We start from the raw sequence: 72,089 nt of genomic DNA, 5'->3' as shown, positions 1-72,089 counted from the left end.
AAATCCCATTGTCTCTGAAATGCCCAGCTAACATTTCTTCACCAAACATTTGCTTTTCCATCTCCATGTGAATTGTTTTCCTCTCTTCTGATGTCCCAAACCACCACTCCCAACATCCTCTTTTGTCTTTAGCTAAAGATGGTGTATAAGATGAAAGTTTCTGCTGTTTTGGCATGTTAATTCTCCTGATTCTCTGTCACCGATACATTTTTAATTTTTTATTTAATTTCTTTTTCCTGTTAATCTGTGTCATGTCAACTTAATTTTAGGTCAGCCAAAAGAACCTAGAAGGGTAAAAGAAAATGCCTTTCTGACAATCTCCACACACAAATTTATATATGTAACCACACAGGTATATGTGTACTTTTTTATGCTTTCTATATAAACAAATATATAGTACTTTTTATGTATTTTCTATGCAGCCAAAGATGAAGATGTTCTATACAGTCAGAAAATACAAGACCAGGAGCTGACTGGCTCAGATCATGAAATCCTCGTTGCAAAATTTAGACTTAAATTGAAGAAAAGTAGGGAAAACCACTGCACCATTCAGATATGACCTAAATCAAATCCTTTACAATTATACAGTGGAAGTGACAAATAGATTCAAGGGATTAGATCTGATAGACAGAGTGCCTAAAGAACTATGGACAGACATTTGAAACAATATGTACCAGGCAGTGGTCAAAACCATCTCCAAGAGAAAAAGAAATGCAAAAAGGCAAAACGGTTGTCTGAGGAGGCCTTGCAAAAGTGAAAGTCACTTAGTCGTGTTTGTGTCTGACTCTTTGCCACCCCATGGACTATAAGGTCCATGGAATTCTCTAGGCCAGAATACTGGAGTGGATAGCCTTTCCCTTCTCCAGGGGATCTTTCCAACCCAAGGATCAAACCCAGCTCTCCCACATTGCGGGCAGATTCCTTACCAGCTGAGCCACAAGGGAAGCCCAAGAATACTGGAGTTGGTAGCCTATCCTTTCTCCAGAGGATCTTCCCACCCCCAGGAATTGAAAAGGTGTTTCCTGTATTGCAGGCAGATTCTTGAAGAGGTCTTACAAAGCTGAAAAAAAGAAGAGAAGCAAAAAACAAAGAAGAAAAGGAAAGATATACCCTTCTGAATACAGAGCTCAGAGAATGGTAAAGAGGGATAAAGCCTTTTTAAGTGAACAATGCAAGGAAATATAGGAAAACAAAGGAATGGGAAAGACCAGAGCTCTCAAGAAAATTAAGATATCAAGGGAATATTTCATGCATATATAGGTGCAATAATGGATTGAAATGATATGGGATCTAACAGAAGCAGAAGAAATTAAGAAGAGGTGGCAAGAATGTACAGAGAACTATTAAAAAAAAAAAAAAAAAATTCTTAATGACCCAGATAACCATAATGGTGTGATCACTCACCTAGAGCCAGACATCCTGGAATGTGAAGTCTAGTGGGCCTGAGGAAGCATCACTGCAAAGATAGTGGAGGTTATGGAATTCCAGTTGAGCTATTTCAAATCCTAGAAGATGATGTTGTGAAAGGGCTGCACTCAACATGCTAGCAAATTTGGAAAACTCAGCAGTGGCCACAGGACTGGAAGAGGTCAGTTTTCATTCCAGTCCCAAAGAAAGGCAATGCCAAAGAATGTTCAAACTACCACACAATTTAACTCATTTCACATGCTAGCAAAGTGATACTCAAAATCCTTCAAACTAGACTTCAGCAGTATGTAAGCCGAGAACTTCCAGATGTACAGGCTGAATTAGAAAAGGCAGAGGAACCAGAGACCAAACTGCCAATATTTGTGGGATCATAGAAAAAGCAAGGGAATTCTGCTAAAGCCTTTGACTGTGTAGATCACAACAAACTGTGGAAAATTCTTCAGGAGATGGGAATACCAGACCACTCTACCTGCTTCCTGAGAAACCTGTAAGCAGGTCAAGAAGCAAAAGTTAGAAACAGACATAGAACAACGGACTGGTTCAAAATTGGGGAAGGAGTTTGTCAAGGCAGTATATTGTCACTCTGCTTATTTAACTTATATGCAGAGTACATCATGCAAAATGCCAGGCTGGATGAAGCACAAGCTAGAATCAAGATTGACAGGGGAAATATTAATAATCTCAGATATGCAGATGTCAGTTCAATCACTCAGTCGTGTCCCACTCTTGCAACACCATGAACCGCAGCACGCCAGGCCTCCCTGTCCATCACCAACTCCTAGAGTCCACCCAATGCATGGCCATGGAGTCCGTGATATTATCCAACCATCTCATCCTCTGTCGTCCCCTTCTCCTCCTGCCCTCAATCTTTCCCAGCCTAAGGGTCTTTTCAAATCAGTCAGTTCTTCGCACCGGGTAGCCAAAGTACTGAAGTTTCAGCTTCAACATCAGTCTTTCCAATGAACACCCGGACTGGTCTCCTTTAGGATGGACTGGCTGGATCTTCTTGCAGTCCAAGGGACTCTCAAGAGTCTTCTCCAACACCACAGTGCAAAAACATCAATTCTTCGGCACTCGGCTTTCATTATAGTCCAACTCACACATTCATACATGGCCACTGGCAAAGCCATAGCCTTGACTAGATGGACCTTTGTTGACAAAGTAATGTCTCTGCTTTTTAATATGCTGTCTAGGTTGGTCATAACATTCCTTCCAAGGAGTAAGTATCTTTTAATTTCATGGCTGCAGTCACCATCTGCAGTGATTTTGAAGCCCAGAAAAATAAAGTCACTGTTTCCCCATCTATTTGCCGTGAAGTGATGGGACTGGATGCCATGATCTTTGTTTTCTGAATGATGAGTTTTAAGCCAACTTTTTCACTCTCTTGTTTCACTTTCATCAAGAGGCTCTTTAGGTCTTCTTCACTTTCTGCCATAAGGGTGGTGTCATCTGCATATCTGAGGTTATTGATATTTCTCCTGGAAATCTTGATTCCAGCTTGTGCTTCCTCCAGCCCAGTGTTTCTCATGCTGTATTCTGCATATAAGTTAAATAAGCAGGGTGACAATATACAGCCTTGACATACTCCTTTTCCTATTTGGAACCAGTCTCTTGTTCAATGTCTAGTTTTAACTGTTGCTTCCTGAGCTGCATGTAGGTTTCTCTAGAGGCAAGTCAGGTGGTCTGGTATGCCCATCTCTTTCAGAATTTTCCATAGTTTATTGTGATCCACACAGTCAAAGGCTTTGGTATAGTCAATAAAGCAGAAATAGATGTTTTTCTGGAACTCTCTTGCTTTTTCGAATATCCAGCGGATGTTGGCAATTTGATCTCTGGTTCCTCTGCCTTTTCTAAAACCAGCTTGAACGTCTGAAAGTTCACGGTTCACGTATTGCTGAAGCCTGGCTTGGAGAATTTTGAGCATCACTTTACTAGCATATGAGATGAGTGCAATTGTGTGGTAGTTTGAACATTCTTTGGCATTGCCTTTCTTTGGGATTGGAATGAAAACTGACCTTTTCCAGTCTTGTGGCCATGCAGATGATACCACTCTAGTGGCAGAAAGTGAAGAGGAATTAAAAAGCCTCTTGATGAAGTTGAAAGAGAAGAAAGAGTTTAAATCTGGCTTAAAACTGAACATTCTAACAGCTAAGATATGGCATCCAGTCCCATCATTTCATGGCAAATAGATGGGGAAACAATGGAAGAGTGACAGACTTTATATTCTTTGGCTCCAAAATCACTGGTGTGGTCGGTGACTGCAGCCATGAAATTGAAAGACACTTGCTCCTCAGAAGAAAAGCTATGACAAAACTAGACAGTGTATTAAAAAACAGTGGCATTACTATGACTACAAAGGTCCATACAGTCAAAGCTATGGTTTTTCCAGTAGTCATGTATGGATGTGAGAGTTGGACAATAAAAAATGCTGAGCACCAAAGAACTGATGCTTTCAAACTGTGATACTGGAGAAGATTCTTGAGAGTCCCTTGAACTGCAAGGAGATCAAACAAGTCAATCCTGAAGGAAATCAGTCCTGAATATTCATTGGAAGGACTGATGTTGAAGCTGAAATTCCAATACTGTGGCCACCTGATATGAAAAGCTGTCTCGTTTGAAAAGACCCTGATGCTGGGCAAGATTGAAGGCAGGAGGAGAAGGGGACAACAGAGGATGAGATAGTTGGATGACATCACCAACTGAACAGACATGAGTTGGAGCAAACTCTGGGAGATGATGATGGACAGGGAAGCCTGGCATGCTACAGTCCTTGGGGTTGCAAAGAGTCAAAACTGAGTGACTGAACAACAATTATATGTTGTAAGTTTTCTATACAACATTCAGAAAGTGCTTAATGTTTTGTTCGTCTTTTTCTTCTTAATAAGCAAACTAGATTTCATCAACAAAGAATCATCCAGTTTATAATAATGTGAAACAAAAAAGGGATAGCTCTCCTTCATATGTTTAAATCTCCTTTAAAAATTCTGTTACAAACCATAATGCCATTAGTGTAGCGTAGCGGTTGCATTGCGTTGAGCATCTGATTCTTGTGGTACACATGGTATGATAATGAGTAGGAAACCATCCATCTTCTTCTTGACAGGAGACCTATTTTAGAACCAAGGAGGCCATCATCTAAAGGAAGTTACTTTACCCATGTCGTTCCTTTACCCATCACTTAAATTTTACTTGGATGATTTGAAGGACAGGGCTTTTTTTTTTCCCTTTTCTAATCATATACATATATATAAGGATATATTATATTATTATTTTTTATAAGATTGTTCAGTTTTTAAATAAGAAATTTGGAAGTGTAACTAGATTATAAATTTAATTAATTTATTAGGAGGTATGATTTTCTGTAATTTTATTTTTATTTAGAGTTTATCACTCATCATTTTTGGCTATTTTATTTGGTGTTCATATATGCAGAACACTAGAAAGGAGGATATATATGAAGAATTTCCTAACAATTGTTAAAATTCTCCAGCTGCTTTGTTTTCTGAATATTTGCTACCCATCAAGTATCTAAAAAATTTCATCAATCTCTTTTACGATAAATGATCAGTCAGCAAACCATTCTCTTTTGAGATCTATATTTACATTAATATCCACAAAGCAAACTGAAGTGAGCATCAGAAAGGCCCTTGGTGTTCTGCTATTGATGTCTTAGCTCTAACATGAAGGTAGCGATTTAGTATCAAACTATAAATAGAAAAATATAGTGGATAGTATTGTGTTTTTAATATTCTCTTCAAGGTAAAGTATGACATAACCAAGTTACACTGGTGGAACTTTCACTGTAGAGAAATTGTTGCTATTTCATTTTACAATCAAGTAATTAGCTTCTCTACTGGATGGTTTACTATATGCTATTAATTTGTTGAAACACAAGTTTACTTAAAAGTTAGTGAAGACACTGCCACTATAAAATTAAAGAAGGAAGCAAATATGATGCAAATTCATATTATGTGATTTTACCAACTAAACATATTTACATTTACCTTTCTACCAAAGTTAAAACAATGAATTAACATGGGATTTACATGTAGATCATCCCAAGATGTATATGTTGTAGCTTTTTGAGTATTTTATATTATGAAATCAATTTTAAATAGCAATTACAAATGAGAAAAATTAGTTTTATAACCTTTAATGTTTTAAACATGAAGGCAAATTTACACTATTTATCTAAATGTGTGTATTAATACTAGGGATTAAAAACTCTACATTCTTTTAATTACTAAAATTCACTGAATGATTTAATAGATTAGTCCTACTCTAGTTTACTGCTTTGGGGTTAAAACTCTCTTCCTGCAGGATGCTAAGAATGCTTTTGTGATAAATAAGTACAGTGAACACCTGAACCTTACTGAGTCATGAATCATGGAATCCAGTGGCCACAATTCCTGTTATGGAGTTCTCTTATGTTTAGCATGAAAAGCAGGCAACAAACCAATTATTATATTCATTATGTAACTGCAAGTGTGAAAGTTAGTGAAGGAGGTTGTTGAAGGGAGGATAAACAATGGGAGTCTGATATAGTTTGTGGTGGTGTCAGAATAGGCTTCTGTGTTGTGGGCTTTCTTAGTCTAAGAACTGAAAGATGAGCTTGAATTTATAAATGGGGGAAAATGGAGTATCACATGTAAAAGGAATAGTTAGTGCTGATGAGATTAAGGGGACATGTGAAAAAATAAAATTTCTGGTATGACTTCATAGAAGATGGTGAGTAATCATTCTAATCACTCAACCACTTACTTGCATGTGACCCTGAGCCAGTCACTGAAGCTTTTGGAATGAAGTTTTCTTTTTTGAGAAACTTGAGAGTCTCGCTATAATTTATAATCAAATAATTTCTATAATGAACCACATATTGCCCTTGCTATAGTAAAATATAGCCCAATGTTTACGAATCTATATAGTTTAGTAGGAAGTCAAGAAACATCTGGAGTAACAGGCAAATTTTGCCTTGGAATACGGAATGAAGCAGGGCAAAGACTGATAGAGTTTTGCCAAGAAAATGCACTGGTCATAACAAAACCCTCTTCCAACAACACAAGAGAAGACTCTATACATGGACATCACCAGATGGTCAACACCAAAATCAGATTGATTGTATTCTTTGCAGCCAAAGATGGAGAAGCTGTATACAGTCAGCAAAAACAAGACCAGGAGCTGACTGTGTATCAGACCATGAACTCCTTATTGCTAAATTCAGACTTAAATTGAAGACAGTAGGGAAAACCGCTAGACCATTCAGGTATGACCTAAATCAAATCCCTTATGATTATACAGTAGAAGTGAGAAATAGATATAAGGGCCTAGATCTGATAGACAGAGTGCCTGATGAACTATGGAATGAGGTTCGTGACATTGTACAGGAGACAGGGATCAAGACCATCCCCATGGAAAAGAGATGCAAAAAAGCAAAATGGCTGTCTAGGGAGGCCTTACAAATAGCTGTGAAAAAAAAGAGAAGCGAAAAGCAAAGGAGAAAAGGAAAGATATAAACATCTGAATGCAGAATTCCAAAGAAGAGCAAGAAGAGATAAGAAAGCCTTCTTCAGCGATTCATACAAAGAAATAGAGGAAAACAACGGAATGGGAAAGACTAGGGATCTCGTCAAGAAAATCAGAGATACCAAAGGAACATTTCATGCAAAGATGGGCTTAATAAAGGACAGAAATTGTATGGACCTAACAGAAGCAGAAGATATTAAGAAGAGGTGGCAAGAATACACAGAAGAACTGAACAAAAAAGATCTTCATGACCAAGATAATCAGGATGGTGTGATCACTGACCTAAAGCCAGACATCCTGGAATGTGAAGTCAAGTGGGCCTTAGAAAGCATCACTACTAACAAAGCTAGTGGAGGTGATGGAATTCCAGGTGAGCTATTCCATCCTGAAGGATGATGCTGTGAAATTGCTGCACTCAATATGCCAGCAAATTTGGAAAACTCAGCAGTGGCCACAGGACTGGAAAAGGTCAGTTTTCATTCCAATCCCAAAGAAAGGCAATGCCAAAGAATGCTCAAACTACTGCACAATTGCACTCATCTCACACGCTAGTAAAGTAATGCTCAAAGTTCTCCAAGCCAGACTTCAGCAATATGTGAACCGTGAACTTCCTGATGTTCAAGCTGGTTTTAGAAAAGGCAGAGGAACCAGAGATCAAATTGCCAACATCTGCTGGATCATGGAAAAAGCAAGAGAGTTCCAAAAAAGCATCTATTTCTGCTTTATTGACTATGCCAAAGCCTTTGACTGTGTGGATCACAAGAAACTGTGGAAAATTCTGAAAGAGATGGGAATACCAAACCACCTGATCTGCCTCTTGAGAAATCTTTATGCACAGGAAGCAACAGTTCGAACTGGACATGGAACAATAGACTGATTCCAAATAGGAAAAGGAGTTCGTCAAGGCTGTATATTGTCACCCTGCTTATATCACTTATATGCAGAGTACATCACGAGAAACGCTGGACTGGATGAAGCACAACCCAGAATCAAGATTGCAGGGAGAAATATCAATAACCTCAGATATGCGGATGACACCACCCTTATGGCAGAAAGTGAAGAGGAACTAAAAAGCGTCTTGATGAAAGTGAAAATGGAGAGTGAAAAAGTTTGCTTAAAGCTCAACATTCAGAAAATGAAGATCATGGCATCTTGTCCCATCACTTCATGGGAAATAGATGGGGAAACAGTGGAAACAGTGTCAGACTTTATTTTTTTGGGCTCCAAAATCACTGCAGATGGTGACTGCAGCCATGAAATTAAAAGGTGCTTACTCCTTGGAAGGAAAGTTATGACCAACCTAGATAGCATATTGAAAAGCAGAGACATTACTTTGCCAACAAAGGTTCGTCTAGTCAAGGTTATAGTTTTTCCTATGGCCATGTACGGATGTGAGAGTTGGACTGTGAAAAAGGCTGAGCGCCGAAGAATTGATGCTTTTGAACTGTGGTGTTGGAGAAGACTCTTGAGAGTCCCTTGGACTGCAAGGAGATCCAACCAGTCCATTCTGAAGGAGATCAGCCCTGGGATTTCTTTGGAAGGAATGATGCTGAGGCTGAAACTCCAGTACTTTGGCCACCTCATGTGAAGAGTTGACTCGTTGGAAAAGACTGATGCTGGGAGGGATTGGGGGCAGGAAGAGAAGGGGAAGACAGAGGATGAGATGGCTGGATGACATCACTGACTTGATGGACGTGAGTCTGAATGAACTCTGGGAGTTGGCGATGGACAGGGAAGCCTGGCGTGCTGAGATTCCTAGGGCACAAAGAGTTGGACACGACTGAGCGACTGATCTTATCTGATCTGATAGTTTGCTGCTGCTGCTGCTAAGTCGCTTCAGTCGTGTCTGACTCTGTGCAAACCCACAGAGGGCAGCCCACCAGGCTCCCCCGTTCCTGGGATTCTCCAGGCAAGAACACTGGAGTGGGTTGCCATTTCCTTCTCCCATGATCTGATAGTTTAGTCTACTGTAATTCTAAAAGGTGCCACTGATTTTATACTCAGGAAAAGCTATTGAGTTTTAGAAATTAAACCAGGCTTCCCTGGTGGCTCAGATGGTAAAGAATCTTTCTGCAATGTGGGAGACATGGGTTCAATCCCTGGGTTGGGAAGATCCCCTGGAGGAGGACATGGCAACCCACTCCAGTATTCTTGCCTGGAGAATTCCCATAGAGAAGCCTGGTGGGCTACAGTCCATGGGGTCACAAAGAGTCAGACACAACTGAGCAACTAAACACACAACATAAATTAAACCAGATCAACAGCACACAAAAATATTTTTTAAAAACGTGCCTCCTCTCTTGAACTGTGTTTTTGTAAACTCACACTTTTAAGCTTCTGGGAAACTGAAATTAATCATCATTAGATCTTGCCCCTCAGAGTAACTTGTGTGATGATGTCTGTATTTAAAGCCATGGGTAACTGACTATTGCTGCTTTTCACTCTGCTTTGGCTGTCTAAATCAAGTCAAGACAAATTTTGCCTGGGCTCTTTTGGCAATAGTTGGAGCACTTTAGTGAACAATCCTTTGATAGTTAGATTACACTTGTCTTGCTACTTTGGTGTAAATGTAATTTGAGAGGCTTGTTGCCTGTTTCTGGTAAGTGTTGTGACTTGTAGATAAAAATATGTGACACTGGCTTGTTGGCCTACTTGGAAAAGACATAGAACTGTCATCAGCAAGAAGGAAGAAAATGCTTCATCATCTACATTAAACTCTAAGGACTTACAAGATCTGTTGGGTAAACAAAGTTGAAGTGGTTTTTGTTCACTAACTTCTTAGAACTCCAAAATAAGAGGTGCTATGGGCCCCAATTTTTCATTGTTATTGAAGATTATTGTTTAAGAGAAAAAATTTCCCCCTCAAGAAAAAAATGGCTTATCACTTATGTCACATATCAGAAAAAAGGCAAAACAAATATGCCATTTGGAAAAGAAATGATGGGAACTGTTCACTATGAGATAAAACTTTATCCTCTGAAAATACATGCCACTTGAAATAACTTACTTTTATTTTTAGAAGTAGATGACTTTACTCTTATAAAAAAGGAGAGAAATAATAGTAATAGAACAAACAAAAACCACTTCCAAAGATCTTTTATTGGTCCTAAGGAATACATACAGCAACTAAGTTGTGACCCTAGAAAAGGAAAGTTAATTTTATTTTACTTTCAGCTTCATGGTTATTTAAAATATGGGCTTGGAAAATATAGTTGCACTTCATATTCACTGCAGAATGTTATTAAAGTTATTTTATATATATTATTAGTATACATAAAGGAGAAGGCAATGGCACCCCACTCCAGTACTGTTGCCCAGAAAATCCCATGGATGGAGGAGCCTAGTGGGCTGCAGTCCATGGGGTCGCTAAGAGTCAGACACGACTGAGTGACTTCACTTTCACTTTCCACTTTCATGCATTGGAGAAGGAAATGGCAACCCACTCCAGTGTTCTTGCCTGGAGAATCCCATGGACAGAGAAGCCTAGTAGGCTTCAGTCCATGGGGTCGCACAGAGTCGGACACAACTGAAGCGACTTGGCAGTATACATAAAGATAGCAAAAAACAATGTGCACCTATTATGAAACATTTTCATTTTTTCATTTAATACTTAACAAAAACAATGACAAAATCCCAGGATGGCATAGGTATTCGAACTGATGTAATTTAAGACCTTTGTTAAAAATTATGACTTCTTAGGTGGTTTCTTTTTAATGAGATGTAATCTTAATGTATTGTAACTCAAATCTAATAGGACTGTTACTTTTGGTGGCAATTTCCTGTTCTTGATATTGTTTTGCTTATTGCCAATTTTTCCCATTTCACTTCCATTTGTGTTTCAGATTTTGGTAATAGATTATGTGCCAAACATAGTGTTTGTCGATTACGTGAATTTTCATTTCCTTCTGAGATTTCATGAGTAATTTAGTGAGATGTTGGGTAGGTTGTATTGACAGATACATGCAAAATGCAAATTTGAACCAAATTTTAAACATAATCTTTAAGCTATATTTAGATTTTAAAATGCTATGACTCTAAGAATGGATGACTTTAAAGATAAAAGGAATATTAATAGACATGATAGGCAGTGGGAAGCAGTAGAGTTACATTTAATGATAAAAAAATTGAGCATTTTCAATGGATTAGAAAAGATTTATCAGTTCAGTTCAGTTCATTCTCTCAGTCATGTTTGATTCTTTGCAACCCCATGGACTGCAACACACCACGCCTTCCTGTCCATCACCAACTCCCGGAGTTTACTCAAACTTATGCCCATTGAGTCGGTGATGCCATCCAACCATCTCATCCTCTGCCATTCCCTTCTCCTCCCCCCTTCAATCTTTCCCAGCATTAGGGTCTTTTCCAATGAGTCAGCTCTTCTCATAAGGTGGCCAAAGTACTGGAATTTCAGCTTCAACATCAGTCCTTCCAATGAATATTCAGGACTGATTTCCTTTAGGATGGACTGATTGGATCTCCTTGCAGTTCAAGGGACTCTCAAGAATCTTCTCCAACACCACAGTTCAAAAGCATCAATTTTTCAGCATTCAGCTTTCTTTAGAGTCCAACTCTCATATCCATACATGACCACTGGAAAAACTATAGCCTTGACCAGGTGCATATTTGTTGGCAAAGTAATGTCTCTGCTACTTAATATGCTGTCTAGGTTGATCATAACTTTCCTTCCAAGGAGAAAGTGTCTTATAATTTCATGGCTTCAGTCACCATCGGCAGTGATTCTGGAGCCAAAAAAAAAGTCTGCCACTATCTCCACTGTTCCCCCATCTATTTGCCATGAAGTTATGGGACTGGATGTCATGATCTTAGTTTTCTGAATGTTGAATTTTAAGCCAGCTTTTTCACTCTCCTCTTTTACTTTCATCAAGAGGCACTTTAGTTCTTCTTCACTTTCTGCCATAAGGGTGGTGTCATCTGCATATCTGAGATTATTGATATTTTTCCCAGCAGTCTTGATTCCAGCTTGTGCTTAATCCAACCAGCATTTCTCATGATGTATTCTGCATATAAGTTAAATAAACAAGGTGACAATATACAGCCTTGACGTACTCCTTTCCCAATATGGAACCAGTCTGTTGTTCCATGTTCAGTTCTTTTTTTTTTTTTTAATTCCATATTAGCATTTTTTTCTTTCTTTTTTTTAAAATTTTATTTTATTTTTAAACTTTACAATATTGTATTAGTTTTGCCAAATATCGAAATAAATCCTCCACAGGTATACCTGTGTTCCCTATCCTGAACCCTCTTCCCTCCTCCCTCCCCATACCTTCCCTCTAGGTCATCCCAGTGCACCAGCCCCAAGCATCCAGTATCGTGCATCAAACCTGGACTGGTGACTCATTTCATACATGATATTATACATGTTTCAATGCCATTCTCCCAAATCTCCCCACCCTCTCCCTCTCCCACAGAGTCCATAAGACTGATCTATACATCAGTGTCTCTTTTGCTGTCTTGTACACAGGGTTATTGTTACCATCTTTCTAAATTCCATATATATGCATTAGTATACTGTATTGGTGTTTTTCTTTCTGGCTTACTTCACTCTGTATAATAGGCTCCAGTTTCATCCACCTCATTAGAACTGATTCAAATGTATTCTTTTTAATGGCTGAGTAATACTCCATTGTGTATATGTACCACTGCTTTCTTATCCATTCATCTGCTGATGGGCATCTAGGTTGCTTCCATGTCCTGGCTATTATAAACAGTGCTGCGATGAACATTGGGGTACACGTGTATCTTTCCCTTCTGGTCTCCTCAGTGTGTATGCCCAGCAGTGGGATTGCTGGATCATAAGGCAGTTCTATTTCCAGTTTTTTAAGGAATTTCCACACTGTTCTCCATAGTGGCTGTACTAGTTTGCATTCCCACCAACAGTGTAAGAGGGTTCCCTTTTCTCCGCACCCTCTCCAGCATTTATTGCTTGTAGACTTTTGGATCGCAGCCATTCTGACTGGCGTGAAATGGTACCTCATAGTTCTAACTGTTGCTTCTGTCTGACCTTCATACAGATTTCTTAGAAGGCAAGTAAGGTGGTCTGGTATTCCCATCTCTTTCAGAATTTTCCACAGTTTGTTGTGATCCACATAGTCAAAGGCTTTAGCATGGTCAATAAAGCAGAAATAGATGTTTTTCTGAAACTCTCTTGATTCTTTGATGATCAGCAAATGTTGGCAATTTGATCTCTGGTTCCTCTGACTTTTCTAAACCAAGTTGAACATCTGGAAGTTCATGGTTCACATATTGTTGAAGCCTTGCTTGGACAATTTTAAGCACTAGCATGTGAGATGAGTGCAATTGTGCAGTAGTTTGAGCATTCTTTGGCATTGCCTTTCTTTGGGATTGGAATGAAAACTGACCTTTTCCAGTCCTGTGGCCACGGCTGAGTTTTCCAAATTTGCTGGCATATTGAGTGCAGCACTTTCACAGCATCATTTTTAGGATTTGAAATAGCTCAACTGGAATTCCATCACCTCCACTGGCCTTGTTCATAGTAATGCTTCCTAAGGCCCACTTGACTTCACATTCCAGGATGTCTGGCTCTAGGGGAGTGATCACACCATCATGATTATCTGGGTCGTGAAGATCTTTTTTTTAATAGTTCTTTTGTGTATTCTTTCCATCTCTTCTTAATATCTTCTGCTTCCTTTATTTCCATACCATTTCTGTCCTTTATTGAGCCCATTTTGCATGAAATGTTCCCTTGGTATCTCTCATTTTCTTGAAGAAATCTCTAGGATTTCCCATTCTATTGTTTTCCTCTGTTTCTTTGCTCTGATCACTGAGGAAGACTTTCTTATCTTTCCATGCTATTCTTTGGAACTCTGTGTTCAAATGGGTATATCTTTAAGATTTATAGAATGATATAAAAAAGAAGGGAGAAAAGAAATGACATACAAATACATGCAAAAGGAAAAAATGTAAATTCATGTCAATGCATTAATTTTCTTTGTAAAATAGAGCAGATTAGATAAGATCACTAGGCTCTAAGCCAGACTGACCAGTAAGCATGTATTTACATTAGGTCATATTTTCTCATTTTGTAGTTTTCTCTAAAAGTGCTCTTTGGTCCAGGAACTAGAGTAGGAAACTAGTATGTGAGAATGATTCAAAGTTGAACACTGGGTGACAATTCAGTAAACCATTTAAATACATCAGAATATTAATAAAAGGAAAACACTAAAGTGATTGAAGAAGTAAAGTAAACTTGAAATTGAGTTAAGTGGACCCAGAGAGTAGGGAGAGTTAGAAAAAAAAAAGACAGCAGGCTAATATCATATTAATGTTATATTGCTCTTTGGGCAACTGTTATACATGTGATGAGATTTTGCTGGGGGTGAAAATGGCATCATACTTTCTGGAGGGGCTGTTTGTTGACAAGTCCCTAAGGTGACTCTGTAAGGGTTAACAGTTAAGGTAGAGGAGAATTAAAGATAAATGAAATAAAGTAGGGTAAGAAACAAAGATTAGTATCTCAGATTGGACTTCAATTCAAGTTATATGGGAAAAATGACCAGTGTTGGAGAAAAAAGCCTAACTGAGGTATGATCTTTGCTGGTGAAGTTGTAAATGGATCATGGGGAATAAAAAGTTCTGGTGAAATATTTTGGAAAGAGATGTAAAATAAAACAACAACCCCCCCCCCCCCACACACACACACAGGAAAATAGTTTCCTCAAGTTCTGAAATTTTATTTTATGCATCCAAATATTCCTAATATCTAACTCAGTACTTAGGATAAGTACATTTTCAATGATATTTAGTTGAATAAATGAGTGAAAGCCTTTCACAAAAGCTAAGATATTAGCACTTACTATGGGTTATCATTAAACTATAAATTTTACATATAATCTTTAGATCATTAGCTTTTCACTAAGTATAAATTTCCATCTCATCAGATGTTAGAAGTGCATCCCCCTCTTTGTATTTAGACATATTATATGACTTGATGAACATGAGTTTGAGCAAATTCCTGGAAATAGTGAAGGACAGGCAAGTCTGGTGTTCTGTAGTTCATGGGGTCTGTAGTTCAAGAGTTGGACACAAATTAGCAACTGAACAACAACAATATTATGACTTACTGTTGTCAAAATAATGTGAGAAAAAGTCTTTAGAAGTCAAAGTGTGATTTGTGGCCTTCTCTTTCCTTCTGACACAGCTACTAGCAAAATTTGAATTGACGAAGTCTCCACAGACTTGTCGGTGAAGGCGATGGCACCCAACTCCAGTACTCTTGCCTGGAAAATCCCATGGATGGAGGAGCCTGGTAGGCTGCACTCCATGGGGTCGCTAAGAGTCAGATACAACTGAGCGACTTCACTTTCACTTTTCACTTTCATGCATTGGAGAAGGAAATGGCAACCCACTCCAGTGTTCTTGCCTAGAGAATCCCAGGGACGGGGGAGCCTGGTGGGCTGCCGTCTATGGGGTCGCACAGAGTTGGACACGACTGAAATGACTTAGCAGCCACAAACTTGTTTCTATGATTGAGGATAACATGCAGTGAAGTCTCTAGCTTCTCTGCAGTAGTGGGAACTCTCTTATTATTCTGTATGCCTTATAAAAACGGAGCCCTCAGCCAGTTGACAATAGACATATAGCATGAAGGAAAAATATATCTCCTTGCTATAAGCTACTGGAATTCTGGGATTAACTCTTACTGTCATAACCTAGCCTATACTGATTAACATATATGTAAGAGAGCATCTGCTTACAATGTAAAAGGTGGGTATCTATGCCTTCATTGTTACAGATGAGGAACCTGAGGCTCAATAATGTTAAGGAGGGCTTCCCTGGTGACTCACTGGTAAAGAATCTGTCTGCCAACGAAGGAGATATGGGTTCAGTCCCAGGTCCGGGAAAACCCCACATGCCACAGCACAAGTAAACCTGTGTGCCGTAACTACTGAGCCCATGCTCTAGAGTCTGGGAAGTGCAACTTCTGAGTGTGCAAACCACAACTGCTAACGTCTGCGTGCTCCAGAATCCATGCTCCACAGTATGAGAAGCCACTGTGAATGAGAAGCCTGCATGTTGCAGCTACAGAGTAGTCCCTGCTTGCCACAACTAGAGACAAGCGCGCAGCAAAAATAAAGAAAATTAATATACAATGTTAAGGAAGAGTGCTGGAAATGTTGAAGTGATATTTTATCCTTTATAGGCTAAAATGTTGGATTCCTTCATGGCACACTAGTCCAAACGCAATTGTGGAGTTCAGAAGTATCTGTCCCAAGGATTCTTGTGTGATCTTGCTAGAATACATGACACTGCCCAGAGCATTAGTAGAAGTTCAGCATCTCAAATTCTGAATATTTCTTACTAGAAAGATTTGAAATTTCTAAAAATAACCATAACTTTACATGGATAGTATATACAGATGAATATTTAGGAGAAGAGTTGCCAAACCTGGATGTCATGACTTAATTATTTTCTGTAGTGTTTAGGGAAAAAAAAAATCAACACCTCACCATTTTATTACATTAAACTGAACAATTATAATCTTGAAGATGTGTAATTTTAAAAGTTCTTAAAAAGTCATGACATTTACCTCCACCTTCTTTATGTTCAAAAATTTACTTTTAAAAATCAAGTTAGATATATATTTTAGACTTCAGATAGTATATTATCAAAGGAACATAAAACATTTAAACAATATAGGAAGCTTTATGAGATGAATTCACGTTTATTAACATAGAGAGAATTATATTAAAGACTGATGGTACAGCTAGATGTTGAAAATAAACCCATAAGAATATAAAACATGTATTTCACTTTTTCATAAACTTGTCTCATTCTCTGGCAAGCAACCTCAATTAGTGACTATTCAACCAAAAATCCAAGTTACCCAGATATTTCCTGATACTGTAAATTAGGTGAATCTTCAATTGAACCATTGAGAGTAAGCATTAGTTTCAGGTCAAAGGATTTATACTATATCCTTACTTAAATCTTTTCTACAATTCTCAGAATCCAATTCCTGGAAGAAGCTAAAAGCAAAATTCAGCTATTGGAATTCTCTCTGCAAACTGTCTCCCAAACAAGCCAGCATTCTGAATACCAATACTGATTGCCATCTAAAAGGATCTTCAATGAGAAATAGTAATGCTCTCATAAATTCTATGACAGTTCAAGATAGTTGCTAGAATTACTGCTTTGCAGTATAACTAGTAAAAGTTAATATAAAATATAAGAATTTAAGGATTATATATATATATATAATTTAATAAGATTTTAAATTCTTCTGTTGGTCCAATGTCAGTGGTCATGTAAAAGTTACTATTGTACTTTGAAATTCTAGAAGGTGGGTATATACTAACATAATTAAAATGTTAACTAATAAAATAACTCACTATCAATCATACTTGAAATATTATCTAATAACAAAGAAAAGTAGCAATTTAAAAAAAGTGCTATGACTTTCATCCCCTTGTACCTAAAAAAAACCCCTCAGTTTTAGAAAATTAGCAAAATGTGGTAAGGCAGGATGACAATATATTGATATTCAGAAAATGTTTATTAATGTGCAGAAAAGTAATGGAAACAAGGTTAATGGAAATAGGGAGAGAAACGTCTTCTAACTGTTGAAAGAAATTCCTTGGTGTCTTTTTAAATGTTTTATAATGGCTATTGTCTTGCTCATGTTTTTAAGAGCACAATTGCTTGTAGTAAAATCAGAAGCAAGCTTTGTTAGGTTTGGCATAATCTAGAAGCAATTAAACCAAACATCCTATAATAATCTATTAGATTTTAAAAAATGTTTTCCAAATCCATCACACAACTCAGTTTAATGAAACTCAGATTACAATCAATTTCTCCGTAGAGAAATCTGATAAAATAACAACTGCCTTATGTCTTTAATCTACTTTGCTCATTATTCTTCTCATATATTAATTGAATTACAAAGCTTTTTCTTGTAGAAATTACTGTAGAGAAAGTAGACAGAAATTAATAAAATTTAAAGTATGAAATAGAATATGTATGTTTTGGTTATTAGATACCTACACTTTCAAATGAGCTAAACCCCTGGTATTCGGTCTTTACTCAGTTATCTCCACTTCATGGCTTCCTTTTTAACTTTTTAAAATTTCATTTAGCTTCCTAGGGTTTAAAATGCATGTGTGGAGAGAGAGAGAAAGATAGAACTGTAGGTTAGTACAAAGTCAAATCAAAGTGTTGTGTATGCAAAAGAATAAACAAGGAAGAAATCAGTGGTGTAAAATTGTATCCTGGTTACTAACAGTACTGTATTTTCTTTAGAAATAGGTCACTTATGGTAAGCGGTGGAGAGAAAAAGAATAATGACCAAAAAAGATGCACAATGCTTGCATCATTTATTGATTTATTCATTACCATTTAGAATCATTTAATAATGGCATTATTGGTTGTTGAGTACTTACTATGTGTCAGATGCTTTATATCTCAGGGTTATAATGACCAAGCATGGCAGCTACTGTCAGTCTCATTGGAGTAGTAGAAAACTTTAGATTTATAGGTGTTTTGTAATTTGTCCAGCTCTCAGAGTCAGTGTGTGCTGCAACTGGGGTTTGGACACAGGTTTGTCTGATTTCTATTCTGTACTCTGTCTGATTTCTATTCTGATTTCTACTGTACTGTGGTAGGCATTAGTGATCAGCAAATTTTTCTCAAATTCTTAGGAAGGAAAGCACAAAAATTTAAGAAAAAAAAATAGTGTTGTATAGAAAAGAAGCAAATACGTCTGAAATCTGGCCTATAAGTCATGCAAATGCAATATTAGAGATGGTTCTCATGTCACACCGAACTTCATCATAATACAATAGGTGGTCAAAATTCTAGTTCAAATTAATAGACATATGGATACAGAAGAGGTTAAAAAACAATGGATCACCCTGTACCCGAATCAGTCTTGCAATAAATCACTTCAAGAAGAGTAATCTAGAATAATAATTTCTGGTTGTTTTCAGCACTATAAAAACATTGAAAATCTTAAAAAGAATAACTGCTAGTACTTTTGAAACTGTACTCATTGATCCAAAAATATTTTATTTCTCCTTTACGTACTTGTTAATCTCCTGTACATTCTAATACAAGTTCTAATATTCTAATGAGGTGGCAGTGACCTTGATTTCTGAGCAGGTGACTTTTTGTGAGTTGTTATAGATCTTGGAATTACAAGGAGAGTGAGGCAAAGCAGTATACTTGGTATGTGTTTATACTTAAATAGATAGTCTTATTTTATTTCTATACTCAAAAAAGTTAAGGCACAGAGAGAAAGAAAATGACATGAGAGACGTCTCCTAACTATTAAACATCTGAAGGTTTAAGTCAATATCTACCTAGCCAAAAGAACAAGCTACACTTACTACACTGCTGAGTCCATTCACAGAATAAAACATTCTCATTTTCTCTAATAAAATTAAATAAGCAAATACAAAATTATAGAAAGAGAATCAAAGAATATAGAAACAGAACTGATCACTTTCCTCTTCTGCAGTCCTCTCTTGATTTTCTATGTATTCTGTAAAACTTAACACCAGAGGTCACTGCCAGTAGCAGAATATACATTTTAAGTAATAATGATTTAAGATAGAGTAAAGAAAACCTTCTGATAATTTTGACTGTGGGCTTTACTGGTGGCTCAGTGGTAAAGAATCTACCTGCATTGCAGGAGACACTGGTTGAATCCCTGGGTCAGGAAAATCCTCAAGAGAAGGAAATGGCTACCTACTCCAGTATCCTTGCTTGGGAAATACAATGGACAGAGGAACCTGGCGGGCTACAGTCCATAGGATCATAAAGAGTTGGACATGACTGAGCGACTAATACACACACACACACATTCTGTAATAAGCACATGGTATGCAGAAGAAAAATGATAGATTTTCTCTTTTCTGTTAGCTTTTTTGACAGTAGACAAGAAATGCATTTTTCTATTTTGTCCTGATCACTAGGAAGCTTAGAACTAACTGTTGGGCTTTTGTCTTTTATTATCTTTCTTTGTGTGTTTATGTGGGTGCGTGTATTTTTATTCTAATGTACCAAAAATAATTTTAGCATTTGGTTTGGTACAAACTTGCAAAATAAACACGTGAGAAATGTTTGGTGTTATAACAGATGCTCATTTTTAAACATCCTTCATTAACGTATTTTATTAAAAGATGTTTTAAGACAGCTCACCTTTTTCCCTCTTGGCCATTGATATGATTAACTTAAGGTTATGTACACATTAAGTTTTTCTTATATTAACTTTACTCTTCTTTCTCCTCTAAAGGTTTAGAAACTATGTTTATTACAAAAATATTTTACAAATATTTTAACATCCTAAAGGATATTTTTATGTTATTACTACTAATCTGACAATGAACTAAGTTTACATGTTTTGCTGAGGTACCATAGTTGCAATTAATCTTAAGTAGAATATATATGGTGGTTTCATTTTACTTCTTAAAGGGCTGTATTGTACACAACAAAATTACCTCAGAGAATTGATGAGTAGCATTTAATTAGCAGATGACAGGCTGATCTTAAAGACTGCAGTATCTAAGTCTCAAAGACATAAAGATTCTTGAGAAAAAAAATATATATATAACATAATAGGGAAAACAGTAGAATATTTATTTAGATTATTTAAACAAAGGGACAAATGAAGGGGAGGTTATTGGCACTTGAAGTATTCATGGATAGTCTTGGTTAAGAGCAGGTTAAAAGTTTCATTTCCTGTGCTCAACCCCCATCTTTTCTATCTTAGTCTGGGTTACCTAGAGAGCACAGCCTGAAGCAAAGATTTCAGCATATCTATTTTACTAAAAAACAGAAGTAAGAGGAAAACAGAATGAATCAAAAAAAGAGGGAGAGTAAATATAAGAATGTGTTACTAAGCTGGTCTTCAAACTCATGAGATAAACTTCCAAAAGATAAACAAACTTTTCTCAAGATACTTATTTCTGGAATTTGAAATTTTAACTTTGGCTGTAGTCTCTTAATGATTAGGTTTCACCTTCTGGATTGTGATTTAGCTTTCATTTCTGGGTTGCTTGCATGGAGGCCCTGAACAGACCAACAGTATCTCACTCATCAGGGAATAGAAAAGCTCCAAAATAGGAGATCAATGGTTTTCAGAACATCTATAAAATGAGCCACTGTTGGACTGTACCCCATGACTCTTCAGAATCTACACAGAATAGGTTATCACAATAACGGCTTAGTCTGGAACAGTCAACGGTTCCAGAGATAATGAGGTTGAGATGATCTGCAATAACATGTAAGAAGTATCTATCTGACTGACCAGTTCTCAAATCTACTAATTCTCACCCCGATATCCAGGTACTTAATACAACATGGTACCTCCATAGTTATGACATGTAAGTCCAGTTAGTCACAGAATCTCACTTAAAGACAACATTTCCTTTAAGTCAATTTATCTGTAAATCATGCCTGATTTTATATTTATTATACATCAGTTGTTCACAGGAAATACTACCAGAAGGCTAACCCTAACCCTGAGGGAGAAATGTGAATGAAATAGAGGTAAGATGATAGTAAAGACAAGGGATTTCTGGCTATCAGTTCTAATATTCTCACGATTTCTACATCTGCTCAGCTCAGATTCCATATACCAAGTCCATCATACAATGGGTTACTACTTTACACACTCAAACTTACAACTGAGCCTGTCTAATAATACCCAAGTTAGGATAAATAGATGTTGTTACATAAGCATTTGGTGTACAATAGTCAGGACACCTTGCTGTTATGGCCTAGTAATATATTAGGAATTAATGTTTTCAATGATAGTTTCTCAGTTGTGGGAACCTTGACCTTTTTCTATAGCATAGGAATCTACATGTTAATTTTCCTGCTGGGGCATGTCAGAGATTCAGTGCAACATCTTAACTATGCCAGATACATTTAGCACTCTGACATCTCTGGGTCAAAGCAGGATACACCAGAGTCTTCATTCACTACAGAATATTTTCTCACTTGTGTGTGTGTGTGTGTGTGTGTGTGTGTGAAGTCTCTCAGTTGTGTCTGACTCTTTGCAACCCCATGGCCTGTAGCCCACCAGGTTCCTCTGTCCATGGGATTCTCCAGGCAAGAATACTGGAGTGGGTTGCCATTTCCTTCTCACTTGTAGCCCTACCAAAAACATCATTTTTTCAGAGTCATAACTATTCTATTCAAAACAATAGAATGAGAAAGACTAGAGCTCTCTTCAAGAAAATTATATGAAGGGAACATTTTATACAAAGATGGGCACAATAAATGACAGAAACAGTATGGACCTAACAGAAGCAGAAGATATTATGAAGAGGTAGTAAGAATATACAGAAGAACTGTACTGAAAAGATCTTAATGACCTGGAAGACCACAATGGTGAGGTGATTCACCTAGACCCATATGTCCTGGAGTGTGAAGTCAAGTCAGCCTTAGGAAGCGTGACTAGGAACAAAGCTAGTGGAGGTGATGGAAGTCCAGCTGAGCTTCAAATCCTAAAAGATGATGCTGTAAAAGTGCTGCATTCTATATGTTAGCAAATTTAGAAAACTCAGCAATTTCCACAAGACTGGAAAATGTCAGTTTTCATTCCAATCCCAAAGAAGGGCAATTCCAAAGAATGTTCAAACTATCAGAGAATTGCTTTCATTTCACATGCTAGCAAGGCAGTGCTCAAAATCCACCTAGGCTTCAACAGTACATGAATCAAAAACTTTCAAATGTACAAGCTAGATTTAGAAAAGGCAGAGGAACCAGAGAACAAATTGACAACAATCATTGGATCATAAAAAAGCAAGAGAATTCCAGGAAAAACATCCGCTTCTGCTTTATTGACTGTTAAACCTTTAGACTGTGTGGATCACAACAACCTGTGGAAAACTTAGAGATGGGAATACCAGACCAGCTTACCTGATTCCTGAGAAACCTGTATTCAGGTCAAGAAACAACAGTTAGAACCAGACACGGAACAGATTCATTTCAAATTGGGAAAGGAGTATGTCAAGACTGTATATTGTTACCCTGATTATTTAACTTATCTGCAGAGTGCATAATGTGAAATGCCAGGCTGGATGAAGGTCAAGCTGGAATTAAGATTATTGAAAGAAATATCAGCAACTTCAGATATGCAGATGGCACCATGGCAGGCTCCTGTTATAATCTTCAACAAGTTTTCTTTCAACCTCTGGCATTCTGGAGTCTTCCTAGGGCATATAGAACACTTATTAGTTCCACATCATTGAGTTCAATTACCTTCATACATCATTATAGTAGACCAGCATGATGTTCTGCAGAAGAGCAAGAGGATTAGTTTTCTGCAGTGTATCATGAACATGAGCATGAGCATTAACACACTCTTGGGGCAATCAGTGAATGTATACCACTTCCCTTACTATGTGGTGACAAACTGCTTTTGCTTCTTCTTATTGTCAGGAATCAAGGAGAATGCAATTTCCAAACAAATTCCTGTCTGACAAGTGTATGGTATTGCATCAATAAAAATATCACATCACAGTAGTTGCAGTTGGGGCTAAATTCTGGGTAAATCTAACATAGTCAGTCCATCAGTTCAGTTCAGTTCAGTCATTCAGTTGTGTCCAACTCCCTGTGACCCCATGAACTGCAGGATGCCAGGCGTCCCTGTCCATCACCAACTCCCAGAGCCCACCCAAACCCATGTCCATGGAGCTGGTGATGCCATCCAAGCATCTTATCCTCTACAATCCCCTTCTCCTCCTACGATCAATCTTTCCCAGCATCAGTGTCTTTTCCAGTGAGTCACCTCTTCGCATCAGGTGGCCAAAGTACTGGAGCTTCAGCTTCAACATCAGTCCTTCCAATGAACAACCAGGACTGATCTCCTTTAGGATGGACTTGTTGTATCTCCTTGCAGTCCAAGGGACTCTCAAGAGTCTTCTCCAACACCACAGTTCAAAAGCATCAATTCTTCAGTGCTCAGCTGTCTTTATAGTCCAATTCTCACATCCATACATGACCACTGGAAAAACCATAGCCTTGACTGGACAGACCTTTGTTGACAAAGTAATGTCCCATCTTTTTAATATGCTGTCTAGGTTGGTCATAACCTTCTTTCCAAGGAGAAAGCGTCTTTTAATTTCATGGCAGCAATCACCATCTGCAGTGATTTTGGAGCCCAGAAAATAAAGTCAGCCACTGTTTCCACTGTTTCCCCATCTATTTGCCATGAAGTGATGGGACCAGATGCTATCATCTTCGTTTTCTGAATGTTGAGCTTTAAGCCAACTTTTTCACTCTCCTCTTTCACTTTCATCAAAAGGCTCTTTAGTTCCTCTTCACTTTCTGCCATAAGGGTGGTGTCAGCTGCGTATCTGAGGTTATTGATATTTCTCCCGGCAATCTTGATTCCAGCTTGTGCTTCTTCCAGCCCAATGTTTCTCATGATGTACTCTGTATACAAGTTAAATAAGCAGGGTGACAATATACAGCCTTGACATACTCCTTTTCCTCTTTGGAACCAGTCTGTCGGTCCATGTCCGGTTCTAACTGTTGCTTCCTGAGTTGCATACAGGTTTCTCAAGAGGCAGGTCAGGTGGTCTGGTATTCCCATCTCTTTCAGAATTTTCCACAGTTTATTGTGATCCACACAGTCAAAGGCTTTGTCATAGTCAATAAAGCAGAAATAGATGTTTTTCTGGACCTTTCTTGCTTTTTCCATGATCCAGCAGATGTTGGCAATTCGGTCTCTGGTTCCTCTGCCTTTTCTAAAACCAGCTTGAACATCTGGAAGTTCACGGTTGATGTATTGCTGAAGCCTGGCTTGGAGAACTTTAAGCATCACTTTACTACCATGTGGTGCTGCTGCTGCTAAGTCGCTTCAGTCGTGTCCAACTCTGTGTGACCCCATAGAGGGAAGCCCACCAGGCTCCCCTGTCCCTGGGATTCTCCAGGCAAGAACACTGGAGTGGGTTGCCATTTCCTTCTCTAATGTATGAAAGTGAAAAGCGAAAGTGAAGTTGCTCTGTCATGTCCGATTCCTCTTGATCCCATGGACTGCAACCCACCAGGCTCCTCCATCCATGAGATTTTCCAGGCAAGAGTACTGGAGTGGGATGCCATCGGATGAGTGCAATTGTGTGGTAGTTTGAGCATTCTTTGGCATTGCCTTTCTTTGGGATTTTAATGAAAACTGACCTTTTCCAGTCTTGTGGCCACTGCTGAGTTTTCCAAATTTGCTGGCGTATTGAGTACAGTACTTCTCACAGCATCATCTTTCAGGATTTGAAATAGCTCAACTGGAATTCCATCACCTCCACTAGCTTTGTTCATAGTGCTGCTTCTTAAGGCCCACTTGACTTCACATTCCAGGATGTCAGGCTCTAGGGGAGTGATCACACCATCGTGATTATCTGGGTGGTGAAGATCTTTTTTGTACAGTTCTTCTGTGTATTCTTGCCACCTCTTCTTAGTATCTTCTGCTTCTGTTAGGTCTCTAACATTTCTGTCCTTTATTGAGCCCATTTTGCATGAAATGTTCCCTTGATATCTCTAAGTTTTCATAGTCATCTACAAATCGGAATTATTTTTCTATTGACTCTTTTTTTTTGTTTGTTTTAGCAGCTCAGTAGGTGAATTGAATGGGGATATCACATGAACCAGTATCCCTGCATTGTTTCAGTGTTTGATGGTGGTGCTTATCATTGTAATTCTTCCTGCAATATAGCATTTTTTCTTATATATCCTCCAAGATACAGGAGGTTTTTTTCTTGGCTTTTTTTAAATTACACTGGCTTGTACTCCACAGAGCATAAATCCATATGAGGATTCTTCCAGGTTAGTATGCCACACTTAATTATCTGCTTGTGTACCATAGAAATAACTGTAGAGTAGTTGTGCGGACGTGTTAGAATCGTTGAACTGTGAGACAGTCAGACAACCTGAGCTCCCGATCATCCACTCATGATATTTCAGTTCCTCTATCATAAATCTTAGTTTATATCCTTATCTAATAGCCCTTAAAATATTGTCATTCTTCTTGCCCAAAATATTGTTTTCCTAGTATTAAGCAAGTCCCTTCTGGAAAAGATATGGGGAATATTTATCTAACTTACTGGCAGAGATTTTACACAGTCCATTCTCAAAGAGATGTATACTTCCCTTCAATCAATGACTTCTAGGTCTGTGAACCACTTAAGTCTAGAGTTTTTGTGAGGAATCCCAGTACTCCGTTTTGATGGTTGATGTAAGACACCAGTTCACAAGATCTCATTTTATTTATTTCATTTATTATATAGTTCACATAACACACTATTCTGCTTATCATCTAACTTTCCTCAAGGATAGCAAGATTTATTTGCCATCATCACAGATACCTGTGTATCAAGACACCTTGATTTCAACTCTAGCAGTATTACCTATTAGAGAAATTAAATCTATCTGTCTCTGATTATTAAACACTATCACTTATATTCCCCCACTCCAGCATCCTATTATATCTACGTGTCCTGGAAAGCACAGTTTCATGGCAATATATCCCACTGTCCTTCAAACCCTGTATGGATAGGGAACATCACATTTCTTAAGAATGTTGGTTCCTTTTTCACACCCTGCCAGTACATTATTCCACATAGCTTCCATGAAGGAAATGGTCCCTGGGAATACTTTAAGAAAGCAGTTTGATAGTGCATTCTTAAGTTGCACATCCAAGTGTATTCTAAACTTTGCTACTTCCTAAATATTCAAATATTTTGGCAGCAAAGTACTGAAGTCCTCACCTCATTTTCTGTAGGTTATAATTGTGTCCAAGCTTTGAAGAATTATCTCCGCAGATTATGAGGACTGACTCTACTTCTTGACAGAATATTGACTTTCAATTTATGAGCGAGTGCTTCAAATTCAATAAATTCTCATTTATTATATTGTTTGCTTTGGTGCACTGCCCAGTTCTCCACTTAGGACTGAGGTAAGATTTTTTCCAGCTTTGGCAGTCTTGGTTGATGCCTCGCAGCTGCATCTGTTTCTGAGAGCTGCCCACGGCCACAGGGAGTTACCTCAAACAAATTCCTCTCCCTTGAGGGGTCAGCCCACATCAAATGAGTGGTCTGTGAAGAAATTCAAAAGTCTTTTCCCTTGATTCAACTCCAGACAACTTTGATGGTCACTCAACTCCAGAGCAACATGTGGCACTTCTTTAAGTACAACACAGCAGTTAGCTTCTCCCTTTACCCAACCCTGCTCTCTTCACCCTTTCTAAGTGATATTTCCAAGACTAGTCCTCAAAAAATCTCTCACATGCAAATCTCCATCTCAGAGTCTGTTTTCCAGGGAAGTCAATCTAAGATGCCTGTTGAGCCTTATATTCTTTTACCCTGCTCTAACACTTTAAACACCCACTACACAATTATTCCCCAGTTCCTACTCTATACCCATAAATGAGGTACTACAATTCCAATTTTTAATTAAATAACTTTCTTCGGGGGGAAATACTGAAATTTTATGCTTTGTAATAAGCCTGGAAAGAATAAATGTTGCTGGGACAGCTCCTGAGGAACACAAGCAATACTGGGGGAGGCATTTGCCTCCATGAGGTGCCTGGGCTTCAAGCTGGAAAAAAACACTCTCTTCTGTCACAGGAAAAGAACTGTTTCTGCCTTATTCAGGGGAATACAGAGTTTAAGATGCTCAGTCAGTCCACACAAATGGCCCCAGTCCAACTCTCAAAATTTTGCTCTTTTCAACCAAAGTCCTGAACTAAATAGATGAGATCTCTCAAGGCAACATATTCAGTCTCCTTTGTAGCTCTGTCACACTTAAAATTAAATCTGGGGACTGACTTTCTGCAGAGTGCCCTGTACTCAGAGATATTAAGAGTCTGCATAAATGAAGCCATGGAGGCCCTCTGGCTTTCACAGAGTGCCTCAAGTTGGCAACTGGCTGTTCTAAGCCTATCATTTTCTCTTTCAAAACTTCCAATATCATTAACAAAAGCCAGCCCAATCCACAGTCCCTATAATTATCATTGTCCCCATATCGTATAAGCAATACAGCCACTGCACATCCTAAAGTCTTATCTTCCACCTGCACCTTATCCCAATTAACCACAAGGGAAAGCCTTAGTAATCGTGATGTCATGGCATTCCTGAGCTAATCACCATCCCTCTCAGCACTAGCGATGGGATTTTTATTGCTGTGAGAATGGTCAGTAATGCAGTTTTCAATTTATTTCCCTAAGGGTCCACTTTCTGGGGCCATTTCTGATACCAACTGTTTTAGACTAAGTTTTTTAGAAACAGAGCCTGAAACAAAGTCTTATGTGTTAAGACTGTATTCAAGAGTATGATCCTAGGGAGCAAAGGTGAGAGCAAAGGGAAGTAAGACAGAGAAACAGGGAAAGCTGATAAGTGGTGCACTCCCAGGCTGACCACTACATGATATTGTGTGACTGAATGTTTGATCTTATGGAAGTACCTGCCAAGACGACTTATCAATGACTGCTTCTCAGGACAGGCTATGCATGGCAGAGGACTGGAGAAGAACTTATTCTCTTCTTTCAGCTCTTTCCTGTTGGTCAAAGACTTACCTTCAAGGTTATAATCTCTTCCCATTTCCAGGCTGCTTAGGTGTAGGCACCAAATGATCCCATGGTATCTTTTGCCTCAGTGTCAACAAGGATATGGGCAAAGGACGAAAGTTCTGCATATGTTCCGTGAAGAAAGGAATGATGTCGCTGTAGTCATCTGAATTTGGTCAGAAATCACACAAAGGAGATCTCTGTGGTTATGGCCCAGGGAGTAAAAGGCCTCTGGAATAGGTGAAGCAAAGAAGCTATGAAAGGAAACTTAAATGGCATCTGATAAATCTACTTACTAGCTTTGAGACCTTTTAAAATTTACTTTGTCCCTTTGACTCAGTTGCTTCCTTTATAGCATGGAACTAATAATTGTATAACATTAACTGGTTGCTCTATGAATTATAAGATATCTTATTTGTAAACCTTTTTTCACAGCTCTTAGACCAAACAGCAGTGTATTAATTGTTATTTCTATTTCCATGTAGGAAATTTTTTGCAATCTAAATAAAAACTTGAAATATTCTAGCTATTATTCAACCTCCTTCAGTTCAGTTCAGTCGCTCAGTCGTGTCTGACTCTTTGCGACCCCATGAATTGCAGCACGCCAGGCCTCTCTGTCCATCACCAACTCCCGGAGTTCACTCAGACTCATGTCCATTGAGTCGGTGATGCCATCCAGCCATCTCATCCTCTGTCATCCCCTTTTCCTCCTGCCCCCAATCCCTCCCAGCATCAGAGTCTTTTCCAATGAGTCAACTCTTCGCATGAGGTGGCCAAAGTACTGGAGTTTCAGCTTTAGCATCATTCCTTCCAAAGAAATCCCAGGGCTGATCTCCTTCAGAATGGACTGGTTGGATCTCTTTGCAGTCCAAGGGACTCTCCTTATAAAGCACCAAATATATAGAGTATCAGAAAAGATGATTTTAGAGGTATCTGAGTTTTTTTATGTCATGAAGATGTGAGAGAAATATCAGTAAAATATTGATCCTGAATATGGTTTCCTATTTTAATTTAAAAATAGAGATAACTAACTTATAATATAACCAATACGAAAGAAGTTATCTTCTCTTACCAGAGAAAGACATAGCCATAGCTTTTTATAGCTGCAATTTAAACTAGAACTGATTGTAAACTAGTATCTTTAGAGACACTTTCAAGATTAAGACACCTATTCATATGCACATTATAGTGCAGATAAGATGATTTTGCCTTCTTGGTGTGTAGTATGTCATATTTCTCCTATCAGCAACATAATTTACTTCTAAGAAACCCTGTCCTATAACTAGATTAAGTCATTTTGGAAAGATAACCATATTCTTGGACCAAGGTTGGGATGTTGATGCTAGTCTGGCCAATACATGTGTTCAGTTTCTTATGGTGATTGATTCAGGAAGGGTCACATGAACTGAGTCAGTCCAATAAGTATCAATCTAAAAATCTGTTAGAAACATTATTTGTCAGGCTTATTAAGAATATAGATATGTGCCTGAAGATCTTGCACATATCTTTCCTCTATGTTGGGAATTTCTGTCTGAATTATGCTAACAAAGGGAACACAGGGTCCTATTTTGCTCCAAAGGGGGGAAAAACCAACTGGGGGCAGGTGGTGAATTTTCATGACAATTCTGGAGGCCTGGGTTCCAACCATACTTAAAGCTTTTATTTTTTATTCCTAGATCATCTGGTTATCACTATTTACACTATTAATACCACTGACCACTGGTACTACTCTGATTTAGTCTTCTGTTACAGTCAGATGTATATCATTTTTTTTACATTTTGCTTTATTAGTTTTAATAAAAGTACTATAGTTAAAGAAGATATTAATAGTAGGGGGCATTGAATGTGGGGTATATAGAACTCTTTGTACTATCTTTGCAACTTTTCTATAAACCTAAAACTAATATCATATGTAATAAAACTCTGCTTCTCTGTGCCACACTGCACGAGGTGAATAGATCCTCTTACTAATAAATCTGTGCCTAAGAAGCTCAAGGACATCACATCTGTAATATTCACACTTGGGAAACTTCTGCTCCCTGAATATATATAGAATATATATATATATAAAATCTTTAGAACAGAAATCCATATGGTCAGTTTTGAGCGAAAAATTTTCAATGAAGAGGATGCAAAAGAAAGCTTTTCAATCAACCATTTGGATTTATGACTGGAAAACAGTGGTTAACATTATACCTTGCTTTTCTAGTCATTCTAATGTTTGTTCTATTTGCACTATAAAATACTAAAACTAGAAGTAACTTCCTTATTTTTATTTTCTCTATCAATCTTGTTTCAATCAAGATATACAAACATAAATCTGGAGAAAATCATAATTTGAAAACATACATGCACCCCAGTGTTCACTGCAGAGCTATTTATAGTAGCAAAGATAGAGAAGCAATCTAAGCATCCATCAGCAGGTGAATGGATAACAAGATGTGGTGTATTTATACAATGGAATACTACTGAGCTATAAAAAATAATGAAATATGTCATTTGCAGCAACATAGAAGAAGCTAGAGATTATTATACTAAGTGAAGTAAGTCAGACAAAGACAAATATCATATGACATCACTTATATGTATAATCTTTAAAAAAAGGACAAATGAAATTATATATAAAACAGAAACAGACCCACAGACATAAAAAACAAACTTATGGTTACCAAAGAATAAAGTGCAGAGCAAGGGAGAATAAATTAGGAGTTTGGAATTAGCAGATACAAACTACGAATAGATTAACAATAAGGTCCTACTGTATAGCACAGGAAAAGATAGTGAACTGATATTCTAAATAAAATGTTATTTTCTTTTGTAAGCTTGCTTCATTATTACTCTATTTTGTCCTTTTTATTTTCCTCAGTAAAGAAATACCCATAAGATATAAGAATGTTGAATGGCCTCCAATCACTGTTATAGGTTTGTTTGTTTTTGTTTAAGCCAAAAACCTTTGAAAATAGTTTGGTTCTGGCAGACTAGATAAATTCTCAAAAATTCACATTGTCTTAAAAAATCATTAACTGGTGAGCTTTCACAGTGTAAGACATATTTTCACCCATGTGCTCATGCAAATGTACCTCTCTTTTCAACTCATCATCCTCTTCAAAAATATCATACACATGCTCTAAAAGCTGAATCCATAGGCCCTGAATTACATCAGCTCTCTAGGCTTCAATTATTCTTCTGATTTTTTCAGAACCTGGCATGATGGCTGAAAATAATTTTTTAAAATGGAGTTCCTCTGCCTCTTCTGCAACTTTCCTATGAAATATCACCATATCTCAAAATTTTTTATGAAGTTTAAATTCTGACACTGAATCTGGTATTGGGAGATCTTCACAGCTCTCTTTAGAGCCCAGATTTAAGGTCTGAGTCATCATTTGTACCAGTCTCTCATTTCCTTTGTATGACCACTCATCTGAGACCAACAGGGCCAGAGGAACCACAAGAGGAAGGTCACACCGGTCCTGCTCCATGCTTGTCTTCTGACTGCAGCGTTGCTCAGGAAAGGAAACTCACACATTGTCTCTCCGAGGAGCTTTCCTCACTGAAGGGCCTTAGGGCAAGATCTCGTCTTGCGACTGCTTTAGTTGCCTTCCCTCTCTTGCGGATAATGGTTGGTCCTTTGTTGATGTTGTCTCACTGCTCCTGGAACTACTCACAGATCCAGTGACCACTCTACTTTGGGTTTCAGCATTTTTTGTGTTGATGTGACATCCAATTTTCCAACAGTGGGAAGAGAAGACAAAAGATGAGGAGAGTCTCTTGGAACTGTCTCTTTTCCCCACTGGGCTCAATAGGTTCTCTTTCCTTCTGCAGCTACTGTCAAGACAGGGAAGGTTCAGACCCAGAGCTGTATGGCTGTAAACCTGGGTAGATTCTATCCTTTTTTCTTATAACACATTCACCAGCAACTTGATTCTAGTCCTTTGGTAAATCTTGGTCTTTGTTTAGGGGCTGCAGAGGCTTCACTGGCTCATTCATTACTCCAGTGACATACTCAGAGGACCATGTGGGAATTCAGGTTTCAGGCTGAACACTGGATTTAATGTTATTATTCAGACTCTCCTTCACTTGAGAAATATTACATTTACCTTCTAGCTCATTAGAGTCATCTGAGTATCTTGGTTGATTTTCTTGAACTAGCTATCATCCATTGAGTTTCACCTTTCTTCAAGTAAGATGTTAATATTCACCCTAAAATCACAGCTAGTGATTCTGCAGTACTGTTTATGTCTGGTTTGTAGTCATGGTCTTTCAGACTTGTGGGTGTCTCAAGGGGCCAATGACCATGGGTTTCTCTTGGGACAAACATTTGTCTTCACCCTTTACATATGTCTTAGAGCTCTCAGAAGAGTGTGATTAAGAGTGAACTACTTCATGACAATTCAATCTTTCCAGAAAGCACTGTAGCTACAGGCTTGAATTTAGAGCACTATCTTTAATGTTATTTTGGGTTTTTTTGCCTTTATGGCCTCCAAAAACAAGCATATTTGGTGCTTTATGTAAGGCTGTCTCAGGGATGTTCCTCACAGAAGGTCTTTCTTCAGGTTTTTTGCTCAGCATGGTTCTTATCAATTCTATCAACTCTGGGCTGTAATCTTTCAGCATCAGTGGCAGCTCCTTCAATAATCCAATAAACCAAAGAGTTAATGTCTTTTGCATTGAAAGCATGTTTCCAGGATTGCCATTTCATAAACACAGCATCTCATAGCCCAAATATCAGACTTTTAGTTTTAGGGTTTGTTTGAGAACAATTCAGGGCTCATGTGTGTGCCAATAAGTGTCCCAGCCATGCTGCGGTGGTTCTCAAGCACACAGGAAATCCCTAATTCACCCTTTTTGATGATGTTTTGCTCTTGTTAGGAAGACATTTTGAGCTTGCAGAGCTCAATGAAGGAAGTATTTTTCATGTAAATACTGCAGGGCCATGAGAATCTGAACAAACCACTCTACCACCAAAGTGAAAGTGAAAGTGCTTGTCACTCAATCATGTCCAACTCTTTGTGACCCCATGGACTACAGCCCACCAAGCTCCTCTGTCCATGGGATTCTCCAGGCAAGAATACTGGAGTGGGTTGTCATTCCCTTCTCCAGGGGATCTTTCGGACCCAGGGATCAAACCCAGGTGTACTGCATTGCAGGCAGATTCTTTACCAACTGAGCCACCAGGGAAGCCCACCACCAAACTCTCAGGCAGAAGCTTCCCCTTCTGCTCTTAGAGTTTTCAGTACAGAGCACCTCCTTTGCAGAAGCCCATGATGATGTTCAACAGATGGTTCCCCTCCCTCCCATGGCTCTTTGTAGGTGACAGCATTGGGTCCTTCATCTGAGACAAGAGCTGAGCTTTCTGTCCAGCAACTTGATGCTCTCAGCTGAGGCATTTTGGAGCTTCAGCTTTTTGATGACATACTGCCATTCCCGCTGGTCTGTCACAGTCACCTCCCCTTACTGATCCCACCCACAGTCAGGATGCTGAGGTGCCAGAGACCATATGGTGTTAGTGGTGGCTGAGGAGGCCTGGCCTGGGTGCCAGGCTGGAGGCCCAACCCACCGCATCGTTGCTGCTATTGGCTATCTTACACGCTTTATGAGGAAAAGTCTATTGTATGACATTTGTTTGGTTACTGTTTACTGAGTCTTAAACTAACATGCTATCTAGAACTATTTCTTTTTTAAGATACTCATGAGCTTCAATACAGGGACAGAACATACTGGGTTGGAAGTTTTATATTATTCTATAGTGATAAAAGCAACAGGAGAAATAAATGACATATATCCAGTGATACTACTTTTTACTATTAAAAACATTAAGTAGTAGTTGATAAATTATTTTTTATAAAAACAAAACAAAATGTTAGGCTATAGGCTTAAAAATCAGGCATTGCTGTGAGAGAAAACATTGTCTTTCCAATTTCCCATTGAACATATTATTGTCTGGACTTGAGTGCTTAGATGACAGAGTTTGATTTAGTAGATGTCTGAGGAAGACAAGTGGGAGAAATAAATGAAAATCCCACCACTTCCAATTTCATTAAAATTTAGGAGAGAATGGTAGACAAGTAAGGATACTGAAGAAATTTATATAAGAATAGCCACCTACTCTGATTTTCCAGTCCTGGAATTGCAAAGCACATAAGGGTTGGAACAGCAAGGGTCAGTATGGTGTGCAGTCAAGTCAATATGTGGAATTTCCCAGCCACCCATGTGGGAGGTGGAGAGCAGCCTTCTGAAGAGAGTATCTCTGAGCTAGCTTTGGAGGGCTTGGTGTAGCTGGGAGGATACAAAGAGAAGATCTAACCTATACTTCCAAACACCCCTCTGTTCCTGAATGTCACTGGCATGTGTGTGTGCTCTTGGCTCAGTCCTGTCTGACTCTTTGCAACCCCTGGACTATAGCCTGAAAGGCTCCTCTGTCCATGGGATTATCCAGGCAAGAATATTGGAGTGGGTTTCCATGCCCTCCTCCAGGTGATCTTTCCAACCCAGAGATGGAACCTGTGTCTCTTGTGTCTTTTGCATTGCAGGCGGATTCTTTACCAACTGCACCACCTGAAGAGAGCATGCTGCTGCTGCTGCTGCTGCTACAGATGATCAAAAGGCAATATGGCCTCCTGTGGTTGAAGGTAAAGGGATACCTAAGTAGATTCTGCCATCAGACTATGAGCAAGATGAGAGAAGCAGCAGAAATTCAAAAGGTCAATTCAACTGGGAAGGTTCCAAGACACTAGAAAACAAGACAGAATAAGAAATCATCTGCAGCAGAAATCAGCAGCCATTGCCAACTCAATCAGGCAAAACAACAGCTTAGATAAATAATACATTAGCATAACAACCAGGGCACATATAAATTAGCAGAAAAAGACCTTTTTCCCAGTGTTACAATATCTTGCCATACACTATGCTTCTACAGTTCTGCACCCAGATGAGATCTTAGAAAATATAAGAGAACAATGATGAATTTGCATCATCCAAGAAGACACATTTTGCAATGTAAAAAAAAAAAAAATAATAATGATTGGATTGTACTGAGATTAGCAAAGAAAAGTAAGCTTTACTTTCTTTTCCTGCTACCTAGCCATTGGAGGGTAGTAAGAAGGATGAGGAAGTTACAGAAAAAACCTATATATGAACACTTTACTTCCTTCACACATTCCTTCAGTATGATGTGTATCTTTCTGCAACTCTGCAGAACAGTTGCTTTTTGACTTCTCAGTTTCAGACTGTTTTATCTTCAGTTCATCTAAGCTTCTCTCCATCCCATTTTGTAGTCAATTTCTAGATGCAAACTCCAAACTCTAATGGAATTTTTGCAGCGGTTCTAAACTTTCCTCATGGTTGTTACATTGCAGATGACTTAAAACAGCCTCCAATAGTCATTGTCTTAGATTCTGTCACTATTGCTGCTATATCATACTAGTTCTATCATGCTTAAGCTGAATCTTAGTTTTAGAAATTTGCTTTCTGACAAAATTTCCTCAAAATTATTCTTGTAACTTGACTTTTTCTTTTTTTTTCCAGCAATTTTCTGCCACATTTCTAATTGCTGGACTCTAAGCCACATTCAATACTGTGATGTGTGTCCCATTGCTTGATTTCCTTTCAGTCAAATTTTGGTCTTTATAAAACTGGCATTCTTGACATTCATATGTGTGTGTGTGTGTGTGTGTGATCATTCTAAAATCATTCCCCTGCATCCAAAAAGGCACAGATGGAAGATACACAAAATTAACTGGAAAAGTGGGTATCAATTACCAGGAAACACATACAGAGCCAACAACACAGATTTACATGCAGGGGTCAAATTAACTAATGATTAAGGACACTCACAAGGTCTGAAAAGAGCCACATCTTCTGATTTCCCTTAGGTCAAAAGCTATCATCCCCACCTCCTTGCTGTCATAGCATCTTAATTCCACCTAAACCATACACTTGCTTCATTCTTCTGCCATTACTGCTAGTGATTTGCCTTCCTTCTCAATATTCCTATGTTTTATTCATCATTCTCCAGCATATTTTCTAGTGTACTACTCTGCAAGATATTGATACTAAACACTGTTGACTCAAATCATAACTCATTTTATTCTTAATGTGAGAAAAGAGGTGTATCCTAATTCTACCTCCAAAATACACGTGCACTGTAGGCAAGATCTTTTTGTATTAAGTTTTTTTAAAAAAGACCACATTACCTGTGTGAATAGGAGAAAGGGCAAAGCACAAATATATGTACCAGGAATCTACTCAGATAGGAAAAAGAGGAGAGAGAGAGATCTGTTTTCATTTCCTGAAGTTCAGGCTGAGTCAAGTCTCTGACTATATAGCCTCTTGCGAGAGGCACCATGTGGGCAATAGAAGACCCCTGGATGTCTAACACTAGGTACTTTAGCTCATCTTTGAAACGAAAGGTAAGGCAGACTTAAAACGTTTACCTTTATGGGAAGGAGGTAGCAAACAAACACTTATTGTGAGGCTTCAACGTGCCATGTCTGTGAAGCGCAGGCCACGTATATATATTTTTTTCCTTAGGGAGACATAACTGTCCCTATACCAACTGAAATATCAATATATTTTACTGAAATAACCAGTCAAGTAGCTACTTGAGAATTTATTTATTTCCATCATGGCAGTGGTTTTGCAATAGTGTCTGAGGTGTTTGATTTACAGCCCTGAGCTCAGCTGATTCTAAATATTTTCCAGTAATTTATCCCTGAGGTCCATATCTCACTCCAGTTCTCCCCGATGTTCACATTAAGAGTCTCCAATTGCCCTTTCTCTTAAATATGTATTTTTTAAAGGTCTTCCTCTTTCTGATTTCTAATTGATGTTGGTAATCTACTGTGCCTCTGAAATAGCTTTTTCCATTGTACAGATCTCTTTACAAACTAAACCTCTTCTCAGCATTTCTCCCTTTATCTCCTTGAAAGCCAATTTAACCAAAGCCAATTTAACCAAATAGCAATGCTAATTAAAACTTCTAAGATAGAAAATCTGTACACGTTTTACAAGGAAGCATACAGCATCAGGTATTATGACTCCAGGTGTATGGCATTTCATTCTGTGGCAAGTCAGTGTCCTTTTAAAAGCTTCCAAGGCACCAGGCACTGTACTGCAAACTGGGATGGCTCCTAAAGACATAAACGCAGCCATGCGAGAGAGAGTTCACAGCCTGAAAAAGGATTCAACCATGACTGAGTACAGATGACAAGCGCTGGAGGAATAACCCCTGTGGGGGTGCAGTGGGTGCTGTACTGGGCCATTCAGAAACTCCTTTGGGTCTGCGATCCCCATCACCCCTGATCCTGGGCTGCTACAGCTCTGTATCTATCCTTCTCCAGGAATTATCTTCAGCCAAAGAGGTCTGCTCTGCCCAAGATTATGCTTCTTCCTCAGGGAAAACCTTTATTGAATACTGCTCTGTGATCTGCTCACTCAGTTAGATTGGCTAAGGGTTCTTTTCATCTGTACCACATTTCAACCTTTCCTCTTAACAATACTGCTTCCTCCATCTCTGACATGCAGCGCTGCTGAACGCTGCCCCAATAAGCTTCGTACAGAAAGATATCCATCCTAGAGTCACAAGGAATCCAATTTAAACTGTGGTTGAATCATGGAAAGTCTACAAGGAGTTTTGAGGGTAGTCCAAACAAATACAAATGACGAGACCTGGTATTGTGTTTAGGGGATAATTACAGCAAAGGTACAGAGTGTGTTTGTGTATAATGGATGAATTAAAGCTTGGGGTAAAGTGGGAGGTAGTGTGGGGAGTGGCTGGCACTGAGCATCAAGGTGTGACAAAATGCTGGTGGTGAAGAGCCACTGAAGCCTTGCTAGGCAGTGAGCAGAAGCTTTAAACCAGAGAAGTGACAAGAACTTACTTCTCTATGGAGATAACTTCAACAACCACGTGGAGAAAGGACTGAAGGTGGAAGGATCTGATACTGCAAAAAACAAAAACTGGAAGAATGGTCATTATACTAAGATATCTAAAGGGACATCTGCAGGATTAAAGGCTTCTAAAGTAAAAAGAATTAAGAGAGGGTTGGCGCCAAAATAACTTTAGGAATCCTGGGTTGTAATATTGGAGGGACCATTGACAAAGGTGAAAGATACAGAAAGAGGTAGAATGAATTGTATTATATCCTTCCATAATTATCTCTACAAACCTCATCACCCAATGTTAAAAATATGAGAAGAATAAAATTTAGGGAATCACCAAATGAAATAAAACAATTTATATGAAGATCTTAGAGCAATGCCTGGCACAGTGAACACTACCTTTATTAGTTTGATAATTGGGTAGCTCTTCACTCTTTTGATTTAGGGATGGACAAATATACCATATACTGTGATTATCCCATCTCTCCTAGAGATGTTTGAAAACATATTACAAATTTCATACAATCCTTGACATATTTTGTAGGCTAGCACCCAAACAAACAAAAATCTCAAAAGCAATATAACATTTTATATTTAAACCATTGTTACTGCTTCTTTCCACGGGCTTGTGCCATGCTTGTGAAATCAATAGCAGGAAGCAAGTATTTCAGAAGGCAGGCCGTCAAGGACAGCCTTTAATTCTTCTCTGCAAAGTGTTTCTTACTTTAGAGGCCCTCAAACATGAAACAAAGTCTACTATTCCTAGCCCTAAAATATTTTAAATATCATTATCAAACTTGGTCTCTAATTACAGTGTTTCTTTTGAATAATAGTAGCCATTTTTCACCAGCTGCCCCTGCCCCCCCACAACGTGTGCCCAGCACTAACTGAAAGAACTTTACAAACATTATCTCTAATCTTATTAGTAATCCTACAGGATTTTTATTCATGTCTTCAGTTTCCACCTCAGGCTTTGGGATGTTGAATAATTGGTTTGAGGTCAACACAGACCTCAGGCTGCATAGCAGGCTTTCACCTGGGATTCTCTGCCTTTATAACCGAATAGCTAAGTCAGTCCTGAAAATGATCCTGTCGCTCCAACGTGCAGGACAAATGGGATTGATGTATTTGCTTGCTAACTCACTGGATTGCTTTCATGTTTCATAAGAACACCAGTGAAAAGGAAGTGAGAGAGGTAGAAATGTGGCAATTATCAGGTTCATACAAAAGGCTTAGCCTGCTGAAGGACATCCAGCATGCTCGGTATTGTAACTACTTATATTTCTTTGTGCAGACAAAGAAAAGGAGAGTTAGGATTTGGTATCAGTGGAATCCAAAAGGAACAAGGCAGAATAAGGCAAGAAAGGAAAAAAATCATCATCAATATGTATATAATTCATCCTGTATCTGCGAGTGTGTGTGTTTAGTCAAACCATTCTATGCTTTCTCTTCATTTCATCTCATATCTTCAGCAGTCTCTTCTCCCACATCCAGAAGACTGGGTTAGATTTAGTACGATTGTTTAAATTTGGCTGCTACTGCTATATCTGTCATTTAACTGTTAACAAAAGGGCAGTTGCACAAATTTTCTGTTGGGCCGTTTGCCTCTCTTCATATAGTAACTGTCTTCCAAATATGACAACAGTGGCCAGGATGAGCAAGAAATGTACTTTGAGTGTCAGATTCCAACTCAAGGTAGTTTTATTAAATTTATCAATTTTCATGGCATTTTACAGGTTTGGGAGAGAGACATGACCATTAAAGATAGGCAGAAAATAGTATCATGATTTTCTAAGATGCAATATAAATGTATAAGTATCTATTAAGTGCACTAACAGTAATTTTCATTTTATCAATAGAATACTAGTAATCGAAAGTCTTTGCCAGACAGATGAAATTCAATAGATATAGAATAAAACAGAATGATATATACTTAGTATGTTTTGTTACCTATAATACTTGTAATAACAGAAACATATATTTCAAAGGATAAGGAAAATATTTCTATTTTTAGAAATAACTACCAATAACAATTCTATAAGATATAGCCAGGATGATCACTTTCAGATATATTCTTTAAGACTTGCTTTCCACTTAACAGATATAAATGACAAAAACAATTTTTTTAAAACCTTAAGAAGAGATTATGTGATTTTAGGGTCAATAAAGAAATACTCATTTTTACCAGGTGCTTTTCTTATTTTTATCACTTCCATACCTCACTCTTGTTTATGTTAACTTGCAAAAGTTCAAATGCTGGATGGCTTTGAAATCAATCATGCCAACTTAAATCGCATTCAACAACTGTCTATTACTTCTTGGTCAATTATAAAACTCAAAGAGACCCTATGATTATCATCATTATTGATTTTATAATGAAAATTAAATTAAACTCAGATTTCTTTTATAAAAACAAATAAACAAAGATATAAGAAATACAGGGATAAACACTCTGTCAGTCACATTCCATGAATTTCAGTCTAACTTGAGCAGTATGTTAATACTACGACATTCTTTTATTTACAACTTACGGAATAAAGTGGATTTTGTTGCTAAGGAGTTCAAAATGACAGTCTCCTTTCTAATCCATTAGCAAAATGTAAAATGCTATGTTGAATGTCACTATTGCCCTCTTAGACTGTGCTAAGTATGGTTTTAATATTGATTCTTACACATGTCTTATACATTCCCCAGCGTTCAGTACTTTTGATGGCAGGTTGTACTACAAATCACTTATCCTTCATCCTGATCTTTAGATATACATTTTTAATACATTTTTATTATACCGCCTGTCTTCCTTTATTCAAGATTATGAATGCATTTTACATGTTGGAAAAGATGGCTTTATTAGAATAATGTGCCAGGAGAAATAGGAAGAATGCAAAGAGAAAAAGGTTAGGAATAATGGCTATCTTATGTCCTATAGAGCAAGTATTTTTTTTAAAAAAGATAATAATCAGTTCAGTAGCTCAGTTGTGTCTGACTCTTTGTAATCCCATGGACTGCAGCACACCAGGCTTCCCTGTCCATTATCAACTCCCGGAGCTTACTCAAAACTCATGCCCATTGAGTCAGTGATGCCATCCAACCGTCTCATCCTCTGTTGTCACCTTCTCCTCCAACCTTCAATCATTCCCAGCATCAGGGTCTTTCCAAATGAGTCAGTGCTTCACATCAGGCAGCCGAAGTATTGTAGTTTCAGCTTCAGCATCAGTCCTTTCAATGAATATTCAGGACTGATTTCCTTCAGGATGGACAGGTGGGATCTCTTTGCAGTCCAAGGGACTCGTAAGAGTCTTCTCCAACACCACAGTTCAAACACATCAATTCTTCGGTGCTCAGCTTTCTTTTTCATCCAACACAAGAGAAGACTCTACACATGGACATCACCAGATGGTCAATACCAAAATCAGATTGATTATATTCTTTGTAGCCAAAGATGGAGAAGCTCTACACAGTCAGCAAAAACAAGACCAGGAGATGACTGTGGCACAGATAAAAACTCCTCGTTGCAAAATTCAGACTTAAATTGAAGAAAGTAGGGAAAACCACTAGACCATTCAGGTATGACCTAAATCAAATCCCTTATGATTATACAGTGGAAGTGACAAATAGATTCAAGGGATTAGATCTGATAGAGAGAGTCCTTGAAGAATTACAGACAGAGGTTCATGACATTGTACTGGAGGCAGTGATAAAGACTATTCCTATGAAAGAGAAATGCAAAAAGGAAAAATGGTGATCTGAGGAGGCTTTACACATAGCTGAGAAAAGAAGAGAGGCTAAAGGCAAAGGAGGAAAGGAAAGATATACTCATTTGAATGCAGAGTTCCAAAGAATAGCAAGGAGAGATAAGAAAGTTTTCCTCAGTGACCAATACAAAGAAATAGAAACAATAGAATGAGAGAGACTAGAGATCTCTTCAAAAAAATGAGAGATACAAAAAACATTTCATGCAAAGATGGGCTCAATAAAGGACAGAAATGGTATGGACCTAACAGAAGCAGAAGATATTAAGAAGAGGTGGCAAGAAAACACAGAAGAACTATATAAAAAAGATCTTCAACACCCAGATAATCATGATGGTGTGATCACTCACCTGGGGCCAGACATCCTGGAATGTGAAGTCAAGTGGGTCTTAGGAAGCATCACTATGAACAAAGCTAATGGAGGTGATGGAATTCCAGTTGAGCTATTTCAAATCCTAAAAGATGATGCTGTGAAAAAAAAATAATAGGAAGAGGAAAATGCCTAACCTAAAACATAATCTATTAATCTATTAAAATGATTTAGAAACAATAAAAAATATTTTAAATCTGTATAGCAATTTAGTTTCAAACTACTTTTGCATACATTGTTTCATTTGATCTTTAGAACCACTTGGTGTTGTAGAAAGAGTGGTTATTATTTTCTCTATTATTATCCAAAAGCATTCAATGACCAGTAACATGAGAGATTATGTGACTTGCCCAAGGTTGTAGGGCCAGTAAATAATAGGGTCAAGACGTGAAACAGTATTCTGATTCTTGATCCAGTGATTTTACCTTATACTCTACTAATGATATCTTCTGTTTAAAATAAATACAAAAATTATAAAAGAATCCATGAGCCAGGAAATTTATCCTGCCCCTCTTCTCTCATTTTTTTCTTTGATATTCTGTGGGAAAAGTCCTAATATAAACTTGTGCCTGGAAGAGTGCTTAGCATTTATGAGAACCCATTCAATGTTTTTAAATAAATGGAAAAATAAAGTAAGAAACAAATTTACACTTTTGAATGTAGTGCCTGAAGAATGTTTGATTTCTGGTCACTCCCATGAATACTATGAAACTAGTTAATTTTCACTTGTCACTCTTAGTCACAGTGTTTTGTTTACATGTAAACTGTGAGTAGATAAATTATCATTTCAATACTACTGCATATTAATTATTACTTGCATATTATTGTTTATAATAAATAGTGCATAACTGATGAAAGAAGGGCTTCTCTAGTGGCTCAGATGGTAAAGAATCTGCCTCTAATGCAGAAGACCTGGGTTCAGTCTCTGGGTATTACTGTTTATAATAAACGGTGCATAATGAATATTCAATCAAAATAATATAGTTACAACAAACTGATGCCAAAGCATTTTACTTTTCTTCTTGATTTTAATTTCTTCTAATACCTTAGAAATAATGGTGGTGGTGGTTTAGTCGCTGTCGTGTCTGACTCTTGTGATGTCATGTACTGTAGCCTGCCACGCTCCTCTGTCCATGGGATTCTCCAGGCAAGAATACTGAGTGAGTTGCCATCTAATAGCCATAGGCAATTATGGTCACTTAAATTTCGATGCTTTCCTTACAGCTCAGTTGGTAAAGAATCCACTTGCAATGCAGGAGACCCCTGTTCAATTCCTGGGTTAGGAAGATCCCTTGGAGAAGGGAAAGGCTACCCACGCCAGTATTCTAGCCTGGAGAATTCCATGGACTGTATAGTCCATGGGGTCACAAAGAGTTGGACACCACTGAGTGACTTTCACTTTTACTTTACAAATTTAGATTAGTGGAAAATTTGATCAATTGTTCTTATAATTTTCCTTTGGAGACTAAGAACTCCCATTAGGATGACCCATGAATCATATGTGTGTCTGCTCAGTCGCTAAGTTGTGCCCAACTCCTTGCAAGCCCATGAAATGTAGCCTGTCAGGCTCCTTGCAGTCCCTGGGATTTCCCAGGCAAGAATACTAGAGTGTGTTGCCATTTTCTTCAGGGGATGTTCCCAACCCAGGGACTGAACCCACATCTCTTGCATCTCTAGCGTTGGCAGGCTTATTCTTTACCACTGAGCCACATGGGAAGCCCCATGAATCATATACTTTATATTAAGTATGACTATTTCTAGCCTCATTAAGATATTTCAAAATTCAAATAGAATAGAAATTGTATAAGCTATATAAGTATCTACCTAATTTGCATACAAGCTAGATTTATTGGGTATTTGTTAATATTTCTCAAATGATCAATTAATGTCAAAAGTCATAAAAACCTAATAAAATTGTTTGAATGTGTACATTATTTTACACTATATATTGATCATTTTTTGATCCTCATGTTAGCCTCATATCATGTAGTATTAGGGTTTTTGCAGAGATGCATGTGGGAGAGGGACAAAACTGGCCAGATGCTCAAGAAAACTCACTTCATCTTTCTGCATCTGTAAAATAACTATAATTTCCATCTTCACCTGCAGTTATTTTTTTTTAAGTAGGGCCATACAACTGGGTTCTGTCTAATGCAATGTGGTAGAAGGGTGTCTTATTCTTAGAAGAGTGTCCTGTGTTTAAGCCTAAGAACTTGCTTTGTGAGCCTCCACAATCTCTTATATTTCAATAGTGATCAGGAAAGTTATATTAAAGGTAGTGACAATGTGGAAATAGCCTATTTTAAAAATTTAATTTTTAGAATAAAGCCTCCAGGAGAATCTCTGAAACCTACTGGAATTTGAATGAATAAGAAAAAAGTTTGTTGAATTATAGATCTTTGATTTATTTGTTAATACATCATAGCTTTGCCTTCACTAAATAATGAGGATACTGGCTATGTGAATTGTTGCTATGAAATTACAAAAACAACAAAAAAAGGACATTTGGTTACTTAGAAATCAGAGAGTGGACAAAGAAAAAATTGAAATTGAAAGCTAGAAGGCTGGTGAATTGTATCATGCAATGGCAAAATACTTGTTTACCAGAGATAACACTGAAATCAGACCATAGGCTTGTAAAGCTTGCAGGTCTAGAGAGAAGTGTTGAAAATCACTAGTTCAGCATGGTTTGTTGTTTATTATTGATTTAAATAACAATTTACATGAAAGAATGATCTTTCTTCCCAGGTGGCTCAGAGGGTAAAGAATCTGCCTGCAACATGGGAGACCTGGGTTCAATCCCTGGGCTGCGAAGATACCCTGGAGAAGGAAAGGGCAGCCCACTCCAGTATTCTTGCCTGGAGAATTCCATGGACAGAGGAGCTTGGCAGGCTATAGCCCATGGGCTTGCAAAGAGCCAGACACAATTGAGTGACTGCGCATACACACACAGAGTTTGGGAACTTGGCATTGGTAGAAAAGTCAACTAGTTCTAAAAACTAGTAAACAAAAATTTCAGCAAAACCCAAGCAAAAATGTTCATTCGAATAAAGTGACCCAAGGAAAATGTCAGGTTAATTTATAGCCTTCTCATTCAAGTCTGAAAGCTTGCAGATAGCCACCATTAAATTGAATGAGACAGATGTGAGAGTGAGAAAGTAGAAAAAATAAGTGGTTTTGAGAATGATGTATATTAAAGAACTTTAAGCATGGAACAGACTAGAAGCAAAGCAAGGTCTTTGAAGCCTACTAAGTTTTCAATAAAATTAGGACCATAAAAAAGTTATGACTTTTTAAGATTTAAAACAACTCCTAAGACTTCAACCTCCATGAACAATAGACATGTTTCAACAGCTCCTCAGGTCTGCAAGAGTAATTTCTCCCAAAACTATTTTCTATAAATAATGAACTAGGAAGAACCTCCAGAGTGTGGAGCCAGGGACCAGGAAAAACCATGGATAACACAGTTTCCCTAATAGAGTAGCTTCAGAAACAACAAAAAATTAACAAGTACCTGGAACTTCTAGGGTTGAGAGACTGCACGCTATCAGCTCAGTAGTGTTTCAGAATTGCCAGAAACTAATGAATACAAGGTCTCCTCTTATTTGCTTTTCCAAATGAGAGTATTTATTGTGTTTATCCAGTCTCTACTCTAGACACTGTGTGTGACTGCTTGGTCTGCAATCAGATAGCTTTGTGGTCAAGGCACATGACCATTGAGATTTGTAGGAGATAATGTAAGTCATCAAGACTCTATGGATATGGTTGTGTATGATTCAAAATTCATGGACTTTGAGCTAGATATAATAACTAAGTGGCCCTCTGCCTTGTCCTTTTTAGGGGAAAAGTGTATTCTAAGTATAGAAAGAAAAGTGACACATTTGGTGAATGAAAAAGAGGATTACATTACAGAATGCCTAGGTGATCAATAACTCCTAACATTTCTTTCTGGATACTATGTTTTCCAAATCCTTTCAGTTAGTTTGGACCTTCCGACTAGATAATGGCCAGGTGACAGCTTCTTTAGTGTGGGAAAACGTGATGTGAGCCATTCCCAGGCATGGATGTGAAACTCCTTTGCACACTCTTTCACTTTATTTTTTGCTTTTGTGACAACCAGGAAGGCCACCTAAGAGATGGTGGCATAAGAGGCTGGTAGCCTGGTTCAACTGGCTGAGAGAAAGTCACTAAGAAAAACTCCAAGCTAAAATATACTCTGCATATCCTAGAAACAAAACTTTATTCCATGAATCTACTCACATTAGGTGGCCTATTTATTACCTGAGCTTAGCATAGTCTGCCCTGACTAATAAAATGTCTCATTCAGCTAACAGATCTGGCAGTGTTCCATATGCTTCTATGTGTTGCTGCTGCTGCTAAGTCGCTTCAGTCGTGTCTGACTCTGTGCGACCCCAGAGACGGCAGCCCACCAGGCTCCCCCATCCCTGGGATTCTCCAGGCAAGAACACTGGAGTGGGTTGCCATTTCCTTCTCCGATGCATGAAAGTGAAAGTGAAGTCGCTTAGTCGTGTCCGACCCTCAGCGACCCCATGGACTGCAGCCCACCAGGCCCCTCTGTCCATGAGATTTTCCAGGCAAGAGTACCGGAGTGGGGTGCCATTGCCTTCTCTATGTGTTGAGCACTTAGCAAAGTTCTTGGCATTTAACAATAAGTATATGTGTAAAGTGAGTGTTTGTTTATGATGAGTCATCAATTCTATGAAGAAACAAGGCCTAGGGCAGATAATGCATTGTTTTGCAGAGTAAACAGAGATCACATAGAAATGTGGTCAATTGAATTATTTCTCCCAATTCTTTACTTCCTTGTACAGCAGGATGACACATGGACAACCTCTGGCCTATTAATTTTTAGTGCAGGGTCTCTTTGAGGTCAGAGTATATTTGCCTATCCCATTGACACTGGACTTACCATATTAACTACATTAGCCAGTGGGATGCATGTGTAGGCCACAGTATGCTATTTTCCAACTGAGTAGTTAAGACTTATCCAGGTTTCCACTTACCTCTTGGGTTTCCTTTAGGCCTTGAAGATAGTGCTGCTAGGGTTCTGCTTGTCTCAGCAGGAGACATGTAGGAGGATATGAACCCATGGACAGTCTGGAGCCCAGCTGGAGTGAATTTTTGTAATCTTGCTAAGGTGGGTTAAATCTTAAAAACTCAAAGATCTATGAGTTATTATTATTAGTTTTTTTTAAATGTTATTGCAGGACAAAGAGATTCTGAGGTTGTTTTCTACATGACAAAAAACTGGCATTACAGTAAATTGCATAGGTGGAAACTGAATTTAGTTTTCTGATTTAAAATTCAATACTCTACCTACTACATGGGCTTCCCAGGTGGCTCAGTAATAAAAAATCTCCCTAAGAATCCCCCTGCAATGCAGGAGATGTGGGCTCGATTCTTGGGTCAGGAAGATCACCTGGAGAAGGAAATGGCAACCCACTTCAATATTCTTGCCTGGGAAATCCCATGGACAGACGAGACTGATGGGCTACAGTCCAGGGGTCACAAAAGAGTCAGACTTGACTTAGCAACTCAACAACAACCTAATACACAGTGGGAAATAATTATTTTGAACTTTAGCACTAATTCTTCCACTCAGCCCCTAATAAATTTTTAATTTGGAATGCATCTTTAGCTTTTAAACTATTGTATTTTTATATCTTGGTTTTTATTTTGGTCTATGTAACTTATTTTTTTTTTGGCTAAGAAAGAAACTTTAAACTTCCTAATCTTCACTCAAAAGCAATGTTTCTGTAATTCCGAGAACTGACAAGATTAAAAAATAAATTAAAAAATAGTCATTTTCAAAGAATGCTATTTTTTTTTCTCTTAGGAAAATATGCAACTCTAATGAATTTTGTTAATGCCTATCAGGTCCTCTTTGGCATTTAAGAAGTAATATTCACTGAGATTTATACACTATAACTATGCAATTATTCTTTCATCTTCAGTGCGCAGCATGAGGGCATACTAATCTTTTATTTTTTAGTTTTGCTTTTACATTTAAAAACAAACTATTTAATAGCAAGGTCAATAAGACTCCTAATTACTTATACTTATTTTTAGCACTTTCTTCATTAAATTAGACATTAGAAAAAAAAGGCTTTTATAACTTAATCTCATTGGGTATCATTATCAATATGCTGTTGTCCCTGCAGTAACCCTCCTGTTTTGCGTGCCTCATTGTTTATTTTGCAATAAATCTTTTAAAATACAAATTTCATTTCCTCTTCTGCTGTAAGCTAGATTTAAGACCTCTTCCTTGAAGTGACCGCTAACTTCTTTCAATTCAGTCAAAAAATGATAAAACTCTTGGCAGGAGGAATGAATTTACTGCTCAGCTATAGTTACTAGAAAATTCAGGCAAAATAACTGTACTGGCTGTACATTTAGACACAACCCTTATAGTGTTGTAGTTTAAACTGCATTGTTTCATATACTTCAGCTAAGGATTAGGAGAGACTGTACTCTAAATTACATATACAGCACATTTTGGTTTAGTGTATATGACATAGACTAAGATATCATAGTTGGAAATTTTCAATATATTCTAAATATCTGCAAAATCACTTATCAAGTTTTTATCAGATCTATGTTCTACTATGGAGAAGGAAATGGCAACCCACTCCAGTGTTCTTGCCTGGAGAATCCCAGGGACGGGGGAGCCTGGTGGGCTTCTTTCTATGGGGTCGCACAGAGTTGGACACGACTGAAGTGACTTAGCAGCAGCATGTTCTACTATGTACTTATTAACTACTTAATAATAATTAGGAAAATAGGAAAATATTACCAAGGCAAATAATATAAATTTAACAGTAGGCTTTTGACATTTGTAAAGATATTTTTTGATTATTTGTTCCTATATTTTCCTACTAGGTGTTCTTCCCCAGCAAACACAGGTGCAAAATGGTACTGACAACACAAGAACATTCAGAAGAGAACATATGTCTTATAAGAAAATTTTTCTTTAATCTATCTATTCTTGCCTTCATAATTCTATATTTAACTTATCTTAAAGGTCAGAGGAGAGTTACATTGTTTGGAGTTGTGAAAAATGAATGTCAGGCAATGATTTTCAAGTTTATTCAGTATGGGAAACTTCTCACATTTTTGTAAGTTTCCCATTTAAAAAACCTCGTTGTTTTTTTTTTTCCTTTTGAACTTGCACTAGTGAGTTACCATGACAGATTTTATTCATTCTGAAATGGTAGAAGAAACTCTGGTGTTACCTCATGGAATATTGGAGGCTTCTCACAAATTACTGTATTTTAAGTTTAAGTTGAAATGAATAGTGCCAAAGTGGTTCAACCACAGGGGAAGGAACATGAAATAGAATAACATGAACCTGAAATTTTTATCCTGACCTGATTTTACCAATACTTGTTAGCCTATGCAACAAAGTTCTTATGTCCTGGGACCTTGAATCACCTTTGCACCTTTAGTACAGGTTTTCTCAATCTTGGCATTGTTGATATTTGGGATTGAATAATTCTTTGTTATAGAATTAGTCCTATCCATTATAGGATGTTTAATTTAGCAGCATAACTGGCTTCTACCCGTATAAATGTCCCTGATTTAAAACATAAAGCATACCTCTTTATGCTTGCAGGATTCTGATTCAAAGCTGGTGCTTTAGATTTTTCCTTCAGCAGGCCGTTCTAACACTATCAGGGCAGCAGCAGCTGGATGATGCATTATGTATTACACCCAGTGAATTCTGTGGTCAGAAGCTGTCTGGGGATTAAGTACCTATGGACCAGGCATTCTGTGAGCACCTGGATAGTGATGCTGGCTGAGTCCCGTTAGCAAGAAAAGGCAACCCTCTACTTACACTAGATATCTATTCCTGTGAAAACAAACCACGTGACCTTAGCTGATAGAAAGACTCAATATAGTCAACTTGGAATCAAGTGGCCATTTAGTCTACTCCAGGAATATTGCCATATTGGTCTTTGCTGTTGGAATTTTGGAGATTTGGAGGTAGTGGTTAACAGTATTTGGATGAGCTTAGGTAAGAAGGCTAATCTTTTGGGCTCATGCATAGCGTGTATCCTTGCCATATTTTTCCTGTTTTTCATATACCTGTCATGATAATACTATGGTAGCTGCTGATAGTTTTGTATCAGTTAACGTCCACTGGTTGAACACTGCTTCCATTTGGAAATTTGGAGTCTTTACTCCAGTGAGTCTTTTCTGGTAGGCAATCGCTTGTGACCACTCTCACATATCCATCCACATGCCATTATCTCAGCATCCTGTGGCCAATCTTCCAGTCCTTTTCCTCCCAGATCTTTGACCAACTGACCCAGTAATTTGTCACTGTCCTTTAGTCTATATATATATATTATGACCACAAGTTAATTCTCCTTCCATGCAAATTAAGCACCAAAGTGCTCAAGGATTATGGTTATTTTTTAAGCATGATCATGAGTGAGTCTCTAAAAAAAGTCACCAGCTGGTGACTCTTTGAGCTGGTTTCCACATAATAAGCTGGCTAATACGTAAAACAAGTTTGGGGATTTGACTGCTTTTGGAGATATTTGGACATGGTTCCCCCAAAGGTCATAGGTATGAGCTGGAAAAGGGAGAAGAACTGAGTGAGAGGATAAGGGGCCTGGGCTACTTTCTCATGCATGTTCCTGGTGTCCTCTGTCTCTGCTCCTGACTGGTCTTCAATTCACTTCTTCTATTTTAAGATTATGTTTTCTAATTCCACTGAACCTTATGATTTAGTGCATTTGACAGTACCAAGTTCATAAAGACAGTTATAGATAATCAAGGCTTCACTCTACCTTTGCTCAATAGCATTCCAGGAGCTACTTTTAAAAAATGACTTCCAGTTTGTTCACATAGATGGCATACTCTTGCTCCAAGAACCTCATGATCCACTGGGGCTTGCCATACATGCCATACTGCATTTTTTACAACATCCAAACTTCAATTTCACATAATCTATTGAGTCAACTGGGTCTCAGTGCAGCTGATCACATTGCAGACTGGAACAGATACAGAGCTATGCCCCACTCAAACGTGGCAGCCTTCATCACATTCTACACCTTAAATACTTATCATTTCTATTTGTAAGTTATATATCAATAAAACTAGAAGAAAAAATAAAATAAATTAAAAAAAAAAACCCAAAAAACAGAAACGTAGCCTCCTTATCTCCCAGTATGTGGCCAGAGCACTGTTCATAGATTTGACACTTGCTTTCACCAGAACCTTAGGAGACCTAGCAGGAGTTCACTTTCCTTCTTTGTTGATGGGTATGCAAGATGCAGCAATTTATCTTTTACTTTGGAAGGGATGTCCTGTCATGTCTTTAAAATTGGACTCAAAAATTTTACTACAGTGGCAAGCCCTTGAATCATTTTAGAGTTTATCTTCTCATCATCTACATTGTGTATATCCTTCCAAGGCCTTCAGGATACAAGCCACTCCTTATTTCCTAATTACAAGAATTTCCTCAATGTGATACTAGGCAGGATGTTCAAATAATCTAGATTTTTTTTCTACATTATGACGGAGTTAACATTAGTCCTAGGGAAAACTGTAAATGAATACTTTTGTGTAGTCCAGGGGAATGAGGACTGTTCTTGACCCTCCATATTAACTTTAACCCTATTCCTCCTTGCTATCACTGATATCCAGATCTATAATCCAGCAATCCCAAACCTCTGGCACTAGTTTCCTCCATTTCTTCTTTGAATTTCATGTTCCTAAAATACAACTATTACCTTATTTTAATATTCAAAAGCATTCACAGTTTTCTCACTGCTTATTAATTTTCAAATACTAGTTGCATTTTAGGGCTTTCCAGGTGGCGCTAGTTGTAAAGAACCTGTCTGCCAATACAGGAGATGTGGCCTTGCCTCTGGGTTGGGAAGATCCCCTGGAGGAGGGCATGGCAATCTACTCCAGTATTTTTGCCTGGAGAATCCCATAGACAGAGGAGTCTGGCGGGTTATAGTCCATAGGGTCACAAAGAGTCAGATACAACTGAAGCAATTTGGCATGCATATGTTAACCACTGTTCCAGGTGTTGGGGTACAATGATGAATAAATGTATAGTCCTTACTGTTAAGAGTGTCTCATAGTTGCAGACATGCAGAACACGGAATTAAGGTAGAAATTTACATGGAGTTGTATTAACCTTATGGAGAGGGAGATCTGTGATGATTACATCAATTCTGGACTCTTTGGCTTTGCTTTCAAGATTGAGATTATTTGTTATGCCTACTTACTGCAATTTGTCCAGTCATTGCCTAATACAAATTCTGTTCCTCTTTGAAAAATACTTTAATTCGACCTCCAAACACAAAGTTCTAGGTCACCTCTTTATCTTTGTTCATTCCTCCTGCCTAAAATGGGTTTCAGCAGCTCAGGTTCGCCTGTCCACATCCTTCCGCTAACTTTTAAAAGATAAGTACCAAAGCCAACATTCTGTTTCAGTCACACAATTTTACAGACAATCAAAGTCCACACAGTTTACTCTCATCTCTAAATCCCTTCTGCACAAACTGATTGCATCTTCCTCTTGGAATTTATCTCTATTTGTTATTGAATTCAGTATGAGAATATAATCTTTAAAATTAGCTCTATTACTCATAAAGGACTTATTCCACTCTAAGTAGCACAATTAAAGACACCTTTATTCCTACTAGTTACATTATAGAGAAGTAGAAACTGATGGATGGTTTAGGCTATCAATAAACAATTATTTTCAAGATTCCCATCATTTGCCTCAGAAAACGTTTTATGTTGTGAAGATATATTGGTGAAGAAGGCAAAAGGGTTGTTGTTTTCATGAATCTGATGCTATAAAAATATAGATATATTTAAATAGATAAATATCAAAATAATAAACCTACATTTACAGACTTTGTAATAATTGAAATAATATGTTAAAGAAAGAATATGGTAGAAAGTGCTTGGGAGTATGTAGCCTGTGTAGAGTAGTCTGAAGATGCTCTTGCTAGTGGAATATGGAACACTACTAGCCCTTGGTTTTTTTGGCTGTTTATACACATAGAAATTGAAAATTAGGATCAGGATTTTTTATTGAATAATGTTTTATGAAAGTTACATTCAATCTTCTTAAAGTAGGTTTTCAGCTTAGTACCCCTTATCAAAAATAAAGTTCTAATACTGTGCCGGAAGTTTTCAAGAGCAAATCGATTCTTGAACTAAATTGTTAGTGGTAGTGGGATTTATTTCAATCCTTGAAAAATTGTGAAAAGTCAACTCACTAATTTATTACAGAGAAAAATACAATGAATCTGTTCACTATAGTTCTAGCCCTAATGTGTTTAGGTGACCTAGAATTGAAAGAATCCATGCTATGAGTAATTTTACTTTTCAGGTTTAATTAAATTAGATTATTCCCTGAAGTTCTCCCTTCTTTTATTAGGGAGAGCCTCTGAGGTAAGGTAGAAATCTACCAATTGTGAGGGTAGTTTAATTAATGTAAAAATTATAATAATATCCAGTATTTATTGAGTATTTAATATATACCAGATATTTTGCTAAGTATTCTACATGCTTTTTTCTCATTTAATTTTTTCAAACTCTGGGAGAATGGTATTATGATTATCCTTATTTATAATATTACTAAACAGAGGTCAAGAATATGAAAGCAATTTGCCTCTGGTCACACAATTAGTAAAAGACAGAAATAGAATTTGAACGCAGGAGGCTTAATTCCTGAATTTATACATAACCATTATTTTGTCAAAACAAAACAAATGATACCAAAGCATCAAATACACTTATTTTGGAAATCTGAATTATGTGTTTTCAATCTCCAATAATCAAACTAGACAGATAATTACAAAGACACCACATCAACCCATGCTGTGTTTTAACAACAGAAGACCTATTTAATACGTAGAATCAAAAGACTCAGAGCATTAAATAATAGATTATGTGATTTCTGAATGAGGTACATTGAATATAAATTGGTGATGTAAATATCATTTTATAAATAAAGAGCATAGTACAAACATTTTAATTCCATTTCTTCAAAGAACTCCCTCTTTGAAATCAGAACCTTAATCCTTGATCTGAGTCTTTCTATGTATTGTAGAGACATAAAATAATAATTTCCCAAATATCATTAAAAATGATAGTTAACTTCAGAGATCACCATGTATGTTTTCTGTATGCATGATTTTCGGAAACCCTTAACAAAAAAGATGCTTTACAATGAACTTGCTGTTGTGGACAAGGAGATTTTCAGTCTTCAGATTATTATGTATGCACTGCCTCCCTTAGACAATTATGTGCTAATTACTCCAGAATCTTAAAAAAAAAAAAATTATGCACACACACACACACACACATATAAGTTTACATGAGAGGGTTTCCCTGATAGCTCAGTTGGTAGAGAACCTGCCTGCATTGTGGGAGACCCCAGTTCGATTCCTGGGTCAGGAAGATCCACTGGTGAAGGTATAGGCTACCCACTCCAGTATTCTGGCCTGGAGAATTCCATGGACATATAATCCATGGGGTCTCAAAGAGTCGGACACGACTGAGCAGCTTTCACTTTCATGTTTAACTGTTGGATAACATTCCAATTAAAAAAAGTAATCAGATAATAAAATCTAAACACGTTATTTTTCACTTTGAATAGTAATCCAGTAGATTCAGGACTCTCTTAAATCATTTTTACCTTCTTGAGGTCTAATACTTCAGTTTTTCCTTTATTTCATTTCTAATGTCTCAATATATCATGTTTGTGTTTGTGTGATATGTGAATTATCTCACCCTTCCTCTTTTTCTTGCATGTTTTAGCAAGAGGGCTCTGACTGACAGGAAGAACATTTTCCTTAATGCTACCCAGATTCTGCAGGTCTGTCCAATATTGACAGATATCTGATTCTTAAAAGAAATGTTTAAATTAAAATGTTGGTCACTAATTTGAAATTAGAAATCTGTGCCAAACAAAATATGTGCACAGCCTATCTTTTGTGGCTATGGAGTATAATGGGATTGGCTGATTTAATTTATGAAGTTTGCTAATGGAACGACCATGACAAGTTACTTTTTGTTATCTCAATCTCTAATTTTCTCACTTTTAAAAGAGATAATACTATATCACTGGTAATTTAGAGTATTAAAAGATGGAAGGTAGATGAAAATTCCCAGAATATTTCCAGACTCATAGAAAGATTTAACTATTATAAATTATAATTAATTCCCCTTTGTGTTTTTTTCCTCTTCTTTTCACACTTTATTTTGACTAAACATGTATTACTTACTTCTCTACTCCATGAATCCTCCCCAACTCCCTTTTTTTCCTCAAATTTTTCCATCTTTAGTTATCATTACAATTTTATGATGGATTGTCATTAAACACATCCCCACTTTTTAAAAAATAATGTAATTTTGTCCTTTTGCTTTGCTGAAATTTTCATTCTAATGTTGAGAATGAATGGAGAAAATATTAGTTGAACTTCTGAACTGACCAGCAGCTACATGTGATCTGTAACAACTTGCTGAAAAATGGATCTTCTTAACTTTCATTTAAAGAAAAGAGCCAAATATATTAAATGAATTATTAATGTGTGCTTGTGTGTGTGCATGTTAAGTTGCTTCGTTTTTTTTTCAGCTCTTTGCAACCCTATGGACTGTAGCCCACCGGGCTCCTCTGTCCATGGGATTCTCCCGGCAAGAATACTGAGAATACTGGAATAGGTTGCTTTTCCCTCCTCTAGGGGATATTTCCGACTCAGGGATTGAACCTGCATTTCCTGCATTGGCAGGGGGGTTCTGTACTATTAACGCCACCTGCAAAGCCTAATCTGTGGTTACTTGTGTCCAATCTTTGTGACTTTATGGACTGTAGTCTGTTAGGCTCCTCTGTCAATGGGATTCTCCAGGTAAGAATACTGGAGTGGGTTGCAATTTCCTACTCCAGGTAATCTTCTTGACCCAGGGATCAGATCCACGTCTCCTGCATCACAGGCAGGTTCTTCACCCACTGAGTCTTCAAGGAAATACTGATAATCGTAAGTGTTTGGATGATCCCTTTGAAAACTTGACCTGACAATCCTTTAATGGAATGAATTTGAGGATACATTCAATAGTCACAGATACAGTTCCTAATTTCCCTTCTTTGATCTATTTGCAATTTTGTTGAATCTTTTTATCATTCCCAACATTAATTCCCACTGTCTAATTTCTGTCAAATCTCTACAGATGTATAGTTGCTTTTGCAGTTACAAACTCTGTCTTTTTGGTCTTTTAAATCTGACTCTGGAGAAGGAAATGGCAACCCACTCCAGTGTTCTTGCCTGGAGAATCCCAGGGACGGGGGAACCTGGTGGGCTGCCGTCTCTGGGGTCGCACAGAGTCGGACACAACTGAAGCGACTTAGCAGCAGCAGCAGCAGTATTTCCATGAACTATAAACTTAAATATCTATGTTTGCCATGGCCTGGGAGTTCTTCAATATTTTTCTGTACTTTGTTCTCCTCGTATTAGGTATAGTCTTGCTAGCAATAGGGTGTGGAAAGGGATTGCCTGTCATCAAGCCATCAGCTTCTGCATCCCTCCCCACCTGCCTCAGTGCACTCTGGTTACTAGCCCTACATAGTTAAGATGAGTATCTAAAGAATAATTTCAGTGATTTCAGATTCCTGTATCTTCCCATACATAGAAAAGTGCAAAAATCATTAACTTGATATGTCTGTTTTTCTGATTAGCAGTAATCTTTTGATGTTCAACTGCATGCCTTTTAATTTTTTTCCCAGCAAAAATAAAACTCTTATATATCCTGGTTCCTCCCTTACCTCTTTGGATCAGTTCCTCAGAACTGTCTGGGAGGCTGTCTCTTGGCCTATAGTCTTCTGTAAGGTCTTCAAATAAAAATTAGCTCACAACTCTCATATTGTGTGATTTTCTTCAGTGGGTGGAGAAGTGAAAGATAATGCATATTCTAAGGAAAATTTTGAAAATTAACAAATAAATCCACTATCTCCAATAATTATTTACATAACTGAGTACTAAAACATATGCTTAATTTATATTTTCATGAAAAAAAGATTTTGTAGATTTCATGAGAGAAAGTAACAAAAATGGGGTTGTGAAAATGTTTAACTGAAATGTCTTGCACAAAAATGAATATACTTTTAAAACCCCATATACTTGGAAAAATATGCTCCTCTAGGTGTCCAATTAAGATCTCCACATAATGCTATCCTAAAAGTGTCATTAAGAATAAAAAAGACATATGTTTAATTTCCTTTGTTTGTTTTTGTATGCAAAGTTCCATTTTTTTATTCATATATTTATTTTACTTTTTCTTAAATGATACCTGAAAAACTGATTTTACTTTTTCATTTTTGTAAACAGAAGTAAACACAGAAAATATATTTTCAATGAACTGTGGCATCTCACATTTCAGGTGAGGCTATTTCATAAAATGTTTATATCACAAAAAATATTTCCCATAAACAGTGGTCTCTTTTCTGCTGGTAAATTTCTAGCAACATATTAAAACAATTAATTTTAGAGACTGGTCTTATTTTGGAGCTTCATTTCTCTGATATCAGCTATAGAAATTGATATTGGAACTGGAATTATACAGTACAAGAAATTTTCAAACTAGTTTCACATATAAAAATATATTAAAAACTAAAGAAGCAAAATATATTAATAAATTAAAATTTTAAAGATAATTTAATATTAAAAAATCTACTAATATAATGAATCATATCAGTGAATCAAGGAAAACTGTTATGGTCCAAATGATAAATGCCCACAAAACAATATTCAGCATGTATTCCTAATTTAAAAAAAAATCTTAATTGGAAACCAAATAGTAAAAAAAAAGTCAATATTATAAAGTAAAAGTCAATCACTACAAGCAAATAAAGTCAGAAACAAGGATGAAATAATACAAGGAAAACAACAAAAAGCAGTGGGATGATGAAATATCTGTGTATTCCTTAATATGCTGTTGCTGCTGCTAAGTTGCTTCAGTCATGTCTGACTCTGTGTGACCCCATAGATGGCAGCCCACCAGGCTCCCCCGTCCCTGGGATTCTCTGGAGTGGCTCGCCATTTCCTTCTCCAATGCATGAAAGTGAAAAGTGAAAGTGAAGACTCTCAGTCGTGTCTGACTCTTAGCGACCCCATGGACTACAGCCTACCAGGCTCCTCCGTCCATGGGATTGTCCAGGCAAGAGTACTGGAGTGGGGTGCCATTGCCTTCTCCGTTCCTTAACATAATATGTTGCTATTTAGACCGAAGTAAGTTTTCTTTCAAATGACTGGGCACTAGACCTTTCCTTTAATCTCAAGAGAAAATAAAGTTGGGAAAAATAAACATTTTTTTTTAAAACAATCTTCTCAGATGTTCTAAAATTATTATTCAGGAAAACAAAATTTTAAAAATGTATGTTTATACTCAAAAGAGGAAAAGTATATATTAATTGTTGACATGCTTTTCAACTTGGGAAATCCAAAAGAAATAACTAAAAAACCTATAAGAACTAATCTACACAATAGCATAGCTGAATTGAAAAAGAATAGACAAATCAAAATTTCTAATATACAAATGATAAGCAGCTAAAATACAAAATAAGGAGCCATATACAGTAGCCAGATAAAGTATGAAATCTAAACAATAAACTAAAATAAATTTCTTAGAACTTTACACAATAAACTATATAAATTTTCTAGGGAATACAAAGGAAAGATGAAAATGAATAAACATACTTTGTTCTTCAATAGAAAGACCAGAAAAAGAGTGAAAGCAACATTTCTTAATCACATATAAGACCACATTGAACTCAGAGAAAATACCATAAATTTGACTAATTCTTAACATCATATGGATATGCACATACTTAGAATAAAAACAGTAAAGCATAGAAAGAATTTTCTCACAATTATTAAAAAGTTTATAAACATATTAATAAAATAGACCAGCAACAGCAACAGAGTGTATAGATTGATCAATGCAATAATGATGAAACGTCAGAAGTAAAGATAATTATACATAAAACTTAGTGAATGAATCTTAAATAGGCACTTTAAATCAATAAGACAACCAAATGGATTAATCAATAAAAGGTGGCAGAATAACTAGTTAACACCAAGAACACACACACATACACACAGCCTATACCATATTTTATATGAAAATAAATCACTGATGGATTAAAGACATGGTTATTTTTATTACACTTAAACTTTAATCTTCAGTAATTTATTTTTCTAATATCCAGTGCTAGTAAATGAGAGCACTTTCGTGTATAACAAATTGAGTGTGAATTATTACAAAATTTTTGGAAAGTGACTTGGCAATATGTTCAAATTTCTCAAAAATATCCACAATAATTAATAACTTCATGGCTAAAATAGATGTTTTTAAGTATTTGATATCATTTAGAAAGTTCTTCATTATTATATGATACTGGTTAAATTAAGCTAGGGAATATTTAAATAAGTAATTGGTCTGTGGTCATTAAAATATTATATTTATGTACAGAGAATATTCAAAAATATATATGTGTGTGTATATAATATTTATGTACACATCTACATAAGTTGACTTCCCCAGTGGCTCAGAGGTAAAGAATCCACCTGCCAATGCATGAGGCACAAGAGATGTGGGTTCAATCCTTGGGTCAGGAAGACACCCTGGAGGAAAGCATGGCAACCAACAATATTCTTGCTGGGAAAATCCTATGGGCAGAAAAGCCTGGTGGGCTACATTCCATGGGATCACAAAGAGTTAGACATGTCTGAAGCAACTGAGCACACATACATATGTACATATACAGACAAACATATACTCAAACACAAATTGAAAAAATATATACCAAAAAAATGAATAATTGTTAGAATAACATCCGTTAAAATTTGTTTCTTTTTTGTTATACTTGAATTTTCTTAGTTTTTCTTTTCTCTATGGATTTTTCATAAAAGAGCTATTCTTAAATTTTATATAAACATATACAAAGATAATTCTAACTATAATTTAACCATTTTGCATATACCATTTTTGTTAATTCTACTTGCTTTGATTGATAATTTTATAAAGATATCTGTGACCCTAATCAGATTGTAAACAGAGTCTTAATGTCTTATACATCTTTATATTTCCCTTTGTGCCTATAATTTTCCTATATGATTAATAAACATTGATTATATTGCCATCATTTTAAAAGTGTTCTCTCAGTGTGGAAAATATGGAGTTTAAAAAACATGAACTCATAGTCCCTACCTTTAAAATCACATCAAATATAAAATAATAGATGTAGGATCAATTAATATAGCATGAGTAAACTGGACTATGGCAGAAGGTCATGCAAAGTACTCTGGAGAAACAAGTATCAGAATTCCATTGTCAAGAAGACTTAGAGCTTAGCCAGGTGAAGAAGCCTTCAGAGACAGGTCTGTTATTGAGATAAAACAGGATGTAAAGAGGCTGAGAGACAGGAAAAATTGACTTAAAAGTTTTTCTTTTGAAAAGTTGATTTATTGCATGCAAGTTGGAGTTAGGATTTCTAAGAGTTATGTGTGGATAGTAAAGAGGTCTAGATCTGAAAAAACCTTTGATGTTGTGTTAACAAATTAAAATTTTATTTTTAAAGTAATGAAAACCTTTGATGTACATTAAGTGGAAAAAGAGGAAATGGTCCATAGCATTAGAAAGCATTTTGAGGCACAGTTCATGTAAGATATGATAGTTCTTTGGAGACTTTGGTAATATACTCTGGCCTATGGTATACTAGAGTTTTGAGACTGATAAGATCCAATGCATTTACTTTAAGTGATGTATAGTATTTAACATATATCCTATGCATATACTATAATAATTTTTTTCAGAGAGACAGATATAAAAAAAGATATTCTCAAAATAATCATCTGATACATGTTGGTTATCTTTCACTACATATGCATTAGCCTTAAAGTATATGTTATACACACAAAGACAAAATTAAAAATATATTAGTAAGTATCAAATACAGTTAAACTGATAATCATAAATGCACAATGATGGTATAGCATAAACACAGTTCAAGTGTAGATTTACTGGGTGAGAAAACTTTGAAGACAAGACTTGAAAGGAGTTATATATTTTACTTCACTGTGAAGAACAGGCAGTGCTAATACAAGATACACATAAGCTGAATAATAGGAATAGCTGAATAATAGGAACACACAATAGCTGAATAATAATACTCATGTATGGGTTCTTGATACATGATGGAGAGACCTTATAGATGAAGGAGGAAAGAGCTAGGACAATCACCTTTCCACATGGAAGAGTAAAAATATAAATATATTAAAGATATAAATGTAAAAATCAAAACTCTATAAAAATGATAGAATAAAATATAGACAAATGTATTTCCTACATATGTAGGGAAAAATATGAAAGACATAAAATATAAATAATTAAAAAATAGTGAGACTATCACAATTAGGAAGTCAAGGGATACCTGGAATAACAGGTGAGCTTGACCTTGGAGTACAAAATGAAGCATAGCCAAGGGAACAGAGTTTGCCAAGAGAACACAGTGATTATATCAAACACCCTCTTCCAGTAACAAAAGAGATAACTGCACACATGGACATGAACAGATGGTCAATACCAAAATCAGACTGATTATATTATTTGTAGCTCAAGATCAAGAAGCTCTATACAGTCAGCAAAAACAAGAACCTGGAACAGACTGTGTCTCAGATCATCAGCTCCTTATTACAAAATTCAGGTATGACTTAAATCAATTTGCTCATGATTATACAGAGGAGGTGACAAATAGATTCAAGAGATTAGATCTGGTAGACAGAGTGCCTGAATAACTATGGACAGAGGTTCATGACATTGTGCAGGAGGTGATGACCAAAACTATCCCCATGGACATGAAACAATGGACTGGTTCCAAATTGGGAAAAGAGTGTCAAGGCTGTATATTGTCACCTTGTGTATTTAACCTCTATGCAGAGTACATCATGCAAAATGCCAAGGTAGATAATTCAGAAGCTGGAATCAAGATTGCCTGAGAAATATCAACAACCTCAGATATGTAGATGACACTCCCCTTAATGGCAGAAAGCAAAGAGGAACTAAAGAGCTTCTGATGAAGGTGAAAGAGGAGAGCAAAAATGCTGGCTTAAAACTCAACATTCATAAAATGAAAATCATGGCATCTTGTCTCATCACTTCATGGAAAATACATGGGAAAAAAGTGGAAACAGTGACAGACTTTATTTTCTTGGGATCCAAAATCACTGTAGACAGTGACTGCAGCCACAAAATTAAAAGGCTCTTTCTTGTTGGAAGAAAAGCAATCACAAACCTAGACAGCATATTAAAAAGCAGAGACATCACTTTGCCAACAAAGGTCCGTATAGTCAAAGCTATGGTTTTTCCACTAGTCATGTACAGATATGAGAACTGGGCCAGAAAGAAGACTGAGCATTGAAAAATTGATGCTTTCAAACTGTGGTGATGGAGAAGGCTCTTGAGAGTCTCTTGGACTGCAAGGAGATCAAACCAGTCAATCCTACAGGAAATCAACCCTGAATATTTATTGGAAGGACTGATGCTGAAGCTGAAGTTCCGTACTTTGGCCACCTGATGAGAAGAGCCGACTCATAAGAAAAGACCTTGACACTGGGAAAGACTGAGGGCAAGAGAATGAGGTGACAGAGGATAAGGAGGTTGGAATAACATCACTGACTCAATGGACATGAAATTGAGCAAACTCTCAGATATAGTGGACAACAGGGAAGCCTGGCATGCTACAGTTCATGGGGTCACAAACAGTCAGACACCACTTGTGACTGAACAACAACAATGTCACAATTAAAAACTTTATTATAGAAGGCATAAAAATCTGGCAGGAAGAAGATAAATACAGCCAACAAAAATTTTAGTTAGTAGAACACATGCATAAATCTTTCATATAAAAAGAAGGCAGGGCCAAAAAATTATATAAATGAAAATAAACCATACAAAGAAGAAGAAACACAAATAACCAAGAAATAAATCTCCTCAGTCTCCCAATAATCAGCATAACATAATTAAAAATTATAATCAGATTTCCTTGCACATCCATCAATTAGAAAATGCTCAAAAGTCTAACCATATCAACTGACAAAGGATTAGGAAAGCAGATTATTCATATCAATTTGTTGGAAGTATAAATTAGAGCAACTGAATATATGCCAACAATCCACTATACACACAACATGACACTCAGAAATTTCACTTCTAAGAAAATCTCTTGCACAAGTAAGATCAGAGATACATAAGAGACATTATTTGAATCATTCTTTTAATATATTGGACATGGAGATGGATGACATCAGGGAAGTCAAATAAAAGTTCTATTGTATATTCACATATTATACATGACCTACTATACACCACTTAAAATGGATGGATTAGAATTTACCACCCTTAAAAGATTCTGAATAAAGAAACCATTAACAGATGCATGTGTGTAATGTGCAAGCATATGATTTTTATAAATGTAAAGCCATTTATATATAAGTAGTAAAAGTATCCACAGGGACGAGCAACAGAACAAAGCTGTGGTAACGGTGTTCGGGGATGGAGAGAAAAGGAACGTGGAAAATGAACACAGGGATTTCAACTTTATTTCTGTAAAAATAAATTAAAAATACATCATAATGGCAGCCATTTTCATTTGTTTATTTGAAGAGGTGAGTAGATGGATGTTACCTTAGTCCTTGCAATTTTCTGTTTTGTAGAAATATCATTTTGAGAATATGGTTGTGTTACATAGTTAAAATAGGAAACAGGAGTCCAAAATGGCAGTGGCTAAAAGACAAGGAAGGGAAAAGCCCGTGGTTATAGAACAAAGGAAGGTCAAAGGAAGGTCTGAGGACCGGAGTGAGGACCTCAGGTAGAACAAACAGCACTCCAGGCTAGCCCAATTTACATAGGGCGGGTCCAGGGGGAGGAAAAAAAACATATAAAAAGAGGAGCCAAAGGGCTAGGGCTCTCTCCCACATGCTGGCATGCTCCCCCACTCTCTTCTCTTCGTGTCTTCAGGTCGCCATGCCCTCAAGCCTTGAGGATGGATTTTCCTGCTATTTTCTAAATGAAATAGAGCTGTAACACAGAGCTGTAACACTGATCTAAGACTTATAACATGGTCTGTCCAAGATCCAAGAGCTGTGATGCGCTGAGGGCTTTAATGTTTGTCACTCCAAATCTTTGTTGTGACGAGACAGAACCGAAGAGAATACACTCACCTGACACTAGTATGACTGACTGTATGTGATGTGTAGTGATAGTGTAATCAATATATACATACACACAGGTACATGCATAAACATACACTATATTTGACTGATGAATCTAGCAAGTTGGTCATAAATAATACATAAATAATACAACTGTTCTGCAAGTATTTTGGGCCAAACTGTAGGGAAGGCAGACTGAGCCGTAGAAAACCATGAGGACAAATGTCAGGGAAGGGTGATAAATAGTTAAGCTCTAAGATTTAAACCTCTGCACCCAGACAAGCTGAACTGTATATAGTGGAATAAAAGGGGACCAGAAGAAACTGAATGCAGATGGAAGAAAAATATTTGAGAGGTAGGAATCATAACATTGGAGTGTGCTGCCCTGAGGAATGCTTGACCTTGGTCAGCAACTTCAAGTCAAGTTTAGAGAGAATGCTATTTTGGAAGTCAGTAGACAAGGATTTTAAATCTGGCTATTCTACTACCCAGTTCTTGACGATGGGCCAGTTATTTTCCTTTTATAGTCTTGGTTTGTCTCTATGTTCTTGAATCTCTATATTCCTTCAAGATATCATAAGACTAAAATTATAACTATTTTTCCATGGTACTCAGGGATTACTGTTAATGAACTGTAGCACCCTGTAAGTTCACCTACACCATATCAGCTCCCCATCTTGGTTTAAATCTTTTTCACCATAGCATTACTAAAAGTTGGCCATTGCAAAAAAAAAAAATTAATTTATCAATAGGCTAGACTCCCAGGAATGCACGGCATGGGCTGTATATTCTTGTGAAAAACTGTTTTCTTTAAGACATCCTACGTCTTGGTCATCTACAACCCTGGGGTCAGGGGAACAATTTTGGCATTACAGAATTATTATCTTTCCCTTTACTTTCTTAGTACTTTCCCCACAGAATTTTTCCATCATGGGTCTGATTCTTTATGTAAATGCCACCCAGTGGTAGAAGATTGTTTGGATAAATACTAAGAACTAGTTCAACTTAGTGGAGAGAACATCATAAGTATCACTCAGGTAAAGGGCAAAATTATTTGCACAATAAAAGGACAAAAAAGTGTTCAGTCCAGTCACAACACCCAGAAGAGAGACTAGCAGCATTTTGCAAAGTAGATGCACAGATGTACACTTATGGACCCCTAAAAGTCACATCCTGAGCTTTACAGTTGGAAATGTTAATATATGAATGAATATGGATTATCTCAGACATTTAGGATGCTCAGCTGTCCCCTCCAAGTGTCACCATACAGGTGCAATTCAAGTAGATTTGATAAATACTTGCTGAAAACTATCACACAAGCACTTTGTCAATCTCAGGGTTATATAACTTAAAATACAACTAAAGTGAGATTCAGTACAGTTATGCCTGAGTGTGAGCCTCTGTTAACACTTTCTTTCTTTTTTTTTTTTAATTTAATTTTACTTAACTTTATAATATTGTATTGGTTTTGCCATATATCAAAATGAATCTGCCACAGGTATACATGTGTTCCCCATCCTGAACCCTCCTCCCTCCTCCCTCCCCATACCATTCCTCTGGGTCGTCCCAGTGCACCAGCCCCAAGCATCCAGTATCGTGCATCGAATCTGGACTGGCGACTCGTTTCATATATGATATTATACATATTTCAATGCCATTTGCCCAATTCATCCCACCCTCTCCCTCTCCCACAGAGTCCACAAGACTGTTCTATACATCAGTGTCTCTTTTGCTGTCTCGTATACAGCATTATTGTTACCATCTTTCTAAATTCCATATATATGCGTTAGTATACTGTATTGGTGTTTTTCTCTCTGGCTTACTTCACTCTGTATAATAGGCTCCAGTTTCATCCACCTCATTAGAACTGATTCAAATGTATTCTTTTTAATGGCTGAGTAATACTCCATTGTGTATATGTACCACAGCTTTCAATGTTCACAAACTGTAACAGTCTGGTCAGGACAGTTTTCTGAATTCAAAGCTATATCATTAGTGCAAGGACCAGTTTCCCAAACATCCTTGGGAGTCATACTTACTATTACTTAGACATACTTCGTATTGAGGGACTGTTACCATCCTTTAACCTGCCACATAGCCTATCCTACCCAGTATCAAACTCTAATTTGGGAAAGCTGGAGCCTGAAGCATATGGTGATCCTGGAACCTTACACTGGTACAGAGTAAGTCATGCTGGTCCTTTTATTGCAGGGCATCAGGTAAGAATGCTCAAAAACACAGAATGATAACAACAGAGGAAGTCAGCTAGGCTGGAGAAGGGAGAAGTGCTAGGGAGGGGGCAGTTCTAATGAGGACATCAATCCAAATAAGACCCCAAGTGTGTACTCTAAACTGCAGAGTTAAGGCAGGTGGTCAGTGGATAAATGCACTGGAAAGCCATGGCTAGAATGCTGTGAAGGATTCTGAGTATACTGAAGGGAAAAGATATCTTGGACTGCCTAGCACATAGTTAGGTAAACCTTGGTTAGGCACTGCTCTGTCTGCAAGCTTTCTTTAAAAATGTGATTATGAAATGTGTGATCATGCATGCACTTTCTCTAGCAAAGACAGATGATAAGTAGATTAAATAGATGATAAATGGATGAATAGATATTCATGGAATTACACACAAAATATTTTTCTTTTATGCGTATATCATGAATTACTTTACTATCTGAACTATATTAAAAAGCATTAACATTAAACACTTTCAGTCAGGAAGTTCTGCCAAATGTTTGCATTGTTAATGATGTGGCCAGTGAGGTGTTTAAAGATTCAAGTTCTATGGAGTCAGAGAGAAATCCCAGAGGACTCAAAATTAACTGTGTGGTTTATTTTAACATATGAATGTTTCTAAATATGTATTCAAAATTCTTATGGACTGACTATCCCTCTGATAACTTCTTAGAGTAATCCTTAGTGTTGCAGTGGAAAGTGTTGACTTTGACTTTAGACCGATCTGACTTTAAATTCTTGTACTGATGTTTTCTAGGTGTTTGATCTTGGTTTGCTATTCCAACCTCGTCCCTCCTGAATTTACTTCATCTACAAAGCGGAAGCACTAATGTCATGGTCACAGAGTTGCTATAAAAATTAGTGACATGATTCACATAATGTGTCTAATGTGTGCTTGTCATATAAGAGATGCTCTATAAAAATGAATTTTTATGACTTCCAGAAAAGGTAGATGGCATTTACAAATGAACAGTGGGATGGGAATTACAGAATCATAGAACTAAAATTATAAGCGAAATAATAGAAAATGTGATTTTATATATAAAGATATGAGGGATACATAATAGATAGAAAAAAGTCTTTAAATATGTTTTATCACACTGCTATAGGTTTTAACACAAATTACATCACCAGGTCTAAAGGACCATGGCTCTCTAAATATTGTGAATCACTAAGTAAAACAATTCTTTAAAATTGTATTTTAACACAGCTTTGTTAAAAATATTATCCGTTCTTTGCTTTTTCTGTATTATACGAGTAACATATATAATTACAAAAAAAGTGATGAGTAAAAGTATATTTTCATAACTCACCTGTTATCCTACTTCTCAGTAGATAACTACTGCTTTAAAAAAAGATAACTACTGCTAACATATTGTGAACAAATTTCTACACCATCTGTACATGTATTTATGTATATGAATACACATACAAATATAATTTCTTTTAAAAATAGAATCATATAATAATGCTAAAATATTCTTTTCTATCATTATTATTCAACTACATATCCATTTTATTAATATTAATACCTTTTCAAATAAAATATTCAACAGTATTCTGTTCAATATGGTGACTAAACAAACTGTAGCTTTTCTAAAATACGGTTATAAAGAAGCTATTCTAGAGACCAAAGCCGTCTGGAAGCTGGATTATAACTGCATTTTATAGAATAGAACATCTTGTTCTATTTAAGCTTTTCACCTTATCTTAAACCAATATTTGTATTCCATTTTGATACTATGACATACTAGTTTATAAAAAACCTTGTGATCTTTCATTGAAAGTGCTGAATATTATTATAACCATTTATCTTCACACAGTAGAAACCCTTGACTGGAAAAGGCATTGTTTTATTTTCCTGATGCACTAGGGGAAGTTGTTACATTTTTGGCTCCAGCTCTTGCTATTAATTCCTTAACTTTTATGACCATGAACCACCGTCCTCAATTCTTTTCTTCCCATTTTCATCAATATAGCTATATATAATCTTGCTTTAGCAATGAGAAAACACAGACCAACAGTGCATTACAATTGGCAGGCTTATGCAAAATTAAATATTACCTGTTGACTTGAGCAGGCCTTTATACCAGCTCTGAATTTATAATAATTTTTCATATGGAACCCATCCATTGATTTAGGTATGTGAAGACAATCAGTAAGCAATAATATTAGCAGCATGCATTTTCTATATAAATAAGTAATAGGAGCAATGAAATTCTCCATACTTTAGCATTCAATCACACAAGCTTAATTAACAATGTCTTTATATACATAGGATGCATGGAAAATAGTTTATTATATCTTAGTAATATAAAATATTACCTTCTAATTGTTTTTCTTTTTAGTATTTTGATCATAAACACAGTCTGAGGATTTAACTCTAGGAGGATCAGTATATAAAAACCGATGGTTGGGTGATTGGTTGTTTAGTTGTTACTTTGTGTCCAGCTCTTTGCAAAAGACGCTTGCTTCTTGGAAGAAAAGTTATGACCAACCTAGACAGCATATTAAAAAGCAGAGACATTACTTTGCCAACAAAGGTCCAGACATCTAGTCAAACCTATGGTTTTTCCAGTAGTCATGTATGGATGTGAGAGTTGGACTATAAAGAAAGCTGAGCGCTGAAGAATTGATGCTTTTGAAGTGTGGTGTGAAGGAGTCCCTTGGACTGCAAGAAGATCCAACCAGTCCATCCTAAAGGAAATCAGTCCTGAATATTCACTGGAAGGACTGATGCTGAAGCTGAAACTCCAATACTTTGGCCACCTGATGTAAAGAACTAACTCATTTTAAAAGACCTTGATGCTGGGAAAGATTGAAGGTGGGAGAGAAGGGGATGGCAGAGGATAAGATGTTAGGATGGCATCACCAACTCGATGGACATGAGTTTGAGTAAGCTGTGGGAGTTGGTGACGGACAGGGAGGCCTGGCATGCTGCAGTCCATGGGGTTGCAAAGAGTTGGACATGGCTGAGTGATTGAATTAAACTGAATTGAACTTTGCAACCCCATGGACTGTAGTCCACCAGGCTCCTCTGTCCATGGGGTTTCCCAGGCAAGAATACTGGAGTGGGTTACCGTTTCCTACTCCAGGGGATCCTCCCAACTTAGGGATTGAACCTGTGTCTCCTGCATTGGCAGGTGGTTCCTTTACCACTGAGCCACCAGGGAAGCCCACACAAGTGTGTGTGTGTGTGTATATATATATATATACACATACACAACAATAATTGGTATTTAAAGAGTGTTAACACAAACTGTTGCTAAAGAATTTTCATCATCTGTCTCTACTTTGTCCTATCCTCCTTGGCAATAAGTAGGTTTCCTACACCATTATCATTATTCTGATTATTTTCTTTGTTCCAACATAGGTCTTATTTTTTCCTATGGTCCCTTCTTCATCAGTTACTATTAGTTATTAAGATATTAGAATTGCTGCCTAAATCTTAGTGTCTTTTAAAAAAATAAAGGCAAAAAACTAAGTGCCACATGTGCTGGGAAGATAACAGAAAAACATCCACAAAGAGATGACATTTTATAGTGGGACTGAAGAGAACATGATAATTTTATTTACATCATGGTGGCTAATATCATCCTCATGCCTTCTGCTTGGCAGTGTCATTGATCAGTGTGTTGTAGTAGAAAAAAAAATCCATGTTAATGCAGCACAGGATATTCAAATTTTCCTTCTGTCTCTGCTATATAGATTGAAGCCACAGGCAGAGGTAGTTAAGACCTTAATTTAGAGCCTGACTCTCATTTATTTGTCATGTGCTCTGGAAAAGCTTCTTTTTCTTTTTGCGTGTTAGTTCCCTCATTCCTAATATGGGACAAACAAGACTTTGGGAAAATTACAACTGCTGCATATACTATCTATACTAATTCCTAGTACCCAATAGCTACTCAAGGAAGGGTAGCTGTAATTATAATAGTTGTTATTGATCATGATCCTCAGATTGTTGAAGAAACAGACTGGAAAAACCTTATTTTTATACCTACCCCTTTACAGATCCTATCTGCATTTTAAGATAGAAGTATTTATTACATTTGTTAAGGCAATTGAATGAAATAGAAGAAAATAGTAGAATAAAATTCTTCCTATAGAAAGTATTTGATTGGACATTTTTAGTAAAAACTAATTTTCTCTCTTTCTCCTCCCTCCCTCCTTGCATTCCTTTCTCATTTTTACTTTTTTTTCCTCTCACTTTTACTTCCTTCTATACACAGGCAATGGCACCCCACTCCAGTACTCTTGCCTGGAAAATCCCATGGATGGAGGAGCCTAGTAGGCTGCAGTCCATGGGGTTGCTAAGAGTTGGACACGACTGAACGACTTCACTTTCACTTTTCACTTTCATGCATTGGAGAAGGAAATGGCAACCCACTCCAGTGTTCTTGCCTGGAGAATCCCAGGGACGGAGAAGCCTGGTGGGCTGCCGTCTATGGGGTCGCACAGAGTCATACACGACTGAAGTGACTTAGCATAGCATAGCATACACATGTATATTCTCACCATTTACTCCAAATCTATGTTCTTATTCTCCGTTTTGCATTTATAGATTTTCTGAAAGTTCCTTAGGAATTTTTTCAGCTTAGCAGAAAGAATATCAATGTCTCGGACTAAAATTTTTGAAGAACCAGTACTTTAGGCTTATTAGAAATTTGTGTATATAAAATCTCATATAATAGTCTCAGATAAGCAAAAGTATAAAATTTTAATGTAAAATACGTTGAAGAATGTCTTCAGTCAATTCCTGATAAATTCTGAGGGTAACTTACTACACGTATTCCTTAGGAACCATTTTCTAAGCCACTACAGTGGTGCGATGAGTTTAAATAAATGTATATATGTTTAAATCTTTAGGGTCTGTTCAGATATTTTTTATAAAGGTCCTCTTACTCATATGAAAGGATCTGCTTTCACTTTTCTCTCTTTATTCTGTCCCTTCTTAATGTAAGGAGTGGTATTTAGAACTATGCACATTCTATTTTTGAATTAAGGAAGAGTTGATAGTCTATTTACGGAATCCAAGGTTTTTTTTTTTTTTTTTTTTGCTGTGTTCTTCTCTATAGTGACACAAAACTCTCAAAATAGTTAGG

The 72,089-nt window shown here is 37.1% G+C and overlaps 1 pseudogene; it reads right to left on the bottom strand.

Moving 5' to 3' along the window:
• Window positions 1-31,482: 31,482 nt before the first annotated feature.
• Window positions 31,483-33,916, bottom strand: LOC109562708 (serine/threonine-protein kinase Nek4-like; annotated as a pseudogene).
• Window positions 33,917-72,089: the final 38,173 nt, after the last annotated feature.

The sequence above is a fragment of the Bos indicus genome, chromosome 8, assembly GCF_029378745.1.
Source record: "Bos indicus isolate NIAB-ARS_2022 breed Sahiwal x Tharparkar chromosome 8, NIAB-ARS_B.indTharparkar_mat_pri_1.0, whole genome shotgun sequence".
NCBI lineage: Eukaryota > Metazoa > Chordata > Mammalia > Artiodactyla > Bovidae > Bos > Bos indicus.
The sequence above is the reverse complement of the archived record's forward strand: the minus strand, read 5'-3'. Positions and strand labels throughout refer to the sequence as shown.